Consider the following 53,703-nt stretch of genomic DNA (forward strand, 5'->3'; position numbering starts at 1 on the left):
GTGTGCTCATGGGGGCTCTGGCTTTGCCAGGCCCAAACCATAACAGTCGTGTACCCATACAGAACTGCAAAATTAATTGCAGGTTTTTTGTTATCCTGTCCACTACTCAAACAAAGAAACAAACCACACAAGCTTCTGTTCTGATCATTGATAATTCTGAGTATGCATGCAGACTCTCCTTCTATAAAGCCTTTCAAGCAACTAACTCCCCCCTGTGTTAAAATACTGTGGGTACAGGTTCCCCGGCTTATGGTTCAGAAGTATTACCCTATATTCCTTTAAACACTAGAGATGGTTCTATAAATTTCTGCTTCTTTCAATGGGCACTGGTAACAGTCTCTCTACATTTTTAACAAGATGCATGTCTTCAAAATAGGAGATTTTTATTTGAATAAGTTATTTTGGAGGCAAGATGTAAAAATCATCACAAATTAATTAAAACATCATCCTTTGTTTGTGGTGATTAATAATACATAAAGAATCCAGGTTTTGCATAATTCATCAATCTGACGTACACTGGCGCTTTCCAGTTCCACCGAGTGGAAACCCAGCTACTCCGTGACACTTGAAAAACAGCTCTGAATTGATGCACCGCATCCTTCTGCCACAGGACTTAAAGTCATAGGGATCCAGTTTGTCACATACAGAATGAATTTTCTAGGACTGAGGCAGTAAGAATATAATAAAAAATATGTGCTGAATTCCCAACACGATTTTTTTTTTCTCTTCCAAGCACTAAAATCACAAAACATAAAAACAACACATTAGCAATTAAAGATGGAGAAAGACTCAGGTAAGGTAATGTAGCCTATGCTCTTATGACTAAAGGATTATTTCCTAAGGAACTTGACATTTCTAAGTATATTGTTCTCAAGGCAATCTAGCACCAAGCATATACACCACAAAGCTCAGCCTGTAGCTGCAGGATGGCAACGCTGGGATTGAAACACAGTGGCAGTAGATAGTGCCTCTTTCCAGATATGCAGGTTCATATCAGGAAGCTGTAAGAAATAAGCATGGAATGACCTCCTTATCCTAATTTTTTTCCCCATCATGGACACACTTTGAAAATCTCAAAGAAACAATAAAAATGGTACTGAGCTCCTTCAGTTCTTAGTCTTGATCAAGTTGCGTACTTTTACCCTCTGTAATCTTCTTTCATTATCCTCTTAACCCTCTGCCTAATTGCATAGCCTCCATAAATTTATTTTTTTTTTTTTAATCTTTATAAGCACTCTGGTTTCTTGATTCTCTCTCTGTGATTTGAATTTCTTTCCCTGTGATTTATCTCCACGGATAATGGCTTTTTTCCTTTCTTCACACTGTGACACAGCATGAAGAAAAGATGCTGCTCATAAAAATCCACCTCCTCTTATTGATGGGCAATGATAACCCTTCATTTGTACCTGTGCACAGTATGACAGCGCAGTCAAAAACATTGGCAATGAGCTCTGGTACCTGAGGGCGACGCCAGAACTTGCAGCATGCCTTGGCCTGCTCAGTGATATAATGAGTTTACATTCCTGCTCAGCATCCAAATTCTGTGTCAGGTATTTCTACCACGGGTAGAAACATTTCTTTTAGGGTTCAATAAACCCCGAGGTATGTCGACCAAACCTAAACCTCTGGCAAGGCTTCAGCTGATTATCAGTGGATTTGAATCAAGTATTTAAAAGTAAGCACCAAATCCTCAAATGCTTAATCATGATCAAATGTTTTACTTACAGTGTGTATGGAAACTGTATTACATTGATTCTCATTTAATTAGCTGTCTTAAAACTGCCAAATCTTTTCCATGAGAATCACTTGTTATTAAATACTTCTTTCTCCATATAATTCAGCTGTTTTCTTCTTATAAAGTAATTGCTACTGAGTGTAACTCACCTCATCTAGGAACATAAGTAATTTGATTGTTATTTCAGGGATAAAGGGTGTAACATTTATTTTTCTTCCAGTTTTCAAACCAGTCATATTTTAAATAAAGATATCCCAAAAATTAAAATCTGGAAGGTAAATCTTTTAACATCTTGAATATTTAGAGTTCTTGCATTGGTATTTTTTCCAAGGCAGAGATGTATTTAACATTAATATTATTTACATTCAAGTATTACATCAAAAAACAAGAGTAGATTACATTTGAGTGTGATCTGTATCTGCATCTCTTAAAAAAGGAGGTTGCTTGCATGAGCACCTCTTCTTCTTTTTTATTAATGACAGGTACTCCACATAGCTGTAGCTGGATCATTTATTTATGCTCATATACATGAATTTTCCTTATGACTTTTTTACAGTTATTGTTTGACCAGACCTTTTTTTCTTATAGAAGGCAAATGTTCAGCCCATCAATAACATAAGTCCTCATTTTAAACCTTCTGCACCTTAAAAGCTTGTGGATTTATTGGTGCAACTTTTCTGAATATTTTCATTTGTAAGATTCTTCTTTTGTGCCCCTTCTACTAGTCAATAGCTTTTTTCCTGGGATGTTACTCCTAACCAAAGTACTGCTTGGCTATGAATAAACAGTATAATTAGGGCAACATTAAAAATTATTCTAAAAATTATGCACTCTTCTGCTTCTTGTGCAACCATGGACCAATTGCAAAGACCTAATTGCATGTAACCAAAGTTTTTGAGCTGCTACAACAAAACACAACATTATGACAAGACAACTAAGAGATAAACTTGTATTGTAGTAAATATGACTGCAAATCCCATAGAAAGATACTGGCATTTGCCAGCGAGACACAGATCTATTGATGTATATTCAGAGTTGTTTTTTTCCCCTTTGGTACATTTAAAATAGAGAAATACACTTAAAATCCTTGTAGTTATTTTCATCTGACAATGTAATTCCCTGGTTTACTTCCACAGAAGAAGCAGAATGATTCTGTAAAATCTTGAAGCATATTGAATAAGTTCCTTGTTATCTAATGGCCTACTGGTTTGCAGAAATATTCAAAACACATGGACAACTGCTATTAATCAATAAATAAATTAATTTTTCAATATACATTCATATCTTCAGTCCTTAGATCTAGCATAGTCTTATGTATCCACCTGGAAACATATTGAAAACAAAATGATTTCTAAGTAGAGAAGAAAATACAATTAGATATTTTTTACATTGTTTCAAGATAGCAGGTTTTGCAGTTAGACTGTTTTATGTTTTAATACTTTGGTTTTACATTTAACAGCTTCGGCTTCACTATATTAACTTCTGAATGAGTGTTTTCAGTTTGGGTTTTTTTTTTCATTTAGATTTTTTGCTATAAATAATCAGTATTTGCTTTAAGGCTATTCTACAGCAGTTTTGGTAAAAATAAGTCTCCTGTCTCAAACAGTTGGAGGATGAAACAAGCACCACTGCTCATTAAAGAGGCATCCATTGCTAGTTTTTCTAGTGAAAAAACAAAATGCTTTATCAACCTCCATTCATCGTAGAGGGTGGGTTCATGCATGGATTTGAAGCATTTATTTATTTATTTAGAAAATAATTAGAAGGTTTCAATTTATTGCTTCTATCACTCCTCTTCCAGAAAATAGTGAACTCATGTATTTTACCCATCAGGCTAAAAGTCCTCAGGGCAACAAAAGACTTCTAGGGAAAAAGAGTCATATATCAAATTAAAATCTGCTAAAATATTTACCACTTTCATTTTCATTTATTTGAACACACACTGATGATTATTCTTCTTTTCTGTAAGATGGTAAACTTGAAAGACTTCCCAGAGTAAAGGTATAACCTCATATACAGAAACCTTAAGGAACTTTTCCTGACATTTTCCAAAGTTGAACACTTTTTCCCCTTTTCTTTGATTTTAGTTCCAACAGACAGTGTCAGAATACAGAATATGAAGCTTATTGAGCTTCTCAGATTAGTGCAGCAGAAACTGCTTCTAATCCTTCATCATCATCAAATTGACTAGTCTGACATTGTCAGTGCTGAGCACTGCATGTACCAGCAAACACTGGAGGCTGAAAAAATATTTCATTCTAATCTAAAAGAAATTTATCTGATACTGCATAGACCTTGCCTGTACCTTCTCAGAGAAGATACAGAGAAGAAGAAATTAGCTAAAAATTTATAATTGATTTAAAAAGAGACATTTGGAAAATGTTTTGATATGCTATCCATTTCTGAACCAGGATTTTATATGGCAAGGCTAGCACACATATTTTATACTATTGTTCAGCAAAGACACATGCTTTTTTAACAGGAAGTATTCACATATTCAAAGAACATGGATCCAAGCCAGGACTCCATCCGAACAGATGGCAGGTAACAAAGGCCAGTTGAGACAAGGCTGTTGATGGCAAAACCCAAATGTTTTACTGGCCAGGTGATGCACTAAAAAATTGTGCACGCTTATGTATTACAAGCTAAGAGATTCCTCCTATCATCCTCCGCTAAAGCCGCCAAGTCTGAGAAGGAGGACCTACCCATTGCAGTGCATTATTTTATCAACCCGAATGTTAATTTGCAAAAGATAAAAGCACCAAAACTTAAATGGAAATACCACAGAGTAGAAAAGCCTTTGAAAGTATCCCTATCTGTTCTATCAGCCAACAGCCACCTACATTCTCTGTATTGACTCTATACAGTCATCTTTCAAGAAGACCCAAAAAACCTAAGCATTGTTGATTTACTACTTCCTGGATTTAAACTAAACCCTGACTAAACCCTGACTGACAAAACATTGTAAATAGTTGGTGCTACTCTTTTCTGAAAAAGATTTAAAATATCCGTCAGAAGTGGAACCTTCATATTCTTTTTCTAGAAACTCTACTGTTATGAGAGAATTTAGGAATGTGGAAGCTGCAACAACAAAATAATACCAATCAGAGAGACAGATTTTGTTTTTGACATGACCCAGCCAGTAACAGGTAATCAGTAGTTGTATCTTCGCATTAGGAATGACAAGAGGGGGTTAACTTAACAGTTGTGTTATGAAATTACTCACTGAATAAAAAGAGAAAGCAGTCATTTACTGACACTATTTACACATGTTTTGTGCTAGTTTTTGAGGCATTACATGTTTCAGACATGGCAACAAATTAGGATGTAAACTTGTGTAGTTCTACTGTAATTTGCATTCTTCAGCAAGACAACTTGAAAAGTAGAAAAAATAAAAAATACAGAGAAGATTATTTAATCAGTCTCCCTCTGAAAAGTCCTAGCTAGTCAGTAACATACTTATTACATTAGCCTCCAGATAAACTGCCAACAAGTAGTCATTGTCAACTGTACTGGTGATTTCTAAATTAAAGAGTCCACTGCAGAGTAAGACAAGTTACAGATTATTTTCAGAGACATCTCCCGCATTTCAGAGTCTTGACGGCATGTTTAGCACTAGATCAGAGGCAAGATACAATCTAAACTTTCATCATTCTCTTAATCTCTCATTGCTTGGATGTCTTTCTGCAGATTTTGGAAAAGGTGGTAAGGAGCTTCACGGCAGAATTTAGAAAAAGATGTAGACTGCAAGATTCATGAGACAGTGACTCTCTTAGCTCTGAGCTCTCCTTCAGATTAACACAGTGGCTAGTGATGGCTAGCAGTGATCCATGAAGAAATCTGAAATGAGCTACTGGGGTGCTTTTTCAAAGTTGCTTGAAGAAATGTCATCAGAAATGCCACCCAACCTTCTACTCTCCAGAAAACTGAAGTTGAAAAGAAGAGAGGATTACACTAGTTCTAAGTGAAGAATCATGTTTTATGTATCTTTGCAACTCTAGAGTCATTTTAAGGCAGGAAATTATGGGAGTTTGGAGACAAAAAAAAATCCTTGTGAACAAATGGCCTGATGAGTACCGAGGACACAGCAAGACATTACTATGCTCTGAGTAAGGCAAACGTGCTTTCTAAAATGAGGAATCTAGGAATATAGGAGATGCAGACTGTAACTTCCCTGGAGTCACTGGGTAATTTTCAGTAGGCAGAAACCACTGCTGAAATATTCACTCACAAACAATAGAACAAAATTACAAGCAAATATACAAACAAAAGTCAGGACTTTCCAGGAAATACTAGATTTTGCAAAACTCAGTAAATACTGTTCTCCAAAAGGAGTCACCCTCACTGAAAGAGTTAATAGCAGAAAAAATTACAAATAAAGCAAAGAACAATTATGTTCTAAATTCCTCTCTAGTGCCAGCTCAAAGAGGTAACAAATTTCACTGATTCTTTTATCAAATCTGTTTCATGAAAAGCATTGATATTTCATAGTTTGCAGAATATGCTCGTAGTTTGCTATAGCAGTTGCATCTCCTCTTATTGAGGTGTATGGAGGTTTTCCAGTAACAAAATCTGTATTGCACAAAAGTGGCGTAGGCAACTAAAGTCAGTAAAGACAAAAATAGGATCATATGAACTGAAAAATTCACATATATACAGAGAATCACATTCCATGTTATTGCGGGGGAAGGGTAGATATAAGTTTAATTGTGTCAGGAACGTACATCTTAAAAAGGGAACTCACTATGCTGCGGCAAAACGTCCAGATATGGACAACATTGGAACCAGACCAGTGAAGAGATTTTTGCTTTTATTTCTAGAACATCAGTCACAAGACAATGGAGACATGATGGTAACAGCTCACTGATCTACACTAAAAAGTCTCTCGAGGGTGGGGTGATACAGAAAGACATAAAATCATCTCAGTCTAGATTTCAGCTAATCATACACAGAAAACTACACACTGACAAGCATTCTATCCAATCTTATAAAACACACGTAATTGTAGCTAAAACAAAGACTGGTTCATAGGAAACAAAGAACAGAGCTCTATTCATGCCAACCTTCTAAAGATATACATTAAATAACCTTGTTGCCATCCTAAAGCCAATTCTACAGAGGCCTATTGTTATTTGTCACGTCTACTGCTTGGGAAACTTTTCTGCTTGCTTGGGAAACTTTTCTGCTGTATCTGCAATGCTAACAGAACTCCAGTCTAAGGTCTACATACTTTTTTAACCATTTCCTAAAAACCCTCTAACTTTATGGATTCCAACACATAGGAGTAGGAAATCTGCAGACAATGCATAGAAACAAAACATGCAACAGTCATATTATCATGCCTGAGACTAAGCATATACGAAATTAAATATTTTTGCTTTTCTCTGCTAAAATGGCATTATAAACTGTGCAAGAAAGATCTCAAGGACTCTAAAACAGAGTAACACATGCAAAGGTACTAGACAAATAAAAAACATTAGTTGCAATATCATCTGTGGCAGTAGCAGGTCTTGACTTAGTATCATGGCAAACAGTATATCTTGACAGGTAAAACTGTCAGGGGTAAAAAATGAATGTATGTTTAACTACAATTAGTATCCTGATGTGAAATTCCACTTCTCATTCATACTAAAAGGATGTTTAAAATTTGCATTTTTAAAGATAAAACACCATTCACTAGTACCATCAGTTAGCTGTTATGATGGCAGTATAGAGGAAGGATTCAGATCAGCAAGGTCAGAGCCTGAGCCTCCATGGCTGGATGTTCTGGACATTTTCAGTGCATTTTTCAAACAGTTTTCATTTCATATTTCTCATGTGTTTACACAGCAGGGTGCTCTGAAGTAAAGTGAGATATATCCCAAGAGTTTTCTGGTGAGGACAGAGAAGAAATGAAAATTATTTTCTTTTGTGGCAGAAGCCCAAAAGGAGTTTGCTGAGCCTTTCTGTTTCTCTTTAGATATTTATGTCCTTCTCAGGGAGGAGACTGCACACACACAAAAATGCATCTCTTCACACTGTGGAAAACAAGCTAATTTGACACTGGTTATTCTTATGAGCATACCAAGGAATATCACCTAGTAGCATTAGAATACAGCCTTTAATCACAGGGGGGTAGCAGTGTGTCCCCTAAGAAAGCAGAAATTCATAGACTTCAAATAATATCTACATCTGACCTCCTGCGTAGTGGAAACCATAAATGTCATGCAGCAGCTCCTGCATCAACACTATAATTTCTGTTCCAGTTGCAGCTTTTGCTTTTTGAATGCTTTTTCATTTGATTTAGAGATCTCTTAAACAACGTCAGAATGCATGGTAACAGGGATTTAATCAGGACTGAATAGTCAGCTATTACTCACTTCTGGCTCAGGAGGAGCCAAAATAATATGTGTCCATGATCTCAAGCAGTACATCTTAATACAGTCTAAAGAAGAAAGACTACCCAGTATAGTGACATCTGTTCTCTGTCTGATTTTAAAGAGCACCACACACAAAAAAAACATGAAATCCAATACACAAGGTCCTTTTTTGGCAAGGAACAAAAAACCAGCTTTTATAATTACGATGTTTCAAATTACAGCCTCTCCTTTGAACAAAGGCAGCAGAAACCCCATCACAGTTAACACTAACTGAAACTTTTTGGTCTTCCATTCTGCCTTGCATATTATAAAACTATTTATGACAAAATTAATTGCCATTTCAGCATATATATTTAAAACAACACGGGGGCTATGCCACTCTTCTCCCTGTGTCACAGCAATGGGAGAACTAACACGCTCTACTTAATATAAAGTACTCATATTTTAAGCAGGCTTCAAGATACATTCCATTGAAAGTCAATATACTGTTAATAAAAAGACAATTTTCATATGGGAGAGAAAATATCTTTATCAACTAGTTCCCTCCATAACCTTTAACCACTGAAATTAGTTCAAGATCTTATGTAGCTGAGAGGCTAATTAATATTTCCAAAATGCCAGGACTCTTATAGACCTAAAGATGCCATATAAGGATGGCTTCTCCAGCATAAGTCTAGGTTTTGGATGTGAGCTAGTGGAAATAATACCTACTTCCTTTTATCCAATTATATGTCATAATCCCCCCAAGGATCCTTCCTGGAAGACAGAATAATTTTTCCTTTCCATGGACAAAATCCATATTGTCACGTTTTCACTGATTTTTCCTGAAACTGCTTTCAAACCAGGACCACAAGCAAGGCTTTCACAACAAAGTGAGGAAAAATTTGCCTAGGTCTGACTTTAATTTCATGTTGCCCCTCCTGTCTAAATCCTACTGATCTGAAGAACTGTCCATATGACAGATGCACAGGCAGAATCGTTTCCTTCATGCTTTTAGAAAGATGCAGTGGATGTATTGGGTTTATGGCAAAATAAGTAGCCAGTTTGCTACAGGTGCGCCTTCTGTGACAAAATGCCAATATCTTCACCCGTGTCAGACAGAGACAGTTCCCTGCTGAAACAGAGGAAGGGCATGAGAAGGAAGGAGTAAAAGATATAACATGAAACGAGCTGACCAAAGACCCCATTCCCTATTCCCTTGAATAAGCAGGGAAGCTGAGTTCATGAAAAAAGGAGAAAGGGAGGGGTGCAGTAAAGCCTTTGAAGACTCATTATTTCTCTTTACCCTACTCTAATTTTTGATTGGTAATAAGTTAATTTCCCCAAGCTGAGTCCATTTTGCCCATGACAAAGGTCCTGCCTTGCTCTTGTCTTGACACACGAGCCTTTTGTTGTATTTTGTCTCCCCTGTCCAGCTGCAGGGCAGAAGTGATAGAGGCTAGCCCAGCATCCGGCATCCAGCAGAGCTAGCCCCCCTCAGCACCCCACAGCACTCACAAAGGATAAGAATACACAGACTATAGCAAGCATTCTCCAGTGTATTAAGGCAGAGCTGGACACAAAACTGCCTACATGAAACAGTAAATGGAAAGCATCTGTGCCTTGTGCTGCATCTCCCCGTGTCACTGTGAAGCTCTACACCTATGATCACTGCTAAAGGTAATGTTAATCTGGGAGCCTGTGTGTTTAGCAGGCACGAGTTGGACTGTGAAGTTAAAAAGTTGCTTTTTACATCCAATTTGAAAATTAGTTTGTACAGTAGAAATCCATCCATTTTGAAAATTAGAAGTGTACAGTAGAGAACTGGTTCTGAGTAATTATCATGCTATAAATACGTGGTTTTCAGAATTTATTTTACTCAGCATTCTATAAAGGGGATTTAAACACATACATAAACACTTTGATCTATATTTCCCAGCCAAACAACACCAAGCCTCAATACATCTCTAGCAACATCCTACAGCTGTGGGTGATAGAATAGCAGTATAAACACTTCCCATATCTGAATTATGTATGTGAAGCAAAAGTGAACCTGATCCATTTAGGCTATATAAGAGAAGTTAAGCACGACTCTCTATGACAATATCTGTGCCAGAATTGTCTTTTCTACATATACAGAGTAAAACAACTTGAATTTTCTCTTCTTTTACAACTCGTCCAGTCTATTTTAATTAATGCTCTAAGTGACCTGAGGCCTGAAAAAGGTTGGAAATAGAAATTCAGAGAGGGAAAGAGAATGCAAGAGACATGCTGTATTTATAACAGTACATTCATGAATATCACCAAGTAGGTCACCCACCTGTTTGCATGGCAATCTAAAAATACACATGTGCTCAAAAACCTGGGCAAATAAGGACACAGCTAATGTTACTGCTTCTTCCTTCACTCCAGCATTTGTTGGCACAGCAGTCCACAAACTCTGGGTATGACAAAAGCAGTACCAAATTTCTCAGGCATCTCTCTCTAGCAACCAAACAGAGATTTATGTGGTTAAACCCACAGAAGAAAAAGAAATAAAATCATCCAAGATGACTAAATCACAGTTTCTAGTGTGTAGCTTAGTAACTGAACTCTTTATCCCCTGAAGGACTACTCAAACCATTTGTTTTCATTTTCTTGACATCCTGTCAGTGTAACATAACTGGATGTGCTGCTCTTCTTGTTATTTTCAGGGATGAGAATTACTGTCTTTGCTGAGGAATCTTAAGAAGTAATGAATAATAAGTTAGGGGAATATACCCCCCCACCTGCAAACCACAGAAGGCAGTGAAGATCTCAAGAGCTAGGCCACTGAGATGTGGGTGAAACTATGACATAATCTTTCCATGGTCCCTGAAAAAAAAGATTAATTTCTTTTTAATTTTAGCACTTTTTGAGGCTGATACTTTAAGAATTGGTGCTTTTCTTTGTGCACAAAGTAGTTACTCAACTGTTTAATACCTTGCTACTTCTATGCTTTCATTGTCATTGTATTGCCAAGGAGGTGACAGTCACTGTGACAATGTTAAAGATTTCAAGAAAAAGCAAGAGTAGCTGGGATATTGGCAGTGCAGTGCATTAAAACATTAAGACCCCTAGACCTTCAATTTAGGCCCAGTGAGCTAGAATTTTTGGCTTAGGTAACAAGTGAACATAGGTTAAACGATCTCACTCTAGCCTCTAGAGGACACAAATTCACATCACAAAACCATCATGCAACTTGTCAAAGTAGTTCTATTTTCCTCAAAACATAATCTAGGACTAGGGAGTTCTTAGTATGGACAGGAATTTTTGTTTCTTTTCATAAAGAGTTTGCATGATGTGTGATGTTAATGTCTCTTCTTTCAAGCATTGTTACTGGATACTAATTTTCACTCACAAACTTGCCTGTGAAGGTGGTAAGAGAATTCTAAAGGGGATTAACATTAAACTTACATACATTAACAGCAAACCAGAATGTAAAAAGGGCAGAGGTAAAAATGTCAGTGCTATAGTCTCCCAGAGATTTTATTTAGATGTCAGAATCCTGCTAGAAAAATATTTATACTCTGATTTCTCCTTACTCCCACGGGATGGTATATTACTGCTAACCTAACTGCAGAGTGGTAGCTCTACTGCAAAGATTAATAGCAAAGCAGCTGCATAGAGTGCATTTACTCATCCATTTCCTAGCCCCTATCCAGGTAACAGAACAACTGAGTGAAGATCCCAGCTTCCTCCAAAGTGACAAGACCAAATAACTTCTCAAAAGATGAAAGGTGGCTGTCACAGCACATTATGTCCTTGAAATGACAGAACAGCCCAAACAAGACTCTAGAATTTAACCATTTCCTTCTATGTAGCTCTTACTTAGGAGAGAAGGACTGGTAAAAATTAGCACCTTATTCTATAAATTTCTAAAAGCATATTTTATTACAAAAAAATACTAATGGGGGGGAAATTTAGCAAAACAAAGCCAAACACAATCTCGATGAGTACGTTTTGCATTACTGCTCAGCAATTTATTCCTAAATCCAAACTACTTTCATCTTTTAGGAATGAAATAAAACTGAGAATGGATATAATGACTTGAGTAGAATTCTATTCTTTTACTAGTTTATAATTTGTTGTTGTACCACAAATTTGAGTTTAGAAATGCAATTCACCATAAAAATGTCTGTATTTAGCAACAGCTATTTTTAAAAGGAACTATATTATTTCTTTAAACACTACATACCTATTTTGTATAGTTCTTTTTAAAATATTTTTAGCAATTTTTCAAAGATTTTGGTGCAAAAAACCAAAGTTGTCCATCAAATTAGTCCATTTCTTTAACATGGTACAATATAATTCCAACCAATAGGACTCTCAGGAATGCCTACTGGAAGATCACAAGAAGTATAAAATAACCTGAGATAGCAGTTATGTTAATGCACATCCATCAAGATCAACAAAGCAGATTCATCATCGCATCACTAGTCCTGCCATTTGTGTGTGACTTTGGATCTGACTGGATTCCTGGCTTTTCTTCCAGGAATTCACATCTTTGATGTACTAAGCCACATTTTATGATAGAGAATACCCAAGACTTTTTTTTTTCTGTCTTCATTCCAGCCAAAGCTCTTCTGTATGTCCTTGCTACTTCACATGTTGACTTTTGTGAATCATCTTAAGAAATGCTGTGTTGACAGCCTCACAGAAAGTTAACATCACCTTCTTAATGTCTCATTGTAATTTTGTACTTGCCTGCTGCCATCATTTTATCCTTTTCTCAGAATATCAGTCAGCAAACTCCTGCTTTCAAATACTATTAACTATTCTTACCCTACTAGTTTTGTGAGACACATGAACAAACTCTTGGCTCCAATGCTACCACCCTGCTATCACTGTGACAAGCTATTTACAGGTCTTCCACTACCTCCTTCTCATAATTGTGATGCTCTTCAGCATAGGAAATATGCTGAATCTCTCTGTCTTTAAAATCCAGTGCTTCCAGATTAACCATGATATCTTCTACCACAATGTAAAAAGGTCCTTGCTTTAACAAGTGCTTTTTTACTCTCTCCATGTGTACTTCATTATTATCTATTTTACCGCCCTAATATCATTCACCCTATCTAAGGGACAACCTTCCTTTCCATATGTGCTTCAAATATTTCCACCTATCCAGGACCCCCTCCTGGCTCTCTCTGCTCACAGATATTAAATAGGTGCTTGGTCTGGGATTTTTGCTGAGAACTCATTATGTAATGGCTCTAAGAATACTCCACCTACTTGTCCTCTAGTACATCAACACAGTTCAGGAATTGCACACTATTGTTAAAACCTCAAAAGAAGGAATCTGCTGAGCTTTCCAACAACACAATTATAATTGGATTGGTTTGATTATCAAGAATTTACAGGATACTACATATGTCACATGCCAAGGCAATTAGAAGCCCAATTGTGTGAAGTCCCAGTAACCCAAAACTAAACTACTGGGTATGACAAAAGCAGTACCTGAGTCTACAGTAAATTACATGCCAGAGACACAGCAGTGGCCCCTGAGGCTGGAAGAGGTCTGGAAAGCCCAGGAATGGATGGTACTTGGAGCCTGAGGACCTGTCACACGTGTGACGTACATATAGCTGTGTAACAACCTAAGATGTTGCACTTAAGAGACAGCACAGGCAGAAGTGCCTTAAAAGAGCATAGATTATATCACAAACAGTCAGTGATGCAGTTGCCACACCTCAGAAAAAGAATGAGCCGAGCTAATTACCCTAGCACCCTGTATTACATGGCTGCTGTCCTAACTATTGCCTTTTCAATGTTGAAGTGCAATTATAGTTTATTAGCTGGTTTAATGTGTAGCTAATTCTGCCCAGTAAGCCTGGCTTTTGGACTAGATGTTAAATTTTAATATCACAGGGTGCATCCATATGGCCACCTGAGCTGAAGGAAGCACTGTGTCTGCAGATGTGCTACTTGTGTAGCATTGCAAACACTTGCAGCCTTCAGAGCCAGTGGAACATAACAAATGTACATAGTCGTTGTTTTCTGATGGGAGAATGTTTGCAGTTTTTGTACTAGATACCATAAGATCTTGTGGAAAAGCTCCTAATACCCACCATTCCAGACATAGATGGGGAATGTATGGTCAGGTCTTAGAAAGGCACTTGGATGTCAGGCTTGAAACCATGGAGACAATGACTGCTGCAAACAAAAGAAAGCAGAGATAGTCCTGCGAAACAAAGAAAGCATAGCTACATTGTGAGGAGCCAATTTAATCTTGATTTCGATCTCAGTACTGGTTGTGAAAGGTTTGTGAGGGAGGGGTGGCACATGTGCCACTTGCAGGAGGCAGCCAGGAGAAGACAGTGAGCACCTTGTCACTGGGGGGACTTTGCCTGCAACCATTTCATATCTCACATGGGACAGGCAGTCAGCAGCAGACCACCAATCCCCAGAGAGGTTCTCAAATCAGATGGCAAAAGGACTCCACCAAAGGACTGCAATGTTGGACTTGGGCAGGAGTCTCCTGTGAGCAAACGGACTTTGGGAAGAGCCAGGGGGCATAAAAGTAACTGCACCACAAGTTCTGGGGTTTTTGTCTTGGGCTTTTTGACACTAGTCTTTTGGGGCTTTTTGGCTTTGGATTTTTGAGTTTTGTTCTTTGGAAGCTTTTATGAATCTGGGGGTCTTTTGAGTCTTGTGCTTTTTCTTTGGCTCCAGCCTGTTTTTTGGCTCAGATAAGGTCTGCTTCTTGCCCTGGCCCTAGTCTGTTTCTCGTCCTTTTTGCCCTGGCTCCAGCCTGTTTTTTGGCTCTCACGCCCTTGCTGGCCCTTGCTTGCTCTCACTCACTCCTAACTCACCATCTCACTGGGCACTTGGCAGGACACCAGCTGACCTCTGAGCTTCCTGTGTAGCCTTTGTACACCCTTGCCCATCCTCGTCACCACTGTCCTGCCTCCCTGTGTCCCTGACCATCACCCTGCCATTCCGCCCCTGTTCCTGCCGAAGCCACCCTGCCTGGCCTCCAACCCAGCCCACCGCCACAAGCCCCACGATGACCCTGTCCGGGATCCTGCAGCTCCTGCTCGATCCTCACTCCCCTCATGTCCAGCCATCCGTCACCGTGAGAGCTGTGCCTGCAGAGCCGTGCCTCTCCGCGGGCTCCCCAGCACACCCTCCCTTCATGGACACAGACCTTACGGCAGTAATGCACACTTCTTCACTTCTCTCTCTCCCTCTCTCTCTCCCCTCATCCTCTCCCATTTTCCTTCTTCCTTTTATGTCTTTGCTAGCCCTCTCCCGCGGGGCAAGTCCTTTTATTTCCTCATTACCATAAATGGTTCTCAGATATAATGGTGTGTTAGTTGACTAAATTTCATTCTAGACCAGCTTTTTTTTAAAAGAACTCCTCACAATTCCCCACATTGGAATACAGCATACATAAACACCAGTTCAAAACAAATATTTAAATCAAAACTCATATATCCAGGGTACAATAAAGACATCTAGAAGCACCCTTGCAATTAGTTACTGGGTGGCATCTTTCGTGGTTGTTGCGTGTAAAGTTCCTAGGATCATAAAACATTTAGGACTTCACCCAAAACCAGAAAACTAAGGTGTGCAAAACAAGGGAGTACAACCAACAACTGAAGAGTAAAAATGCTGCCAAATCCCTGAAAATAATTTGAAGCAGCAAATTGACTCCAAATTGAAGTAGTTTCATTCAGGAATTTATAAGTAGTATTGTTAAAAATAAGAATGTGACTCTGGAAAAGAGTTGAAGCTCAGTGATACCATCCATTAAACCTCAGTAAGAATCTCCTGAGAAATGAAATCAGATGTTTCAGTTGAAATGTGCTTTTACTTCCATTATTTAGCCATGGCCAGAGAAAAGAATGAACACAAAGTAAAGCACAGCAAATCAGACCTTTTAGAGCGTTATATAAGCTAAGCCTTATGCCTTAGCCAGCGCATGAGCAAAGCTGTTAAGTGTTAATGCATATAATCTATCTAGCCAGCTAACTAGTTTAATCCATCACATAGTGTGTGAAAACATAAAAGCAACCCAGCTGTGACAAGTTAATAGCGGGGTGAGGCAGTAAAACGGTAACAAAAACACACTTTGATTAATGATTCTGAATTGTCCAGCTCTGGTATAGATGGCTTTTGTCTAGGTCTATTTAGTGGCCAATCAATGCAAAATAGATCTGGTGATTTAAAGTGTTACAGCAGATCAGAAATATTGCCCCACAATGATAAAACCTGGGGAAAGCACCACATTTTCATAGAAAATAGAAGTAACTATTCATATAACTAGACCTGTTTTAGAGGAAGAGACAGAACTGAAACACACCAAGCTCAGGGATTATTCCAGTAATACCTTCAGTGGAAGGCATGCTAATAATTTGAATAAAGTAATAACCATTCCATACTACTAGTCAAAGGGCAAGAAAAACTTTTTTCAATGTTTAAAATGTGTGAGTGCGTCCTTTTCATTGTATCTCAGTTTCCATTTCCACAACCCTATACAAGCAGTTTACAAGTAGGGTCAGGAAAAAAATTACAACATGTCAGATGAAAACTTTCTTTCTTGGCATCTCTTAAATCTGTGGTGTTTTGGATATTCCAGTTAAGCATAAAATAAACACACAAACTCAGGGGTACATCAGAGAATTGAACAGCCATCATTCCTCTTCTTTCAGTCCACAGACTCCTTCCTGTTAAAAACACTATTGAATAAACACACAGAACAGTCACTTTGACTTCAGGATATAGGAAAATTGAGGCTGCGCCTCTCAATCTGAGGAATTCAGGCATCTGTTGTACCCTAAGGTAATGCTTCAAGCACCAAGCTGTGTCTCTTGGCATTTTTCTTACCAAATAGGTGTCCTACTACCCTATAAAATACCTGTAATACGGTAAATATTATTCCTAAGTATGCTTCCTGTGGTAACTGTTTGCCAACTGAACTTGTAACAATTTGTAACAAAAGACAATGAAAGAAGATAAAACAGTATCCATAAGGCCCTTCCCATTTGTTGAGCAGTAAGAATGACGAAGAGAAAATCTTCCACATACCTGCAGAGCGGAAATAAAAGCTAGAACCAAGCATGCAGAAAGTAGAAAGCAATTATCTGTTTTCTGCACAGCAAGTAGTTGCACGGACTTTGCTGCTGTATGACAATTTAGTGAATGACTTGGACGAAACACTTTTCTAGCCTGGAAGATCAGACTAACAGGAGTTCATCTCTCTTGCTTGTGCACAATGTCCAGTACAGCAGGCTTCCAGCATGAGGTATCTGACAATGCTAACCCCTCCAGCCTGCACAGCCGGTCATTGTGGGGACTGCCACGTGCAGGGTGCAGGGTGAAATGAAAGTGATGAATGCATCTTGCCGACGAGGAGAAATCAGAGTTATCTGAAAAAAACACAACATCCACTTTCCCTGAATCACAAATTACTTCAATCACAGTTTCAAATGTCCTGATCATCCACTGCACAGCACACTGAGCATTCTCCTTGCTGCAACCCCATGTGTGGTTTCTGTGGTTGCTTTGGCTTACTGCTCATTCTCTCACCCTTCATTGACACCTTCTCCTTGGCTGTCATTCAGACCTCTATCCAAAAGCAGCATTTCACTCTCCACTCCTTAAGTTTTGAGTATCTGTCATTCTTGTCTTCGCTGTGAGTTGCAGTGAAGTGACTTTGTAAAAGGAACTTAACACTCCATAAGTGATATGATCAATAACAGTGCTGCACAAAACAGTCCAAAACCACTCTGTAAAAACAAAAAATGCATTAGAGCTCATTTCTGACATCACATGGTCCAATACAAATACATTTAAATGGTCTTGCTGCAGTGGCCTGTAACAGGAGTTTTAAGTGCATAAACTCGAAAAAATAATTCGTTTCTTAGTCATTGCTAGATATATGGGTATTTGGCGGTTTGTGATGGTTTATAGGCAAAATAATAACAAAATTATGTGTGTAAAAGTAAAAAAAACTGGGAACATCTGGTAAATTTTTAGGAGAACAGTACATAGCTTAATTGTCAGCACAGCAACTAGCAATACAGAAATGCTGTCATGTAAAGTGACAACATGACATGCCTGTAAGTAGCGTAGGTGTCCTAAAGAGAGCTAAATTGGCCTGCCTGTTTATAGCTACCCATGAGAAACTGCCTGCTGTACTAAGTAAAGGCTGGTAGCATGGTATTTCCATCTATCACTTTTGAATGGGAAGTATATCTGGCATCTCATCTAACATAAGCAGACATCTAACCATGTCTGGAAATGAACAAGGGACTTGCTGTGATAGGAACTGATAGTAAATTGGAGTCAAACATTTTCAAAAGGGCTGTTAGAGAAGGATATAACCTGTATAGATTTGGATCTACAGAGAAGAGAAGGCATACTTAGTCAGTGACTCTTTCTGACAGTTGATAGTTCAAGACCTTTGTTACCTGACATGTATTCTGAGCAGCCACATTCAGAGTTACATGAAACACCCATGTCCGATGATGTCTAAAGGATAACGCTGGCCTACAGCTGCTGCTAATCCTTCAAGCACCTTTTAGAGATAAAAAAAGTTCAGTGGGTCAACCTAACCTAGCTAGCTGCCTCCAAAAAAACACTTAGATAGTCCTTTGAGATGTGTCAGATTACAAGCAGTGATTTGGAGCATCATCTGCACCAAGTAACTGTAAGTGCTACTGGCAACGTCCAATTACATGCTGACAGAAACACAAAACACCACAACCCTGATGTGATAAACCAGCTTGAAAACCCCCATCTCCCAGCAGAACATGACTGAACATTCTAACAAATGAAAACAGCTAAATGGATGTGGCCCAGCTTGGTTGTTTCTTTATATCTTTTTAAAAGGTTATTTTTAAAGCTTATTTCAGCTGCTACATGGAGTGATCAGTCCCCATGGGAAAGGCATGGCTTCAGTAACATCCAACGTGGAATTCAAAGTAGCCACAAGAACTAGGTAAAGGAGGAGCTAGAAGGACTTAGCTTTTTTGTTGTTGTTGTTGTTGCTGTTGTTATTTGTTTTTAACAGGATATTTTGGTCTCGGCTTGATATAATTGCTGACCAGTCATCAGAGAACAATTATCACAATGACTATGGTAAAGGAATCATTGTATATGTCTAGCTACCTCAGTTCTTCCCAGGGTTTACCTACCAAAGAACAGTGAATGTTGACATGAAGGAATGGGCCAAGATTTAAGACACTAACTCAGTTTCTGAGGAAAAACTGCCAGACATAATATCATACAATGCAAGTAAAATCTCTAAAGAAATAAGTTGGAAGGGACACATGTCCAAGAAAATTTCAATACTGTTGAAAGCAAATCATTGGTTTTGAAAAACAGACATGTATTTTTTGAATAGGAGTGTTTTTTATAATCTGCTCTCATTACTGCTCTAATTATAAAATAACTTTTAAAATATCATAATTAAAAATACAGAGGATTGATTAGATTGCTTTCTTTCAGACAAAGGATGAGGTGAACTAATGTGTTGCTTCTAATTTTCCTTTGAGTGAATGAGAAGTAGAGGAAACATGCTAGGACATGCTGCAGTTGCAAAGAACAAGTCGAAAACGTTGAGGAGAAGCCTTCCGTGATCAAAGGAAAGAAAAATTTCCTCAAATGCAGGAAGAAGTCTTAAATGAAAAAATATGAAACCTTTAAGAAAAAAACAAAATCTTTTTTAAAAAGAAGTCATGATTGAGCTTTTGTGAGGTAACCTTTTTCTGAAAATATTTTGTCCTTTCCTTGCACTTAGCAAGGGTTTAACATTGTAGTTTGCCAGACTAATAAGCTTTGTTTCCAGAGAAAAGGAGTTTTTGCTGCAGAGTAAGAATATAACTGTGGGAAGCAGCCTCTGCTGTTATTTTTCCTAAGAAACATCAATGAGCTTTATTAAATAGATCAGGTTTATGACAGAATATTCTTAACTACAAGTTCTTACAAAATTCACATATTACTGAAAAAAAACCCCAGATATTAGACAAATTAAGGGAACATTTCTGTGTTGGTTTTTTTTCCACAAAGAAAAAATGATAATCTAAGCACTGAGGTGAAGAAAACTGGCAAGAAAACTACAGAAATAAGCAAAAAAGAACATGCTCACATTTCATCAAGCAACGTGGAAGGGGAAGGGGAAAGGCAAGGGGAAAGGAAAAATAAAAGAAATTTACCTAGGTGAGAGAAAGTTCTGCCAGTGCGCTGACATGCATACTTTTTCATACATAATTTGCCAAGCTGCCATAAAATGAAAAGCTTGCAATAGAGGAGAGGGAGGGCATTGGGGGCAGTGGAATTGACAGCAATGAGCTTACTAAAATAGAACATTTGTATTTTGCCTGAGGAATAAGATTCCATATTACAATATATTTCAGTGGTTGGAATTGCCTGAAGCTTTCAATCAGTATATTTATGGTTTATGAGTTAGTGGACAAAGGACATCTACCAGATACTGACAAGAGTGCAAAGGCCTGAAAGTACAGCAGCAAAAAATCTGCTGATAGAAAATCAGGTAGAAAATCAGCTGATATCCTACCAAGTGTCAATGAGACCTTACTTCTTATGTCACAACATTTGTTCATGTTTTTTGAATGATCCCTAGTTATGATCCTTAGAATGGTCCTTGGTCAGGGATACAGAAGTGAGAAGATAAATTTAAGTTCAGCTTGACATCAAAATGATGGTCTAACATGTTCTCCTTCTTACGGCAGGTCAGATTGCAAGTTTCAAATCAGAATTTGAATGCTTGCCAGAAAGGAAGTAGATACATTGCTCCATACAGAAGTAAGGGCTATACAGGTTGCCCTGTTTTGGCTCATCTAACAATATAAGAAATGTATGCAAACAGTTCAGTAACTGACAATTTATCGAGGAATAGCTTAAAAAATACAGACAAAATTCTAAATTCAAGATCAATGAATGTGGTTAATCTTCGGGCTGTTCAGTACCCCTAAATTACTATAGGCTGCTGTTACACACTATAATAGCTTGCTGAGCATTTGTTAACTCCAGCAGAGTATATGTGCAATTATTTCTAATGAACTCTCCAGCCCCTTAGGAAAAACTAAAAGTCCTTTTGAATTGGTTCTACCTGTTGGCTGCATTAAATTTGGAAACAAAACCCATACGTTTTCAAATCTCCCCATACGACAGGGCTCAGAGCTAGACTGGCATGTTTATTTTCAGAAAACCTCCCAAAGCATTTTAGGCATGGCCAAACTAATACATCTCTCCTTGACAGCTGAAGAACTTTTATTTCCTTAGCTAGAGTGTAACAGATTGCTTGCAGTTTAAGTCTCAATGTTCAGGTTGCACTGCAAAATCTGGCTGCCTGCTGGGGTTGTAAAGAGGTCCCATGCAGAGAAGGGAATTCTGGGAACATCTGCCCACATAAACTTTATGCAGCCGAAGAGTCAAGGGAAGGAACAGCAATTTGTGGAAGGTGAGAGAAAATAATTTTCTCTCACATACCAGCAGACTTCCTCCAAATACACTGAACTTTTAAAAGTGTATCTGCTCTTGAAATTCTTCATTATGTAGCTGGCAGAACAATTTAATCAGAAAGATAGGACTCAATCCCAAATGGGGACACTATTTTTTTCATTTTCAGAACAACTTTTATATTTCTGTGTGCTTTCAGGTATGCTCTTTTTGACTTCCCTCTATATCACAATGTAATTGGAAAAATACAGCGTCACATCAGAGGATTTCCATTTTCATGGCAGATTTCCATGAGATTGCCTTTATCTGGAAGATTCTTGATCACCAGTCAAAGTAACAGCTGGTGCACTCTGTTTCAGCTGTATTTGGACATTGGGAAATGTCATGTTATCAAAATGGTTTAAGTGCACCTATCAAAGCTGACATAAACTGGAACCTGCGACATCAGCCCAGCAGACTGCAGGTTTATTGCATGGTTTCACATCACTCTGAATAAAGTAGATTGTGCACAGGAAGTGAAACACAAAAGTTATTCTAATGCTAAACTGACTTAACTTTCAACTTTCCTAGACAATATATTTTAGGTCCCAGCTCTTCTTGGGCTGTTTCTCGAATTTTAAATGTTTCCTGTTCAGCAGCCTGTGAATATCTTTCCAAGACCAGCCTTTAAAAGATTATGAGGCCCTAAATCATTTGTTTTACCAATATCTTATTTACATTCATGAACTTAAGTAAATAAAACACAGTTTAGAAGTACAAGTATTCTGCATGTCTTAAAAGACGCTTTTTACTGAATGTACCAAAGAATACTTTTGTCAGTGGATAGCATTGAAACCCTTGTGAAAACCTTTATACGGTGTTAGATCAAGAACCATCATTGGCAGAGAGCTGCAGACATTCAGAGAAGGCTTTTTTTGGTATTTAAATCAAGATTTTTCCTCATAAGCACTTAATTATACAGAGATTATGCTAGATGCATGCAGTATATCAGCAGCTTTAGTAATTTCCAGTTGCTTTAGCCAATGACGATTTCAAATGGTTTTTCTCATAATACCCACACTGACACTATTATTTCATGACACATTATTATGTTCTAAAAGAATAAACAACGCACATCACCAAATAGCCTACAATGTATAAGATGTGCACACGCCAAGTGTTCTTTTCACAGTGGATTTTCAAAAGGCTTTACAATTCTGATTTTGGCATAAAATTAGGCCATAAATTGACTGTAGGCAGCTCCCAGACTGAGGCAGAGTTCTGCAGCCTGAATTTCCAGTTGCCAGTCAGGAAAAGGATTTTAAGTGCAAACAGCTCATGTGTGCAGGAATAGATTATAAGCACCAGGTAGAAAGTAGGGAATTCACAGGAATTGAATGTTGCAATGAGGATGTTGCTGTGCAGCTGCCAAGTTATTCCCAAAGAAAAGGAGACACAGGTGACCACTCCAGTAACTATATTCTCAAGTCTGTGTCTTTTCCTGAATGTCCATGGTTTTCCCCTAGTACATCCCTCTTTAATCTCAATTCTTAGACATAAGAATGCATATCTGAAAAGGGGCTTGAAACATTTAGGACTAAAAAGCAAATTCAATGGACTAAAAAGAACTTTAATGTTCTCATTGGTAGCTCATGCATAGCTTGGTGAAAGCATTGCAGTCTCAAGAATAAACAGAGAAGGCTGAATTTACTGCTGAGTGTCTTGTGACCTTATCCAGTACCTAGAATAATAATCACTGAGAACTTGTAAACAGACAATCCAGATGATGTTTGCTGTGAGTATCTCTACTTCATCCTCCACTACTGTGCTCAGCAGGCATCAAGATCAAATTTTAGCGGAACTCACATGGATATAGCAGAAGTTTGGAATCTCATCCTAGCTGACACCCTTGGTAGGCCAAATAAAACAACCTATGGTACACCTTAGCGTCTATGCGGAAGCTCTGCTCCAAAATACATTTTGTGAAATTTATCCTTATAATGTTACTAGTGCTTTTCAAGAGACAACTTTTTTTAAGTAATTTTTGAAATCTGTGCTCTCTATTTAGATATCTTTAAGTACATGCCGGTATTATTAAAAAGTAATGGATTTTCATGTTTGCACATGAAGAACCAAAGGTCTTTACCAAGATTTCTCCCATTTTTCATTTTACTCCAGGTTTATGTGCACTGCTTCAGGGCAATGACTCAAAGTCTCTGAGCTGATGGCAGGCTGGACATCAGTCTGCACATGGGAGATGGTGAGCAATTTCCTTTATACCACCTGTTTTGTTCTGTCTTCTTTCTCTCCTCTTCCACAATCCCTTAGTTTATCAGCGAGTTTTTACATTAACTCATGAGTTTTCTTCCTTTCACTCATTCACTTCTCTTCCACCATCCTACTGAGCTCAGGGAAGGTGGGAAGAGTGAGGAAAAATCTATGTGATACTCAGCAGGTTTTACCTACAACATCAAGATAAAGCACTAAGAATCTTTAAAACAGAAAATATATGATGGTAAATAAATGGTATTTTTCAGGGATGTAGGTGGGGTTTTTTTGTTTTAGTGAGTCCACTATATATGAACATGGACTATTCAGGTGTAGTATTAAAAACCAGTTGCCTTTTCTCCTGAAAATAACTCAAGAGGTAAAGACGAAGCACATTGTTAAATATATTCAGCAACAAGGTGACCTGTCCTTGGGAAAGACTCCCTACAAAAGTGGTTAGGGCACCAAGCTTGCCAGGGTTCAAGTGGCAACTGGACAACATTCTTAATTTTAGTTAGTTCTGGAACAAGAAGAGATTTGACTTATTGATCCTTATGGGTCTCTTCCAACTTATGATATCCTATGATTCCATGAACAAGCAAATGTTTATACATAAGCATCAAAGCAGATTTTGTTGAGGGGACTGCCAACAGCACATCTCATGGCTCTTCACTCTGTGAGCTACACCATTGATCCTCTTCAAGCATATCTAAAGAACCATGAGAAGAAGCCTGTGAATTATTTGATAGGTAGCATTTAATGTTAATCTGCACATTTAACTGGCAAGCTTTTCTGTTTTGGCCCCCACTTTCTTTCATTTAGACCACTCAACTTACAATGCGCTGCACACCAAATAGCTGAGTAGCTCTGCAATGCATGCCAAGACTCAGCATTCCCTTGCTGGTACAGAACTGAATTATGTGGGTTTTAGGTGACATTCAGGACAAAACTATCCTCAGTTTGTCTCTGTGTCATACAATCACCAATAATCCCATCCGATTTACATCATTACCTGGAGCTGCTGAAATAGACTAAATTCAACGATAAAAGACAGTCCATCACTTCACCGTTATTTTCTTACACTGGGTTACTGACCTATAGAAGAAAAACATGCTCTGCAGGGAGCCTTTTAGCTCAGACAGAGATCCCTGAAGCCACTGAGCTCACCCAGTACTACCTCTGTTTTTGACAGGCACTTTTTCACCAAAGCTAACCAGACAGGTGCATTGAAAACCAGGCCCAGAGGCTGATCCAGCCAAGACCAAACATCTGGAATATCCTTTAGCATCTGATTAAAGAAAAAAAAAAAAAAAAAAAAAAAAAGAAGATAAAAAACCTAAAGAGACTTTAAAAGGTCTGACTTTCTAAATTGAGCTTTGAAAAGTGAATAAATCTTCACCTCTGAAATCATCATAGAAGTGCAAAAGGCAGAATTCATGAGGGGACTTCAGGGCACAGAAAATCAGAGGCAACATGAAATGTCAAGGGTGAAACAAAAGCAGTTATTACTCTGGCTTCTCACAGTTATAACTGTGAGTACATGCATTCCAAACTCCAAGCTCCATTACATTGTAAAGCTACTCATATACCACCAACATCATGGAGCTGTGGTATTAATGATGCTGCTCTTTCTCAAGTCAGACCTAAACTTTTCTGTTTTGGAAAAAGAAAGCAATAATTAAAATCTATGCACTCCATGTGTTTGTGCTAAATTTGGGCAGTAGTACCTAGAAAGTAAAAAAAGATTCCTTTGTCTGCTCAATGTGCCTTAATAGCACAACCAGGATCAACCTCCCCTTACATTTTATGCAAGTTTGAGAACTCACACTTTTTCTTTCCACTAGTCAAGCCAAGAAGAAATTAGTTCTGAAGATATAAAATTCACTGGAACAAGAAATCAGAGTTGCAGTTAGAACCTCACAGCAGCAAAACAGTGATCAGCCAACAATTAGCTGATATTATCCTGTCGATTCGAGGTACTTATGTTAAGGAGAAACATAACATACTCAGACATACTCTGAGTGCAAATTGATTAACCAAGAACACAAAAGCAAAAGTTTTGAGATAAATGTTTGGAGAACTCCTGTTGAGACCTCTACTTCATTTACTACCCCATTCTGGCATCACTAGATATCCCTTAAATTGCAAAGTATCCTATTTCCTTGCCCTAAACCCCAGTATGTTACAAAAAGAAGAATGCTATGATTGCAAAAAAATTAAAGGAACCAAACTCAAGTGGGTGATTTGATTGCATGCATTACAACACCAACTTGTCTCCAGCAGCATTTGTTGCAATTGTTGAGAGGTCAGAGAAGCTTAGTGCATTGACAAGTGGCTGAGTGGCAGATCCCAGAGGCTCATGATCAGCAGTACAGGGTCTAATTAGAGGCTTCTGATTAGTGGTATCCCCCGGGGTTCAACAATGGTCCGGTATTGTTTAACTTGTTCATCAATAATTTGGATGAAGGGGCAGAGGTCTCCTCAGCAAGTTCACTGATGACACAGAGCTGGGAGCAGTGGCTGATACCCCAGAGGGTCGTGCTGCCCTTCAGAAGGGCCTTGAGACGGTGGAGAGGTGGGCAGAGAAGAGCTGTGAAATTCAGCAAAGGCAAATGCAGGGTTCTGTACCTGGGGAAGAATAACCTGGGCACCACAACAGGCTGGGAGCTAATCTGCTGAGAAGGAGCTTTGCAGACAAGACTTGGGTGTCCTGGTGGACAAAAAGCTCTCCATGAGCCAGCACTGTGTCCTGGTGGCCAACAAAGCCAACAGTATCCTGGGATGCATTAGGAAGAGCATTGCCAGCTGGTCGAGGGAGGTGATCTACTCAGGCCTGGTGAGGCACATCTGAAATGCTGTGTCCAGCTCTGGGCTCCTCCAAACAAGCAAGACATGGACCTCCTGGAGTAGGTCCAAAGGAGGGGAAAAGGGACAAACAGAAGATGAGGGCATCTCCCTCACTGGGAGGCTGAGGGAGCTGGTGCTGTTCAGCCTCAAGAAGTATTAAAAATACCTTAAAAATTGTGTAAAGCAGGACATGTCAAGAGCCAAGCTCTTTTTTGTGGTTTTGAGCAATAGGACAAGAGGCAGTGAACATGATAAAATGCTGCATAGGAAGTTCCACCTGAACATGAGAAAGAATTTCTTTACTGTGCAGATGACAGTGCACTGCAACAGATTGACAGAGAGGCTATGGAATATTCCTCATTGGGAATACTCAAGAGCTACCTGGAGGCAATCCTGCGCAATGTGCTGTAGGATAACCCTACTTGAACAGGAAGATGACTCGCTGTGCTCCCTTCCAGCCCTACGCATTCTGTGATTCTGTGAAGCCCAGACCAAAAGATTTTATAATTCATACAGCTATAAAAGCAGATACAAGTTCCATTTTGTTCTGTTGCATACAGCCTGTTCTGTTCCCTAGGTACTGTATTTACAAGGCACATAATATTTACTCAATCCAGATTTTTTAGAAAGAAATTAACACTGTAAGAGTATGTTTGTGATATGAGACTCATAATCTTATATACACGATGAGTGTCTAGTGTGCTTGAACAGCCATCAGAATTGTGCTGTATGGCTGCTTAGAGGTGCACTGGAGAAGCAGTTTGGATTGTTAGAAAATTCAGACGGAACAGAATGAATCTGTAATCCACATTGGAACTGTAAAGCGACGGTGACTTAAAAAAAAATATATATATATATATAATTGGCTCCAGTTTTACTTCCTACTTCTTTTTTGAGTAATTGTGTGGCAGGTTTTCTATACCCTATTCCATTTACAGAAATATTGAGTATGCATTACACATTAAAATAAATAATTCCCCCATAACCTTGTACTCCAAAATATGCAGTTAATTAAACTAATTTGTCGGTTTTTGTAATTTGGAAACTCTTCCTGTCATCCTCTCCAGTCACTACTTATTTAAATTTCATCCTTGGCCAGTTTCATGATAATGTTTATCTGCTCCAGAGGATTGGAAATGAGAGTAATACACTGCCATACCATTTAATTTCTTTCTTAAAGCTGGAAAAAGCAAAGCATCAACTGGTCAGTTAGATAACAAAATGTCCCATGTAGGTTATTTGCTTAGAATAGCTGGGGGGTAATTTAATTCCTGAGCTGATTGTTTAATTGTTCAGAGTGGGCTTCCCTACAGTTAAGAATGAACTGTACACAAAGTTTCTATAAAAATTGAATGAAAAATTTCTTACATCAGAGCAGGTTATATATTACTGTAACACACATTTAACATGGAACAGTAATTCTCCACTATTTGTATACATTTTTTATATAGCATTTATTTTGTAGAATAAAGAGAGAAAGAAGGGAATATCAAAACCATATCTTAGAAACATGCCTTTTTTTTCCCCCAGGTATCTTGCTTGAGCTTTATTTCTGATTTCTATTTTAACTGATTCTCAAGAGTCTAGTAAATAATTAATAGAGGTTATCTAGGTCAAATTTAAAAATTTTTACATTTACTTTCATGCTCAGTGGGCTTTGTAAACATTCAGTTTAACTGAATTAACACTCGGTTAATTCCAAAACCACTTTTGTCAGATGCACTACATGTGCTTCTGGTTTTGCCACCCTTGAAATTGAAGGCTCATATGTAAAAGAGTATTTTTAATACTCTTTCTGCTAATAAGAAAGTTCCAAATTCCCAGATCTGTAAAAGTCCAAAGGGGCATTTCTCTGTAGACAAGTAAAGATATTTGCATGTATCCTGTCTCTGCCTTGGGAAGCATACTAGTCAGAACACAATAGAGGGTAAAATAACAAGCCCATGCCCCAGCACTTTATCATACTGCCTCTTTTGCTGTAATGTGCTCTACTGCATACCAACTATATATTGAATCAGATGCAAACCACTGTGATGTCATTCCTCCCTCTTGGTTGACTCTAACTTTGAACCAACCTGGCTACCAAGAGCAAAGGCATGTGGGAAGCATTTCCAGTTGCCTTAGCTTGTGTTTTTACTGATATTGCCTGCCTAGCAAACCAAAGAGAGAAGACTAAGCTCGAGAGAAAGAGATAGCAACAAAAGTACCATAGCATATGTTGGGGGTTAGGTTTTCATTTTTTCTTTAGGGAGTTTTCTCCCAATTTGTTGTCATAGAGATGGTGATGAAGCCAGGGCTTTTGGCACACCATTGAAGTGGTCCTGGGAAAGGAGAAGCAGCAGTTTGGCAATTTCTTAGCTGGGGGTGGGTCAGTCTTTGCCTGGCTGGGAGGATAGACAGCTTTGGGGATTTGGTGCAGGACTTCTCTGCTACAGCTGAGCCTTCCTTGCCATTTCTGTTTGTTATGAGTGGGCCAGTGCTCGCATGACCTGCCACTGGACTGGGACATTTTGACATCCATTTCTGTTGGGAGAGAGACCCTCACCATTGGCCTGAGTTCCTCAGAGGAAACACAGGCCCCCACCTTATTCCTCTCTCCAGAGTGTTATAAATGATCAGTGAGAAAGCCAAATCAATAATAATAGCAGATTTTATTTTTGCAACCGAAAGTACAGTCCTCGGTAGCCACAGTCAAAGAGACGCATCGAGCCCAGGATTGGCACTGGGCGAACCTAGATCCAACCTCTATCGCATCAGACCCCCTCTGTTCACAAATGCCGTCTCTGGTGGGGCTGTTTCATACAGTTTTTTCTGCCTGAGGCACATGCGCCACGATTTCTTTTGTCACCCCACATATGTATGAAGTTTCTTTTTACTGTGCAGGGCTGGGCAATTGCTGTTTCTTGGGTGGTGGCAGGTGCTGACTGTGTCAGGAGAAGTTGTGTATTCAGAGTCAGGTTTTCCCTCCAGAGTGCCCGCGGCACAGCGCCACCTGCAGCCCCGGGGGAGTCACTGCAGCCCTGCAGGGAGCGAGAGCGCCCCCAGGTTGCTGCGGCCGTAACTGCACCAAAGGGGAGAGCTCTGCGGGGGAACACTGCCGCCGCTGACACCGCTGCTGCTGCTGGGCTTCTCCCTTCTGCTCCAGTTGTTCTGGTTGGTGTTGCTGTTCGTCTGTCTTGTTTTAGATCTAGGCATATGTGTATATATATATATTTGTGTGAATACCTATATCTATATCTATGTACATATACGTATATATATGTGCATATATATATATCTAGATATATATGAATGTCTGAATGTCTGTATGTACGCATATATGTGTATATATATGCATATATGTGTGTCTCGGTTTGATGAGACAGGAAGGCAGGAGCCTCCCCTGAAAGGGAGAATGCAAACCCTCCCCAGCCCTCCGAACTGCTATAAATTTTAAATTAAGGGGCTCTCAGACAAAAAATATGGGAGCAGGAAGTAACAGTTCTTTAATAGGGAAGAAAATAAAAGGATAAAATAACCAATGCAGTAAGCCAAAACAACACTGAGAGTCAGCCTGACACCCTGTTGGTCAGGATGCTGGTCCAATTGGAAACGTGGCTGCAGTCCTCCTGAAGTGTCAGATGTGGTTCTGCTGGAGCAGGAATCCTGTAGAAAAGGGTATAGAAGAGGAACCTGAAGATCCAGTGGCAGAAAAGGCAGCTGCTGTTCCTCTGAGAAATCCAGTGGAGAAGCCGTGCTGGTATTCCAGAATCTCTGGATTATATCTGGGTAGCAATGCTTGGCTCCTCCCTCTGGGCGGAGCATCTCACAATGGGATGCTACACCTCTTATCAGTCATGCAGTGACATTCAATAGCCTGTTATCAGAAGATGTCCCCTCCGGAGGGAGAAGTGATTGCGGAAGAGGTAAGGAAAACTGCCCACCTGACGAAAGACAACTGCCATACAGATGGTAATAGAATACATCTTGCCTCGCAATCCGGAACAATGTGCCTATATATATATGTAAACAAGTGTTATTCCTTTTCCTGTATCTTTGCCTAAGAGCCCTGTAGTTTCAAAGTTATAATAATTTGGAGGGAGGGGGTAATCTTTTCCACTCCAGGAAGGTTCTGCCTTCCTTGGCAGAAATCTGTCTTTTAAACCAGGACAGCATATAACAGACATGCTGCAAATATCTCTGCTATTTATAATAGGGCAGGAACCTGGAAAGACAGTGAAATATGAAGAATTTCACAGACCTAATAGCAACAGCTACTGATCAATACGAATTCTGCCACAGAATTGGAAAATCTAGATTCCCTAGCCTCTGATAGCAGATACTGTTTTCGGAGGTTTTGCCAGGTACGTAGTGCGTTTAGGTCACTGTTCTCCCTTTGCCTGTAAGAGCCTTTATTTCACTTTTTATCCTTCTCAGTCTCCTCTTTTTCTGTTGAAAAGTTAGACTGGAATGTTGAAGGGCCAATAGTAACAAAACTGCAATTTGAGAATTTGACCTACTTCTTCTCCCATTCACCTGAGTATTTCAGGTTCCCCATCACAGTTATGTGGTAATAAGCAACAGCAAGCACCATTTTAATAAGAGGCATTTTGCCTTATTGTCACACACAGCACTTTTCCTCAGACTTAAATCTCTATTGCAATGATGATTTTCTTTCTAAGAGTCAACTGGACACCTATGTAACCACCCTTCTGGAATTCACTTTTTAGTATCCTAGTATATACTATCATATATGTATTTGTATTTTGTATGTGCCTTCCACTTTTCCAAGTCTGATGAGGTCTCATCTCTCTATTTGAATGCAGGTGGGCATCCAGGATTTCCTACAGACATCATGTGGTAGGGAACTCACAAATGGTCCTTACAGCATTGTGATTCTGATGAAGTAACTCAGTCATTAACAGCTGACTGAGGGAAGATGGGATGGAGCTGATCTCCTCCACAGGATTTGTATGCTGCTGTGCTTTGGGTTTGTGACTAAACCAGCATTGATAACACACCAGTATGTTCTCTGCTGCTGAGTGGTGCTTGCACAGCACTGAGCTTTTGTCTTTTCTCCATTGTCTCTCCTCCAGTAAATAGACAACAGGGTGGGAGAGGCAACAGCCAGCAGACTCAACCCAAGTTAAGCTAAAGCACACACTGCTCCACATGACATCATGGTTAGCAATAAAAGCTGGGGGAAAGGAACTGTGTACACTCATGGCTGTGGCATTCACTTTCCTAGAGCACTCTGAGGCCCTGCTCCTCAGTAACAGGCTAAACACCTCCCTGCCAATGGGAAGAAAAAAATTCAATTTTGCTTTGCTAGCATGCTAAGCCTTCCTTAATCCATTAAACTGACATTTTCACAGACTACAGTTCTTGCTTTTGCAGTTTTCTATTCTCTCTTCCCTTCCAGCAGCATGGGGGAAGTATCTATGTTGTTCTTACTTACTGGACAGGGGGACAGCCCATTACAAGAGTTGGAATCTTCCAGATGGCTGTAACAAGTGTCATATTACCTGTCAAATTGTGTCTTACATTACTGTTTTGCCAGCTAGATTTGCAAATGTTAACTTTTGACCAACAGCTTTCCATGGTTATTTCTTTCACACTGACCTGTCTCACAACCACAGCTGACAGAGTTCAGAGATAGCAGTTAAAAGAAAGATGATATTGCTTACATTACTTCCAAGATTACACAGCAGTTTTCAGTGCAGACACATGACCTTACCACTCAGGAACACCATCAAATGGTAATAGTCAAGTCCATGGTTTCCTCATGAAAATCCTAAACTTCTTAGCTTCATATTTTGATTGTCAAAATTACTGAAATTATTGTTAGAAGGTGGCAGGGTATTGTTAGAAAGTGGGAGACCAAGTAAAACCTTCCTATTTGGCCTCTCCTAGGGTAAGATCTTGAGTGGCTGTCATGGAAAAAAAAGTAGAAAAATATTCAGTTTATCATCAATTATGAAATGAATGTGTCAGCTAATGAAGTCAGCTTTGTGGCTATAAGGTATTTCTAGATCCTCGTGAAGATTTTGATACCATGAAACAGAGACAGGTATGGCATTTTTCTTTTTTTATGCAGATGTGCATACATTATGTTTCTCTGATGTAATAAGTTTTTCCAGTGAGTTCATCCTGACCTGAAAAATGTGAATTGTACAGTTTTATAACTCTGTGTTTTAAATATCAATCCCATTTTACTAAGGAGTCATCCAAATAATAGCACAGGATTTGTTTCTACTCAGAGTAAATAGAATAGGGACTTAAAAAGAGTAAATTTGAATTAGCAGTTAACAACAATACAATATTTTTTTTTCTTCTTAGCTTATCACAAGCTCAAAAGCTCTCTATTTTCTTCACTTTATGGAGAAAACTTATGCATCTGTAATTTGAGTAAACTATCATCTAATTAAATAATTTAGATTGAATATGCTAATGTAAAGGATCATAAAAAAAATAATTACAAAGGGACTTCAAGAGGATAATTGCAAATGAAGAATGTTGGATCCAAATAAAATTCTTATGTCCTTTAATTACTGAAAACCCATCCAAACAAAGAATTGAGAATATCTTATTTAAGCACTGTGCACAATGAATGTCTCTTCAGACCCTTGAAAAATATTAATATGATCATGTACTTATTAGATATCACTTAACAACTTTCAAAGCCTGTGAGCTCTAGAGAAAAAAAAAAAAAAAAAGGACATTTTTTATCAATGCTCCTTTTCTACAGGTCTGTGGGTAGTCTCAAGACCGTGCCTCATCCCAACAGTAAGGCAACTCATGCCTTCATCAGCATCATATCCCTGAAGGTGTCAGAGAGGCAGTTCCACTTATCCAAAGATCCAAAGGGCTTCACACTAGCAATAACAATCAAGCTGCTTTGGAAGAAGAAACAAAACCAAAGCCATTTACTTCAGCAAACAGATGCACCCACACATGCACAGAGGACTGCACTGCAAACAGGCATAACAGCAGGCTCTGTGCATTTATATCCCCTTTTCTACAATTAGTGGGTCTGATTAGCTCTCATGTTTTGACTCAAATATCCACTTTCTCATGCAGTGAACTGTTTGCAATGCTGCTACATGGAAAGATCGTTGTTTGTTTTTTCTTTGTAGTAAAAAATAAAGATTTTGGGGAGCTTTCACACGTTAATTTCATATTTTAAAATATTTCCACAGATCATCGTACCTGTAATTTCATCAGTATCAATAGGAAGTCATCAGTTGCAGTTGTATCTATTTATAAAATAGAAAGAATTCATTAGATGAAAAGTAAAAAATACATAAAATCTTGTCTTTTTATTTTTTAAACCCATCTGGATCATCCAGAACCACAGGTGAACAACAGGTGTATTTCTGAGCAATTTCAGAACAAAAGAAACACAGTATTCTAAAAAAACCATGAACCTGTCATGTAAAACATCTGTCCATCACACCATCAGAATATTCAGCCAAATACACAGAGCAACCAGGCTGAGGAGAACAAGAGGTGAAAGAGCCTAGACACATATCATCTCAGATTGTAAAAGAAACTGAAAACTATATTGGAAAGCTAGAAATGTGAATACAGCAGTCTGTTTTCTACCCTGGTATGATATGAGGGTATAAAGAATTAAGCTTTCCTTGACAGAGAGAAGCTAAAATAACTGTGTTTGGAAAAAGGAGAATTTTGCATAATTGTGCAAGATCTATTACATTCCCAGGGAAAAGACCTTGATTGAAGCCAGGTTTGGTTTATAATTTGTTTTGGTGTTTCCTTACATAGACATTATTTCCAATTAGTAAGTTTCAAGTTTAAGGTGTAGACTTGGTTGTAGTTTCTGAAAGAACACTGCTGAAAACTAGTAAGATTTGTGCAGCCATAAGTGAAACCATCAAAGAAATAATAGCTCTGAGTTGACTACTAAGTAGAGAATTCAGCCTGCTGAACCTGGGGTTTATGGGACAAGCCCTTTGTACTGCTGTTGAAATAATTTAGTAGAGACAGAGTCGATTTCTAGGCTTCTCTACAAGTATTTAAGTAAGAAAATATAATGCACAGATCCAATAAATACCTGAATTTCCTGGACTTGGACCAGAAAGAGAAGTATACCTTGCACTGAAAATTGTACTCATGAAAAACCAAGAGATGAGAATTTATGTAAATTTCAGTATGTGTGTACACAGCAACAAACACACTGCAGCTGGGCTGCATTCCTGAAAAAGAGGCATAAAATTAGGGAAAACATTAGAAATCTGCAAACTTACCTACAACCCAACTGCAGAAGAAGAATGTAGAAAAAATAGGAAATTACTTTTACAGTTATTTCTCACCTAGCATTACTTGCAGGAACTGAGATAAAACAGAAATAGAACTTACCACCTGTGAGTGAGGAGAAAGCCTGCAAATTAAGAAATAAACTCAGCTACCTTAAAATCCTCTGGTTCTATTTTAATTTATTTACCTCATTTTGATAGTAATTAGATACAACAGTAATTGGATACAATGCTTCCCCCTAAAAAAATTTTTTTTGCCCTTAAAAAATGCAGGATTATTGAAAATTGAGCCAGTCTCTAAGGCAATTGTGGAGTGATATGATCATGTGTGAGTTGGTGAACAAAGGCTCAGGATGACTCAGATGCGCCTTCATTGATGGCACCATACTGTTTTCCCCTGCCCAATTATCTAGCACTCAGGGGGAAAGAACTGCAGCTCCCTAATTGGTAGAATTTATGGCAACTTTCTTTTCCCTTTGAGGAAAGTTGCCCTCTGAGACATTGACTGAAATTCTTCAGAAACAGTAAGAGCACAACCCAATATATTGCCATGTCTCATTCTAATTTTGCAAACCTTAAGTACAGTATGTGTTCTTAATAGATTAGATAAATCTTTCAATGAGTTTTAATAGCTTACTAGAAAAGTATTTTCAGACTTTGGTAGACTGTTGGTAATATTGCTACCAACCTATTTTCTATTCTTGCAAACAGCTGCTTCAAGAATCTAGCTTGCCCCAGCTGCCACAGCTATTCCTATAAAGTTCCGGTAACACTTTTTGAACTAGATTTTCTGCTGTGGTTTTCAGAGGAAACTCCACAGAAGCTTTCTCTAAAATATCGGAAGAAGTACGAATGTCCTTTCTAGCAAACCCAGGAAATATTAAATGCTGCAATTACTAGGATGAGAAGCAAAAAGTCTAGTTAAATTGCAACCTTTTTGAACCCAGTGTCTTCTGCCAAAGTTCACCCTGATCACTGACATGTAAAGAAACTGTAACATTAAGTTGATTATCTGAGACATGAGCCAGTAGACTACAACTGCATAAAGAACAGGTAGTGACACACGTAGTGCTCCAGTTGACTGAAACACACAATTCTTTTGGAGCTTCATACAAGCAGATTGTTTAACAGGTTTTTTTCAACCAGTTCCAGGAGCAAAGAAATTAGAATCTGAGGAGAGATGACTCTCTACAGCCTAGCCCAAGTCCCTTCGTTACCAACAGAGGTTACCATGCTGCAAAAGTAGCTCCTGACTTTCAATAAAATGAACATGATCCTTACAGTGTGCACTGGTCATGATTCTCAAGAAAATGTATATGTCTAATTCCTAAAAAATGAAGGAACTTGATGGGTGTTATACTACTTGTACGGCTAATTGTGGGAATCCTTAAAATTAGAAGGTTTTGGGAAAGCTGCAAAAGGCAAGCCTCAGAGACAGCAGAACTGCAATTAGAGCTAGGTAGTAGCTATAAGATTTGTCAGCAGAAAAGTTACATAAGTAGAAAAGTAAGGATAAAAATAAAACAATGGTCTGTGAATAACTCCCTAAGCTGCAGAAAAGTATATCTAGTAAGATATCAGGAAGTTCTAACCTTAATAATGGAACTCTGTGCATTGTATCTTAATGCTCACAGGTATTGTAAAATAAAGCAGGTATTGTATTTGAAATAAGTAATCATTGTTTAACAAAAGGTACATGTGCTTAGCGTGGTTGGATAAATCTACTGTCAATATGCTTTTGTTTTGTGTGATTACTCAAAGAACTTTCAAAGTGAATTGTAACATTGAGTTCTTTGTCTGCTGCCGGGGACATGAGCTACTGGCATCTTCCCATTGTCATAACCATGTAATGAGACTGATGCTGGAAAATAAACAGCTCAAGGCGCGTTCCACAGCAGTCCCATCCATTTGTGATTTGTACACAGCCCCCAGCCAGCAACCGCTAACAATTACTGAATTCACCACAATTAGGTAAGTATTTTCAACCAACTAAAACTCACCTGAAACCATGCAGGTGGTAACCATGCAGGAATTTCAAAGGAAAAAAAGTAGAATTCCATGGTTAGGAAGACGATGAGGCAAACACAGACACAAAATCCTACCCTTCAAAAAATCTAGATGAGATAAAATTACTCTGACTCTAAATATGTATGTGTGTGTGTGTATCTATATTAACAAAATAATAAATTATATATACTCCAGCATAAATAGCATGCATAAACTGCCTACTAGCAGCACTCTGTGAATCAGTTTCTGGGCAGAGACTCTGTTTCCACATTCCACTTGCACATTCCCTTCCCCACACATAACCTTATCAAAACCAGATAAAACATCAGCTAAGTGACAGCACATTCTGTTGACCTGAAAAATATTATTTAATATCATGAAAGATCAAATTTTGGTCTTAAATCAAACTATTTGGTAGAAAAGGGATATGGGATATTTAGGTATTTTCAATAAATGCGGCAAATTGAAATTATTGACTGCTTTGCTGAATAACAAATTTTTAAATATTTTAAATACCTGTGGGAATACTGAAATTTTTTATATGCTTTGACAATGTTTGCTGCATGTTTGTTCCTACTGCTTTACTTTAATGTCTATACACTTACAGTGGACAATGTGCTACTTTTTGATGTTTCGATTTGCTGAAATTTCAGTGAGAGGACAACAAAGATATCTAAGATACCATCTTAAAACTGTGAGTTATGGCATGCCAAAATCACAGGCATCGTGTATTTGAATGTGTTATATTAGTAGCACCTGAATACAAATTATCACAAGTTACACTAAACATAATTACATTATACCTAAATATAAATTGTTGTACCAAAAAATATATTTTTACAAATCAGCTTTCAAAAATATACAGAATGCATTAAACTGAGGAGCTCAAGATGCCAGGGTACACCTACAGTTGTTTAAGAAAATGTGGCAACCGTGTGCCAAAATACACTTGAATTATCTTCTAAACCAATAGCCAAATGTCTTCAGGATGGGTTTTGCAAACCAATCTCTAGTTGTTGGTATTACCAAGCAGCTTTGTCAGATTCATTTGTTCAGATACACCTATAGATTATATTAATTCATTCTGTGGACATATCCAGAAACTAAGATTTGCTTGATTCCCAGACAAGACTGACCAGTTAAACCTGCTGGCATTCAAATGCTCTCATCTTTTCACCTCTGATGCATAGGTTATAAATTATTATTTCTGATTAGGAAGTTTGCATATGGATTGGCAAACTAGGGCTAGGTTTTGGATATAATATGAAATGGGTGTGTGCAGAATGCCCTGTTTGTCCCCTGCTAAAAAGGGTATTCTAAAACATGACTTTGGAGTATTTTTACAGACTGTGGTTTTCCAAAACATATTATTTGAATATAAACTTTTTTGTCCCTTCTCTCTCCCCAAATCAAGTTCCAGCTCTCCTCAAAGCATAAACAAATTTTCCTCCTTGGTACTATCCCTTAGTCCTCTCCTATCTTGTACTGCGTCTCCCTAGCACTCAAGCTAACTTCAGCTTCTGACAAGACTGAGTAGTTTCATTTCATCATGACCATTTCTGTTTTGCTGATCCTGCTGTGAAGATTATGAAACAAATTGCCAACTCTGGCTAAACTGGCCTTTAAAAAAATTCATCTACCTCTGGTCTTACTGACAACCAGGAAAATAAGCACCTTGCCTGGATGAGATTTTGTCTGTTCTTTCATTCAATATTTCTTCACTCAGAGTGCCCAGTTGCAATGGGAGCATGGTTCTTTCATCTTCTCTGCAGAGAGTCCTGACACCTTTCATTATCACACACACTCCCACACACGTCTCAGCTCTGCACAGCTTCCCCCAGATTTGTTTTTTGGGCAACAAAGGCCATTAACACAAATAGCAAGATGAAAATCACATGACTTATGAAACCAGACCTCAATTCCTTGTAACTTTAAAGAGTGTTTAAAGGAAGGAGTTAAAATAAACTCTATAATATTCACTGAGTCAGATCTAAGACCCCTGCTACTGAAGGGTGGATCTAAATGCTGATGGGAGAGGCTCCTGACTGAGCAGGCAATAGAATAGAGTTCGTACCTCCTGTTCTGTTGCAAGGATCCACAGTCTGCTCTGACTCGGATCAGCTGTTGTTTTCTAATTTCTTGGGGCCACCTGCTGTCAGTACTAATTCTGTAGATAGCAAAGCAGCCAGAGGAGAGGTGGGGCACAAACATACTCTACTTTAGTTGAAGTAGGAAAGTATCAGAGACTAACACAATTCTGAAAGTTGTACTTAGCATGTGCTATTCTTTCCTAGGCATTAAGTACAATAAATGCAGAGTTTACAAACCATCAAGTTTAATGTACTAAAAAACAATTAGTAAATATGATCCTCCAGAGAAGTTTCCCTCCGTGTCCTCTCCATTCAAATATTCCTTAAGCTTAGTAGCAAAACTGAGCATCTCTCACCTCATGCTATTACTTTCTTAGTAATTTGTGGATGGTTGGTAATAACACTGGAGGAAATCTTCCTCCCTGACTAGCACTGCAGGAGTGCCTATCTGCAATGCAGATGCCTGCTGTTTTCAGTACGTGACATCCACAAACGTCAGTAATCTTAGAAGAGCAAAGGGGAAAAAAGATGGAAAAAAAACCCCTTCACCAATTAAGTGTCACTTATTTATCCATGCATCTTATCTGTTTTCAGAAGCTTAACCATCTTATCAGATTATGCTAATATAAAGATACAATAACCAAACAATTTTTTCTTCACATATCACGTATAGCGAGAGTGAAGAGTATGTAGCACAGAAATATTGTAATTCAGCAGTCTTCTAGGTATTTATTGATGCCTAGAGCAACTAGTTCTTAATTCTGCTCCTAGTACTTGTACGAATTCTGCCATGTCACTTCAAGCAGGTTACTTCATCTTCCTGCAACCTAATTGAGGTTATCACAGTCCCATGGGCTTTACCTGTAATACAAAATAGAATCATGGACTCATTTAGGTCAGAGAAGACATCAAGTCCAACTGTTAACCAGGCACAGCTAAGGTCACCACCAAACCATGTACCTGAGTAGCACACCTATATATTTTTAGTAATATTCCCAGGAATGGGGACTCAAACAATTTCCTGGGCAGCCTGTTCCAAAGCTTGACAACCCTTCCAATGAAGAAATCCTTCCAGTTTTAATATCTTGTCTTATCAGTTGTTACCTGGGAAAAGAGACCAATCCCCACCTGGCTGCAGCCTCCTTCCAGGTGTGTGTACAGAGTAAGGTCTCCCCCGAACCTCCTCTTCTGCAGGATAAGCAACCCCAACCTCCCTCACCTGCTCCTCACAGAACTCATGTTCCAGATGCTTCACCAACTCTGTTGCCCTTCTCTGGACACATTCCAGCATCTCAAAGTCTTTCTTGTACTGAGGGGCCCAGAACTGAGCACAGGATTTGAGGTGTGGCCTCACCAGTGCTGAGTACAGGGAACAATCCCTGCCCTGCTCCTGCTGGCCACACCATTGCTGGCACAGGCCAGGATGCCATTGCCCTTCTTGGCCACCTGGGCACTGCTGGCTCACGCTCAGCTGCTGTCACCAGCACCCCCAGGGCCTTTTCCTGTGGCAGCTTTGCAGCCACTCTGCCCCAGCCTGTGGCACTGCCTGGGGTTGCTGTGACCCAAGGGCAGGGCCCCGCACTGGGCCTTGTTGAGCCTCACACCACTGGGCTCGGCCCATGATCCAGCCTGTCCACATTCCTCTAGATCAGTACTCCTGCCCGACTTGGTGTCACCTGCAAACTGACTGAGGAAACACTCTTTGTACAGATCATCAATAAAGGTATTAAACAAAAGTGGTCCAAGTACTGAGCCCTGGGGAACACCACAGGTGACTGTTTGTCAGCTGGATGTAACTCCATCCACCACCACTCTCTGTGCCTGGCCATACAGGCAGTTTTTTACCTAGTGAACTGCACACCCTTCACATTTGTGGGCTGCCAGTTTCTTTAGCCTACATGTGGAAAACGGTGTCAAAGTCAATACTGAATTCTATGTAGACAACATCCACAATCTCATTCACTAACCAGTTCATTCTGTCATAGACAGAGATCAGGCTGGTCAAACAACAGGATCGGCCTTTCACAAACCCCTGCTGGCTGGGCCCAGTGCCCTAGCTGTCATGTGATAGCACTTAGGGTGATTTGCTCCAGACTGAGAGGCCTGTCATTCCCCTTGTCTTCCTTTGGACTTTGTATGTGCTATCCTTTCCTAGGCATTAAGTACAATAAATCCTATAGACAGACAGGATTTACCTACCACCAGTCACCTGGGATCTCCCAAATTGGACAGGACTTCTGGTAAAAGATGCAAAGTGGCTCAGTGAGCACTGCCACCAGCTTCCTCAGTGCCCCTGGAGGAGAATCATCTGACCCCCACAGATCTGTGTGTGTCTAAGTGGTACAGAAGGTTGCTGACCATTTCCCCTTGGATTGTGGGAGCTTCATTCTTCTCCCCATCCCTGTCTTCCAGCTCAGGAAGTTCCTCACAGAACAACACTGGTCTTGAATTAAAGTCTGAGGCAAAGAAGGCAGCAAGGAACTCAACCCTTCCCTCATCTTTTGTCATTACACTTCCTTACAGTCTCCAATAAAGGACAAACAGTGTCCATTTTTCCTGCTGATGTGTTTATAGAAACATTTTTATGATGCTTTATGGCAGTAGCCAGATAAGATTCCAGTTGGACTTCAGCCCTCCCAATTTTTTCTCCGCACAACCTTACAATACCCTTGAAATTCTACTGAGCTGCACGTCCCTTCTTTCTAAGGTCATAAACTTGTTGTATTCACATTGCTGTACAATTATATTTCCTGAGTCTCATACCTTCTTACGTGGTTTTCTCATGGCAGATCTTCACAGCAGTGGTGTTGTTGCTTCTCGGTCAGGGCTCCTCTCCCAGGCTCTCCCTGACCACCCCGCCCCCTTTTATCTCAGCTACCTCCATGGGCTACAGCTGCTGCCCAATCAAGGACATCACAGCTGCAGCCCATTTACAATAACCAGAATCAGGGCAGGGTCACTAATACAATAGAGAGATCTTTAACTGCCATACATATACTTACAATACATAAGTTAACTCAGGCCCCCACATTAACTCTCATTTTTAACCTGGGTTCCAGCAAAAGCTCTCTTTTCAGCCAGGCTGGTCTTCTCTCCCACTGTCTCGTCTTTCAGCACATGGGAATGGCCTGCTCCTGCACCTCTAGGATCTTCTTCTTGTAAAACCTCCAACGTCCCTGGACACTTTTGCTATTCAGAATTGCCCTCCAACAGACTCCGGCCACCAGTCTCCTACACTGTCATCTGGAAGTCCAAGGCAACAGTTCTGTTGACCTGCCTCCTTTCTGCTCCAAGAATCAAAAAACTCTAACATTTCATTATTCCTATGCCTAATACAGCTTCCAACCATCACTTCACCCACACATTCTTCTGTTCACAAAGGGATGCCTTCCCTAGTTGGTTCACTCAACAGCTGTGTCACAAAGTTGCCTTCCACATATGTCAGCAATCCCCTTAGCATGCAAATATATCAGGACAGAGGCGGGATTAAGACTGTAGACTGCTTTTAAAAGACAGCATAATGATTCTAGAGCTATTTGTAACTATTCTTCCATGAACTCTTGTAGAAGTCCATCCGAAAATCCTTCATTTTTTGCCTCACAATTGTCATGAGAAAAGACTACCGAAGGGTTAAAGCTGCTGAACCGGTTGGGAAAGAAAGTCTCCTGCTTATCTGCTGTGTTCACAAGTGATGTTTGCAGAACACGCCATGCTGTACTCGAAGGGGGCATGCTGCCCTTTTCTGGACAATTGAACTGGACTTTCTTCCAAACTCCTGAGCTGGCTGGACTGAGCTCTGGGGTGGCTCCCCCCCGCTCCATGAGAAGACCCCTCTTGCCTGTCTTCAACCACCGTGACAGACCAACAGAGATGCGAATCTCCTCATCAAGGAACCAAGAACCCCTCTGGCACCCTATTGACACCCCCATGGCACCCCCATGGCACCCCCCTGGCAACCTCCTTCCAGAGACTGGGACTGTACTCCCTCCCAACTCAGGGAGGGGGAAAACTTAACGTACATGTGAGCATTCAGCCATGAAAACAATGGACTTCTCCCCTCCATGGAAACCTAATTTCAGTTACCTTCCCCCAACCAAGAACAGTATATATATTGGGGTTCGGCCCGACTGTCCTTTGAGTACTCCCCAAGACGTGTACCAGCGAGTTTCGGCGGCGGGACCCCGAAGACATCACGTTTTGGTAGCTATACCCCATTCCCTGACCTTCTTTCCTCCCTTTTTCCTTGTCTTACCCTTCTCTTCCCCGGATCCCTTAACCAAACGCACACTTAGCTGTGGTTATAATCAATAAACTATACCTTGTTGATTTGTTACTGCAAAACCCCTGTGCCTCTTGTGTTGGCTATTTTTGCACCCAAAAATCATTCGTCAACCGTTTATTTCGGGCGGACCTTCACATAATTGGCGTCACGGACAGGATTCCAGCAGCCAGTGAGATTTTGCAGGTTTTGTGTAGTTTGTAACCTCTCGCAGACTACACATGCCAAAGCCAAATCTCATGCTCGATTGAGCACACAGGCTCCGGAATTGACACAAAAGATTTTTCGGTGCAAAAGCAGGGAAAATTGTTACTGTCATTTCTGATACTGATTTTACTGGCACGGACACTGACACTGATACTTCTCCTGATCCTGATATTGATGCTGTTACTGATATTGATACTGATATTGATACTGTTGTTGTTGTTGTTGTATTTGAATTGAATCTGAACCTGTTACTGTTGTTTTTGAGTTGAATCTGAACTTGTTATTGTTGTTTTTGAGCTGAATTTGAACCTGTTACTGTTTTTTACTGCTGTATTTTGTGTACCTGGACTGTCTAAAAGGGAAGGGGCAGACTTGAAGTAATTAAGCAGTGCCTTTTAGACAGATATTGTCCCTTCACCTACACAGGGAGCGAGGGGCGGCGCAGCAAAGGCTGAGTGACTTTTTCCTGTTCTAGGTTTCTGGTCCCCTCACAGAGAAAACATTTGTGTGTGTGTGAGTGTGTGCGTCTAGACTGTCTGGGAAGGAAGGGACAATCTGAAGCAATTAAAACAGTGCCTTCCAGACAGATTTGGTTTCTTCAGCTATCTAGGGAGACAGAGTGGAACAAAAGTCTGTATGATTGTGTAACTTGAGTTTGCAAATCAGCTCCCTGGTATAGTCCTAGTCCCTTCACACAAAAATGAGTGAAAATCTCAATCCTAAAGCAAAAGCTGACTTTTACACCTTGCTTGCTAAATACCATGCCAAACCGTCATCTGGCGGAGAAACTTGGGCAGAGAACAATTGGTTTAATTTGGAAAATGTCATTGATAGAATATGTTCTCTGCAACATGAATCAAAATTCAAAATGGGTAAAAATAAAAACATTCTTTGCTCAGTTCTTGGAGCATGTCTTACTGCAGCCATAGAAAACCGCTGTAAACGGAGAACTGAGGAAATGGTAATTATAGATTCCCTTCAAAATTTGGTTGAAATTTTACAAAAACAGTTAAATGAAGACAGAAATGAAATTTACACACTGCGAGCTGCTCTTAGGGAAGAACACACCAAAGCCATACACAAAATCAACTCCTCTACAGAGGAGGAAGAAAAAGTAACACCTTGCATTAAAAAGATTTATCCTTACAAAGAACTTGAGGCAGCAAAACAAAAGAATCTGAAATAGCTAAAATTTGTGGGGAAAATTGTTGTCCTCATTTGAGACCTTTTATTAAAACTGAATATAATTACATTAATGATGAAGACACGGATCCCCACATAACAACCAAACAAACACCATTCAGCGCTACCGAATTAGCTAAATTGAAAAAGGAATTCGGTCGCCTCCCCCACGAATCAGAAACAGAATATGTGTTCCGTGTTTCTCTCACTGGTGGAGACCAGATTAAGTTAACTGAACAAGAAGCCAGTGGTTACTGGGGACACGGTGTTTTCCTAACAACGGGAGATAAGCGTGACTCCTGGTCTCTAACACAACGTGCAGCCTATTGGGCTGGAGGAATAAATCCCCTAGAAAGGGGTGATCCCTTAGCAATTGCCACTACCCCTGACCAAATCCTAGAAAGTGTACAAAAAGCTGCATGTTTGCAAATGATTCATGAGAAAAAATTAATTCCTGGTTTTGAATCCCCAATGCAATTGCCTGTGAAGCCTGAAATTATGACCCCTTTAATTCGTGGGCTTCCAGAAACACTGAAATCAACCGCAATCACTATTCAGAAAACAGTTATGGCTCTAAGCCCAATAGATAGATTAGAAAGACTTCTTAGCAACTCCACTGATCAGTCTGAATCCACTGACACTGCACCTTCACCCTACACACCAACACAGGCTCCCACAACACCATCTGATACATCTAACAGTAACCGCAAGATTTGGACATGGGGTGAGGTAGCAGTTGATTTAATAAACTATTGTAGACAGTATGGGCCTGTAAAAACCCTGGAAGAAAAATCTGAAAAAACAAAAGGTGTCCGGTTTATGGGAACCCCTAACGCTGAAAACATAGAACCAAGAAAACAGATTTCCAACAGACAACGCTGGTGGATGCTGGGAATAAAGAAAGGGGTTCCCCGGGACATAATGGATGGTTTACCACTTGAAAAATTGCAGAAAATCATAACTAACTGGAATTTTAGAAGGACAAATACCCAGCCCAGTGCCCCGATCCCCCTCCCTCACCAGAAACTAACAAATACTCCTACCAGTACACAGTTCAGTACACACAATACATCACAGTCTTTCACACAGAACACAAGCAATGAGCCAAAGTTAACCCTTTCACAGTCTCTTCCTCAGAACCTGGGCAGTGAAGCTGCATCTCAGCCTCTCCCACAGAACACAGCCAGTGAGCCAAAATTAACTCTTTCTCAGCTTCTTTCACAGAACTTGGACAGTGAAACCCTGGCTGCGTGTCTCCTGAAAAGCACCAGCAGTAAGCCGGAAGTAACTCTTTCGCAACTTCTTTCACAGAATCTAAGCAACGTAACTGCCCACCCGCCCGTGCCCCAAATCACAAACAACGAAACTTCACCAACAGAGCTTTCGGGAAACTAATATCTCCACCGCTTACAGGTGAGCGAAGGGGTGGAGATTGGGTTTACTTACGAAGGCTCACAAAAAATAAATCAGGAGACATGTTAATTACAGCAATCACGGGTCCTAAAAAAGTTCTGGTAACCTACATTGTTGATACGGGAGCCCAGATCTCTGCATTAACACATAGAGATGCCCAGAAGTGTGGAGTCGTTCCAACAAAAAAGCAATGCTGCGTTCTTAATGCTTTAGGAACCATAGAACCCATGAACATTGCTTTAGTCAAAATAACACTCCCTGGAGAAGAAAATCAATTGATTATCAAAATGGTAATTGGGGACATACCGAATAATCTGCTAGGGATGGATGTCCTTGCAGGAAGACAGTGGGAAGACACCGAGGGTTTCCTCTGGTCTTTTGGCACTCCACAACTAAACATTAGACTGCTTCAAACTGCACCCGCACTGCCTTACAGTAAAACAATCAATGTGAAACAGTATCCCTTGCCTTCTGGAGCTAGAGAAGGCATCAAACCAGTTATTCAGGAATTGTGTGATCAAGGAATAATTGTTAACACACACTCCCCATACAATTCACCCGTGTGGCCAGTCCGAAAGCCTAACGGGAAGTGGAGGCTTACGGTTGATTACCGTAGGCTGAATGCCAACACTGACCCTCTGACTGCAGCAGTTCCAAATTTAGCTGAACTAATAACATCAATACAAGAAAAGGCTCACACAATCATGGCAACCATAGATGTCAAAGACATGTTCTTCATGATACCTATACAGCCAGAGGACATGGATCGCTTTGCATTCACATGGGAGGGACAACAGTACACATTCACCAGACTCCCTCAGGGATACAAACACTCTCCAACACTAGCACATCATGCTTTAGCAAAAGAATTAGAAAAGATACCTAAACCTGACACTGTAGCTGTGTACCAATACATTGATGACATTTTGGTAGGAGGAGAGGAAATTAAAGAGGTGGGGGATCTCCAGCAGAATATAATCTCTCATCTGGAGAGCCTTGATTTAAAGATCCCTTCAGAGAAAATCCAAAAACCTTCTCAGGAAGTGAAGTTCCTGGGAATTTGGTGGCGATCTGGCAGCACATGCATCCCACCTGACACTCTAACTTCTCTAGAGCAGATGAAAATGCCTGAAAACAAAAAAGACCTCCAGCAAGCCTTAGGACTGTTAGTATTCTGGAGGAAACACATCCCAGATTTCTCAATCATTGCTAGGCCCCTTTACAATTTACTGAGGAAAGGAATAAAATGGGATTGGACTCCTTCTCAGGAGGAAGCACTGCAGTTATTGATTTTTGAAGCCACTGCACATCAGGCATTGGGGCCCATCCATCCTAAAGACCCTTTCCAAGTGGAATGGGGATTTGCCTCCTCAGGGTTATCAATACACATCTGGCAGCGAGGTCCCGAAGGCCCAACAAGGCCTGTCAGCTTCTTTTCCCGTGGTTTTAAAGATGCTGAAAAAAGATACACTACCTGGGAAAAAGGATTGTTTGTTGTTAGCTTAGCTCTCATTGAAGTAGAAAAAATCACACGGCAGCAAGCTATCATCTTGAGAGGTCCCTTCAAGGTAATTAAAGCTGTCACAAATGGGACCCCTCCACCTGACGGCATAGCTCAAAAATCATCAGTCAGGAAATGGTATGCTCAAATAGAGTATTACTGCAATAGCTTTTCTGTCACAGAAGGTGCTGCAAAATTCTTAGCCATACAAGACACTGAGAGCCTAGATAGTAGCCAAGACAAACCTGCTTCTGTAATAAAAATAGCACCACCATTCTCACCTGAAATAGCAGCAAACTGTTGGTTTACAGATGCTTCCTCAAAGCGGGAAGGAAAAATTTGGAAATATAAGGCGGCTGCCTTACATATTTCATCTGGTGAAAAGATTATCACAGAAGGGGAGGGCAGCGCTCAGGTAGGAGAACTCATAGCCCTCTGGAGTGTTTTCCAGCGTGAGGCACAAAACACTTCTCCTGTTTACATCTATACTGATTCATATGCGGTATACAAAGGCTGCACTGAGTGGCTCCCTTTCTGGCAACAGAATGGCTGGGAAGTAAACAGAATTCCAGTTTGGCAGAAAGATAAATGGAAAGAAATCCTAGAAATCGCCAGTAAAGGAAACTTTCTGGTTGGTTGGGTAGCTTCTCATCAAACTGATGGGAATCAAGCAGGTGAATGGAACAACAAAGTTGATGAACTAGCAAGGCTTAGCCCCCTGAAAAAAGAAACTATTTCAGAGGATTGGAATCAACTGTTAGAATGGTTACATGTAAAAAGGCAGCACACAGGTGCCAAAGATCTGTACCAGGAAGCACATGCCCGCGGCTGGCCAGTCACCAGGGAAATGTGTAAAACATGCATATCGGCCTGCGAACAGTGCCGCAAGCGACTGGAAAGGCATCCTTTAGAGGATGACCCTCTGCATTTGAGGAAAGGTAAAGGCTTGTGGGATGCGTGGCAGATAGATTATATTGGCCCTTTTAAGAAATCAGGAGGTAAACATTTTGTGTTAGTAGCAGTGGAAATTGTATCTGGGTTAGTACAAGCTGATGCTTTTAAAAGGGCCACAGGTGAAAATACAGTTAAAGCTTTGCAGGGGTGGTTTGGAACTTTTCCAAAGCCACAAGAAATTCAGTCTGACAACGGGTCTCACTTTACTGCCAAGGTGGTTCAGGATTGGGCCAAAGCCGAAGGCATAAAGTGGACCTTTCACACTCCTTACTACCCTCAGGCTAACGGGATCGTAGAAAGGACAAATGGCCTTTTAAAGCATGGCCTTTTAAAGCGGTTCCTTAAGCCCCACAAAGCAAGCTGGGACTGTCGACTGTGGGAGGCTGTTAAAGGGGTAAATAGCAGGTGGGGAGTGAATGGCTGCCCCAAAGTCACTGCCTTTTACCCCACACCTCCAAGCATCATCCCTTCGCTGGAAGGTCCTGACGATGCAAACAATCCATCGCATTACCCTGGACAACCTGTCTTAGTGGACCTCCCCTCGGTGGGCGAAGTACCACTTGTGCTGAAAACCCCTCTGAATAAATATGCATGGGTAGCCTCTGACGCTCTTGGAAAAGAGCACCGCATACACACACGCTGGATAATCCCCTCATTTTAAACTCCTTTCTGCCTCTCAGTGGCAGGATTTTTTGTTGTTCTTGCTTTTACAGGTGAACCCCGAGGGACATGAGAGTCGTCTGAAAACATGATAACCTTGCTAATACTTTTCTGCATTTTACCTCAATTTCATGGACAACCCCCTGGTGAGCAGCTGTGGCTTGAAGCCATTGTTCAGCACACCAGTGCCCTTGGAACCTATCCTAAGGGCCGTTACCCGAGCCTGGCAACCCTAGTGCAGCATGACTCCAAGGTGTACCGCCCGAATGAGTGGAGGTGGGACCAGAATGAGTTGATGAGAACCCTTACGGGAACGGTTGGTGAGTCAATTGTGGTAACATGCAGAAAAGTGGAAGGAACCCTCCATGAAAAGGCCACCTCCATCATAATTGCTGGAAATTTTATGGAAGCAGGTGGAAAGAATTACCTGAACATCCTCTCAGCAAGATTGTGTCCCACAAAGAAATGGGGTTGTTCCAAAATAGAAAGTCCCCTTACTCTGTGTTGTCGCCAGGAACATGTTGGTAGTTATGTTTCTAGTGCCAAAACCACCAATGTTGCAATTACAAAAGATTGTAATGATGAATCACTTGATTGCTGGTACAGTTTTACTTTGGCCAAACCCACTTACGTGACATGTTGCTGGGAGAATGACACAGCTAGTCCATTAGGACTGAGAGGCTTGGTTTACACATTTAAGATAAACACTGTACCAAAACCCACACCGAGTGCTGTAATTACACTCTCTCAGACCTTAAGTGAGAGCCTTTTTTCTAACTTCACATTTCGAATGGCAGAAGCAGCAGGGAACTCCTTCGAGTGGCCCTGGTCTCATGCCTTCCTGCAATCCACCGGATCTATGGGAGATGTCACGGGTCTGAACTTGCTAACAGTAGTTACACATGAAGATATGTTGTAAACCAGACAAGAATGGGAAAGACACAGAACCTGGCAGGTTCAAGGAGTAGTGGGTGAAAAAATTAGTGTTGGGTGCCGAATGGTTAATGGGTCTAATTACAGCAAAGCAAGGTCAATCAGTGTTTCCACAGATCGGGAAAACGAACAGCAGCAAATCTGCACACACCCAAGCGTACGGGATTGCTGGTACAGTTTCACATTAACCGGCACTACAGAGGTAATTTGTCTCTGGGCCAAAGATACTCAAGGCCTTTCTTTTAAATTTATAATTAATGTTGAAACCACTGCTCCCACTGTCACCACTGTTACCTCTACACCCATACCACCGGTCATACTCATCCCAATAATTTTCGAGATTGGACCTTATGTGATCAGGAAAACTGGCCAACAACAAATATTGTTCAATCCGGCATGGTCTCTCAAACAAGTAAAATTGCTAATGCAGAACAATGTTTCAGATATTGAACCAGCCTGTTCTCCGTTCCTGCAAACCTCTTTTGAAGGCTGGACCACTTGGCTTCGGAAACGAAGCTCCTTTAAGAGGACACCAAGGGATGTGACCGGTGTTGTGGGTACAGGATTGGGAATTCTGAATAGCATTGACTCTGAAGTACTAATGAACAAATTGGCTGCTACAACTAGAGATCTGGCCGGACTGCAGCAACCACTGAGGTCATCTCTGTCAGCCTTAGGGACACACCAGTGGCTGCTTTCAAACATTTTGCCAAATTGGGAAAGAGTGAATGTGGATGATCACAAATTGGTAATTGATGCACTTAGTGCTACACAGAACAATGTTTCCTTAGCCCTCAGCTGTGTCCAGGCACAATTGTGGATGCAATCTGTCTCTGCTGCAATCATAAGAGAGGGCGAGGAAGGCACCTTCCCCACAGAAATTCGGAAAATAATCTGGGACAGTGCCACTGAATTTGAAAGAGAATTCCAATCCTGGTGGAACCTGGTGAACTTTACCTATGATCCCATTTCAAACACAGCCACTGCTTTTGTCCTAACCATACGCAATGCCTCTGTACATTTGGTCTTCCCTGTTATTGCATTAGGATTAAACCATGACGGAGCTGTTCTCTATCCTACTGAACATAGGGGATGGGCCCGTCAGGTTGATGACAAATGGCAAACTGTTAACCTGGAAACTTGTGTTGTCCGAGAACAGCAAGGGTTTATCTGTGAAAGCAACGCAATTGTAGCTCAGGATATCTGTTTGGACACAGAGCAGAACATCTGTCATTTCGAGATTCGTCCACATGAGGATACCCAGACAGTTCTTATATACATAGGCAATGGCTGTGCATGCTTTAGAACGACATGTGATTCTGTCTTTGTAGAAGATGTTGTAGTAGATACAAAGAATCATTCAAATTTTTGTGCTTGTAACTTTACTAAGATAGTAGGATGCGATTTCTCTTATGAAGCTCCAGTTACTTCTCACCATCTACTGCAATCCAACTACACGCTGATCCAGAAGCTGATGCCTACTCCTATCGGAATGAACCTCACCCTCGTGAGACAACTATTGCTCCATCAAGACCTGATTGACATCCTCGAGAAAATCAAGGAGAGCGGACAGAAGACCCTGGTGACTGTTCATCACAACGTGAACCAAATACACCGGGTTATGGAGAGGGTAAAGCAAGATGCTGAGCATAGGTGGTGGGATACTCTCTTCGGGTGGTCACCTACTGCCACAGGTGTTCTGAACAGTGTGTGCCATCCAATTGTTGTTCTTTTGATCCTAGTTACGCTTGGCTTTATCTTGTCAGCAGCCCTATTCATTTTGAATTGGAGAATGATGAAAAAGCTTAAGAAACTGTCAGCTGTAGTCAATGCACACCGCTTAGCTGATGTACTCCATACAATAGATGTCCCCAAAACACTTGATACAAAAAGGTTATGAATCAGGCATATGTGCTTCAGAACAACTTCTTAAATATCAAGTATGACTTACAGAAAGTTACTTTAATTTTTAGTAAATAATTTTAAAAGACGATGATTATATTATGATTTGTTTGTTGTTTTGATTATTTATGATTTGTTTTAATCATTTTGAAATTGTTAAACAAATGATATCGTTTTAATTAGTTAATATTTTTTTTTTTTTTGAAATTGTTAAAATTAATCATAATTTTTTGAAATTGTTGTAACAAATAACCACGTGTGAAGTTGTTATGATGATTAATTATGTTTATGTTTGTTGGTTCCCCTTTTCCCTTTTTCTTTTCCTTCTCTTCCCCTTTTATTCCCCTCTCTCCTGTCATCCTTACTTTTCCGGGGTTATGCTACCAACGTGCAACGAGTTTCGAAGACACTCTAGAGCTCTGCTGATGAAGATTCCTCAAGACAATCGTGAGTCACGGGGTCGTGTAGAAGTCCATCCGAAAATCCTTCATTTTTTGCCTCACAATTGTCATGAGAAAAGACTACCGAAGGGTTAAAGCTGCTGAACCGGTTGGGAAAGAAAGTCTCCTGCTTATCTGCTGTGTTCACAAGTGATGTTTGCAGAACACGCCATGCTGTACTCGAAGGGGGCATGCTGCCCTTTTCTGGACAATTGAACTGGACTTTCTTCCAAACTCCTGAGCTGGCTGGACTGAGCTCTGGGGTGGCTCCCCCCCGCTCCATGAGAAGACCCCTCTTGCCTGTCTTCAACCACCGTGACAGACCAACAGAGATGCGAATCTCCTCATCAAGGAACCAAGAACCCCTCTGGCACCCTATTGACACCCCCATGGCACCCCCATGGCACCCCCCTGGCAACCTCCTTCCAGAGACTGGGACTGTACTCCCTCCCAACTCAGGGAGGGGGAAAACTTAACGTACATGTGAGCATTCAGCCATGAAAACAATGGACTTCTCCCCTCCATGGAAACCTAATTTCAGTTACCTTCCCCCAACCAAGAACAGTATATATATTGGGGTTCGGCCCGACTGTCCTTTGAGTACTCCCCAAGACGTGTACCAGCGAGTTTCGGCGGCGGGACCCCGAAGACATCACGTTTTGGTAGCTATACCCCATTCCCTGACCTTCTTTCCTCCCTTTTTCCTTGTCTTACCCTTCTCTTCCCCGGATCCCTTAACCAAACGCACACTTAGCTGTGGTTATAATCAATAAACTATACCTTGTTGATTTGTTACTGCAAAACCCCTGTGCCTCTTGTGTTGGCTATTTTTGCACCCAAAAATCATTCGTCAACCGTTTATTTCGGGCGGACCTTCACAACTCTCAATTCTTTTTTTTTTTCTTTATCTAAAACAAAAGTCAGAAAAATTAAAATTAATTCAAGGTTATCTGTGCAGTAAAATCTACTCCTGACTTTCACTTTTCAGTGCTGGCCTTTCATTTTATGTGTCCTGAAGCCTAAGCTTCAGTATGATGATTTCCATTTCTGTAGGGACTTTGATATTCTTAACAGTAGACTTGTTCACAGCTCAAGAAAAATTGTCTAGAGCATTATTTATGATTATTTTTTTCTTTAAAACACTCTTGTGCAATATTTAGTACCAAGTTTCATGCTAAAGCATAGATATAAAAGTAATAAATACAATAGCCCAGCATTGTTTTCTTGAATTCTGGAAACCAAGCCAGGATGGTCTCTGAGGTAT

The 53,703-nt window shown here is 40.1% G+C and overlaps 1 protein-coding gene across 1 annotated transcript; it reads left to right on the forward strand.

The window, feature by feature from the left end:
- Nucleotides 1-15,100: 15,100 nt before the first annotated feature.
- On the forward strand, nt 15,101-46,031 carry LOC131096230 (uncharacterized). Its single transcript, XM_058044545.1, has 3 exons — nt 15,101-15,250; nt 42,115-42,224; nt 44,618-46,031. Exons 1-3 carry the CDS (start codon nt 15,101-15,103, stop codon nt 46,029-46,031), a joined length of 1,674 nt encoding a protein of 557 aa, XP_057900528.1.
- The last annotated feature ends 7,672 nt before the right edge of the window (nt 46,032-53,703 follow it).

This window comes from Melospiza georgiana, chromosome Z, assembly GCF_028018845.1.
Source record: "Melospiza georgiana isolate bMelGeo1 chromosome Z, bMelGeo1.pri, whole genome shotgun sequence".
NCBI classification, from domain to species: Eukaryota; Metazoa; Chordata; class Aves; order Passeriformes; family Passerellidae; genus Melospiza; species Melospiza georgiana.

What these genes read in the sequence shown, in the direction of transcription:
- LOC131096230 (XM_058044545.1), top strand. Translation starts at nt 15,101, where the DNA reads ATGACCCTGTCCGGGATCCTGCAGCTCCTGCTCGATCCTCACTCCCCT. An exon ending in TGGACACAGACCTTACGGCA is followed by an intron (nt 15,251 to 42,114) that starts GTAATGCACACT and finishes CTGCACCTCTAG; the next exon opens with GATCTTCTTCTTGTAAAACC. An exon ending in CTGTCATCTGGAAGTCCAAG is followed by an intron (nt 42,225 to 44,617) that starts GCAACAGTTCTG and finishes AACTTGAGGCAG; the next exon opens with CAAAACAAAAGAATCTGAAA.